This window comes from Eretmochelys imbricata, chromosome 20 (genome assembly GCF_965152235.1).
Source record: "Eretmochelys imbricata isolate rEreImb1 chromosome 20, rEreImb1.hap1, whole genome shotgun sequence".
In the NCBI taxonomy this organism is placed as follows: domain Eukaryota; kingdom Metazoa; phylum Chordata; order Testudines; family Cheloniidae; genus Eretmochelys; species Eretmochelys imbricata.
The window spans coordinates 18,567,973-18,637,263 of record NC_135591.1 but is presented as its reverse complement, the minus strand read 5'-3'; the positions used below and the strand labels follow the sequence as shown (position 1 = coordinate 18,637,263).

The 69,291-nt window shown below is 57.4% G+C and overlaps 2 protein-coding genes across 2 annotated transcripts in view; one reads left to right on the top strand and one right to left on the bottom strand.

The window, feature by feature from the left end:
- The window catches only part of LOC144277654 (phospholipid phosphatase 3-like), a 14,524-nt gene extending 855 nt beyond the window's left edge, over positions 1-13,669 (bottom strand). The window contains exons 1-5 of the mRNA XM_077838588.1: positions 13,474-13,669; positions 5,806-5,963; positions 4,873-5,153; positions 3,085-3,142; positions 1,291-1,467 (exon numbers count right to left, since the gene is read on the bottom strand). Of these exons, the coding sequence (XP_077694714.1) occupies positions 1,291-1,467; positions 3,085-3,142; positions 4,873-5,153; positions 5,806-5,963; positions 13,474-13,669 (870 nt within the window). The remainder of the gene's footprint in view (positions 1-1,290; positions 1,468-3,084; positions 3,143-4,872; positions 5,154-5,805; positions 5,964-13,473) is intronic.
- Positions 13,670-32,716: 19,047 nt separating this feature from the next.
- LOC144277908 (E3 ubiquitin-protein ligase Rnf220-like) lies at positions 32,717-57,951 on the top strand. Its single transcript, XM_077838929.1, has 11 exons — positions 32,717-32,766; positions 35,145-35,707; positions 45,526-45,646; positions 45,949-45,991; positions 46,539-46,628; positions 47,083-47,125; positions 47,759-47,805; positions 48,111-48,237; positions 52,919-53,018; positions 55,028-55,145; positions 57,880-57,951. Exons 1-11 carry the CDS (start codon positions 32,717-32,719, stop codon positions 57,949-57,951), a joined length of 1,374 nt encoding a protein of 457 aa, XP_077695055.1.
- The last annotated feature ends 11,340 nt before the right edge of the window (positions 57,952-69,291 follow it).

Here is a 69,291-nt window from a genome sequence, read left to right as displayed (position 1 = left end):
AGCTGGGGATAGAACCCAGGAGTCCTGACTCCCAGCACCCCCTGCTCTAACCCACCCCCTCCCACTCCTAGAGCTGGGGATAGAACCCAGGAGTCCTGACTCCCAGCCCCTTGGATTCCATAATCCATGCTCCCGGGCAGGCCGCTTCCCCCCCTCTGTGCCTCAGTTTCCACATGAGTACAAGGGAGTTCACACCTCCTGCTGGGGCTGTGCTGTGCTAAGGACCCCCCGGGTTGCGAGCTGGGCCGCTGGGCCCCCATGGAAGGGGAGGGGAGGTTGGCCGGGAGCCCTGTGATGAGGGAAGATTTCCTCCCTGTTGCCTGTTTTAATGCTGAAGCAGGAGGTGTTTCCTGTGCCGTTTCCTGGCAGCCCACGGCTCCGGCCCTGGGAGCGACAGTGTTTCGGCCCCTCAGCTCCTGGCCGGCTTCGCAGCCCCCTCCCCCCAAGGCCGGGGGTGGGGAGAACATGGGGGAGAATCCCAAGGAGGTCAGAGCGTTCTCCACACGTTCCCTCCACCGCTGCGGCCCCTTAGAGAGGGGAAGGGACTGGCCCAAGGTCACACGAGTCAGCCGCAGAGCCAGGAATGGAGCCCCAGAAGTCCTGGGTTCTGGCCCCCACACTGATCTAACTGCTAGACACCGCTCCCCTCCCAGAGCTGGGGAGAGAACCCAGGAGTCCTGGCTCCCAGCCCCCCCGCTCTAACCACTAGACCCCACTCCCCTCCCAGAGCTGGGGAGAGAACCCAGGGCTCCCAGTCCCCCACCTCAACTCTAACCACTAGACTCCCCTCCCCTCCCCTCCCAGAGCTGGGAATAGAACGCAGGAGTCCTAGCTCCCAGCCCCCACACTCTAACCACCAGACTCCCCTCCCCTCCCAGAGCTGGGAATAGAACCCAGGAGTCCTGGCTCCCAGCCCACCCTGGTCTAAATCCTAGACTCCACTCCTCCACTCCACTCCCTCTCCCAGAGCTAAGAATAGAACCCAGGAGTCCTGGCTCCCAGAACCCCGCTCCCCTCACCTACTTTAACCCACTCGACCCCGGAGCTGGGGAAAGAACCCAGGAGTCCTGGCTCCCAGCCGGGCTCATGGACGGAGCACGGGGTGGGCTGGGACGTGGACCCCCCGGCGCTCTAAGAAAGCAGACAAACTCATCGCTCTTCTGGGAGCCGGGCCAGAGTCGAGCTGGTGACCCAGAGGGGTCCAAGCACTGATCAGTCCTGGACAGACAGACAGACAGTCGGCTGGTGGGGGGCGGGGGGAGGGACGGATGGACAGCGGCTCACACTTACCACCCAGTAGGCGATGAGCGCCCCCTGCAGGAAGCCCACGGCCACGTCCGAGGGGTGGTGCCAGTAGTCGGAGATGCGGGTGAGCCCGGTGTACAGCGCCAGCAGTAACAGGACAAACTGCACCAGGGGGCGCAGCAGGCGGGCGCCCCGCCAGGTTAACCGCGCCTGCAGGTAGAACTGGGGGGGGGGGGGCGGGGAGTAAGGGGGAGAAAAGGGGCCAGGCTGCTCCTGGCCCCCCACTCTGCCCCCTTCCCCCCAAACGCTGCTGCTCCCACCCCAAAACCCGACCAGCTCCCCCCTCGTGCTTTGATTCCTGCCCCCTACGCCCCGTGCCCCGCCCCTCACGCCCCACCTGCAAACCCTGCTGCCCCCCAAATGCTGCTTCCCCACCCCCACCGTGCTCCCACACCCCATCCCCCGGCACAGCAAGAAGAATAAAGGGCATCTGAGCTGGGGGGCTACTCGCAGTCCTAGTCGCTGGCGTCTCCGCTGCCCCAGCCCGAGACACGTTCCCAACCCCCCCCATTCAGGCCCATCAGCCAGGGACGCATAAAGGGCCTGTTTGTGCCACTCCCCAAGGGAACAAGGGGCCCTTCTCCACCGCCAGCCACATGGACCCAGGCATCCGGGGCGGGGGGGCCATTCGGGTGCGGTGGCGGAAGCGGGGAACTGACCCACTTTGATGAGGGGGGAGATTGGTCGGGTGCGGGGAGTGGAGGAAATGAGGGCAGTGAGTGGGACAGGTGCTGAGAGCAGGGTCAGGACTCCTGGGTTCTATCCCCAGCTCTGGGGAGTGGGGTCTCGTGGTTAGAGCAGGGGGCTGGGCATCAGGACTTTCCCCTCTGCGTGACTCAGTTTCCCCATCCGCAGAGGGGCCAGTACTGGCCTGGGCTGGACGGTAGGAGCAGCGAGTTAACTCCTCTCCAGTTCTCAGAGGATGCGCCGTGGCTCACGCATTGGCCCGCACTACCCTCCAGCCTAGGTCAGCCTGGGCCAGCCAAGAGACAGGAGCCGGGGCAGCCAGACATTGGGAGCACCTCACACAATTGGCTGCTCTGGCTCCAGATGAGTCTCTGTAGGTATGTGGGGCACAGAATCACCCTTCTGCCACCAGCCACTGGAGGGAGCTCTCTGCTCACCCCACTCCACTCTCAGAGCCAGGTCCCTCTGGTCTAACCACTAGACCCCACTCTCCTCCCACAGCTGGGGATAGAACCCAGGAGTCCTGACTCCCAGCCCCTCCTTGCTCTAACCCACAAGGAGCCATGCCCCTCCAAGTGCCAGGAATAGAACCCAGGCATCCTGGCCCCCCAGTGGGCTCTGCGTGTAACCCTCCAGCTCCCACACCGACAACTGCCACCCTAGCAGGAAGTGCCTGGCATGGAGGGACCCTCTGCTGGGCTATTCTGGGCACTTGGCTCCACTCCTTGCTGAGGTCTCAATCGCAGATGGCTCAGGGTGGGACCCTGGACAGGGGTCGTTGGCTAAGAGGGGCTGCCAGGCCCAGCCGCTCCTTTAGGGTGATCCCACCATGTACCCAGTCACCTTCCCCAGCCTGGAACTGCGGGGAGATCCCACCATGCTCCCCAGTCACTTCCCCCAGCCTGGCTCTGCGGGGAGATCCCACCATGCTCCCCAGTGACTTCCCCCCAGGGCTTCTCGGGCCAGGGAACCCCCCCGGGCATTCAGGCGTGGCCCAAGAGGGATGGGCCAGGGTTGCCAGGGAAGGTTCTAGGATGATCAGATCGGGCCCGTGCAGCGTTAAGGTCTGTGGGGCCGGGCGGGGGCGCTTACCACCAGGTATGTCATGCTGTACATGGCGAAGGAGGCATGGCCGGAGTAGAAGGACTTTCTGGAAGGGGGCAAATAAAGGCCAAGGTTATAGCTGGCGGCACCGCCCATCGCCAGGGGTGTAGGGTGCAGAGGGATCCCACCAGCAACCCCTCCGCCTGTCACCTCCACAGCTGCCTTAGATCCTGTCCAGGGCCAGGCGGGCAAGGCTGGGGGGCTCCAAAGCTGCTGCCCGGGGTGTGGGATTGTCCAGCACGGTGGGGGCAGTCTCCACGGGGAGCCACCCCCATGGCCCCAGACCCTGGGACAGGGCAGCCTCCATGGGACCTTTCTGGGTATTACAGACACACACAATATCTTGATGCCAGTTGTCCCAGCGTTGTGATCTGCATCGGTGCGAGCCATGGGCCACGTTCTGCCCCCCTGGGGGCACAGTACCAAGCTCCCTTTAAGGACTAAACTCAGCAGGGGACAATTACTGCAGACTCTGGGAGCGACTGCACAGACTGGGTCGGACCAGGGTCCAGAGGCCCAGGGGCTGGTGGTATAAAGGGCCAGCATGAAGTAGCTGGGAACCCTTCACTCTGACCTTTAACCAAGTGGTCGCATCCTGCCAAAGAGTCTGAAGAACGTGGGCACCTCCTGGACCCCTTGGCGGAAGTTGGCGGCGTGCTGAAGTGGGAATTTTTGGTAATATTTGTTCTGAAGCCTGTGCGTGCCTCAGTTTCCCCGATACACTGCATGGCTGCCCAGCAGGGGAAGGGATGAAGTTTGCTTTCATGTCACTTTCCTGTCTGGGTGGACTGAATAGTCCTTAAGGAACTGGCTGAAATCCCCCCAGATCAACAAGGGATCGACCGAGAGATGATGCCAGCCCGGTGCCTCACGGACATGCAGCAGAGGGAGAGCGGAGACCCTATCTTGGAAACAAAGGTCTGGAAGGGGTGCGGTGGGGGATAAGTTGGCTTGGAAACCCCGATGAGTCTTTCACCTGGGAACTGAGGAAATCAGAGACACGCACAGGGCATGCAAATAGGGGTCACTAGAGCTCTGGTCTGACCAGAGTCTCCTTCGAGTCTCCATCTGTCTACGCCAATTGTGCTGGGTCCCGGCTGATGAATCAACCCGCGGCTGGAGCGTCACTGGGACTCCTGGGTCCCTGAGGAGTGGACAAGCCTCCCCCCCGGGGTCTGTCCCAGCTGGGCTCGCTGAGCAGAGCTCAGGGCGTGAAGCAGGAGGGCTGGAGCCCCAGAGGTTTCGGTCTCAAGAGGTGGCTGGTTTACGCCGAGTTTCCCCTGCAACGCTTCTGGCCCAAGAAGAACTGGCCTGCGCTGTGCGAAAGGACAGGGCCTAAGAGGGCCTCCCCTGAGCAGACACCGGTTCAAACCTGGCCTGGCTCAGGTAACCCTGATCCCCACGACACCCTCCACGGTGACCCCGCCCCGATACAGGGCCAGGGCAGCCAGCAGGGGGGCAAGACACTGGCAAGGAGCAGTCTAATATCAGAATTCCCCCTGGCCCCCCATCACTTCACCCTGGTCTCAGCGGGAAGAGCCGAGATGGCTCTGTGGGGGAATCCATAGGGGATTTTCTTCAGGCCAGGCTGCTGGACGCAGACAGACCCTGCGGTTCTCCTGAGCCTGTACGGCCGGGTGTCACCACTAGGGCCCCCCCCAAACCTGGGCCTGCACTCCACAGCTGGCTCCACTAGAAGGGGACCCTTCCTTTACCTCAAGCCCCCAGAGCCAGCCCCCAACCCCGCCTTAAAGGGACAGTGCCCCGGGAGCTCACCTGGCTTCCTTCTCCTCCGACGGCCCCGCAGTGCAGGTGTACTCCTCCACGTAGCCCCGGGAGCAGTTAAGGACGAGGAGGTCGGGCCGGCAGACGGCCAGGAAGTGGGGGCGGAGGCGGCCGACGGTGATCTTGGCCATGTTGGTGAGGGACTGGCCCACGGTGCAGCCGAAGAGGAAGGCGCCGATCTCCTTGTAGAGGACGGCCACGTAGGGGTTGGGGACGAAGGAGCGGGAGCCCAGGCGCAGGGAGTGGATGCGGTAGCTCTCGCCCAGGGAGATCTGCACGGCAAGACGGGGAGGCACCGCGGGACGGCAGCTTGAGATGGGCAGCCGTCCCAGCCAGCTCCCCCCTCCACGTGCTGGGACACGGACCAGCCCCCAGGGCTGTGGGAAGCTCAGGAGCGACTACGGGGAGCAGGGGGGACTCCCTGTGCACTTTGCAGAGTAGCAGGACTCATTCCCTGCTTCCCCTGTCCCAGCCCCTTGGTTTACCCCATAATCTCATCCCACCAAACCCTGTTTTTAAAGCCAGCCCTTGTCCCCCAATAATTTGCCTCACCCATCCTATTCTGCCCCATGCCCTGCAGCAGGGAGTCCCGCAAGGCAAGCAGCCTGCTGGATGTGGCGTTCAGCGGTAATGGATCACGCCCAGTCTGGGATCCTGTCTCCTGGGCCAATGGCTGATGCTTTGGAGGAAGGGTTGGAAACAGGTGCTCTGCGCCGAGGGGCATGGCTAGCATTTCGTAAGGGGCACATGGGGGTGAGCTACCCAGAGCCCACCCCTCTGCCACCTCCAGCCCCTGACACCCTGCAGGGAATGTGGCAGGGGGGCGCTCTCCCCTGGCAGTCAGTGCCGGTCCCCGTGGGGCACTAGGGGGCGCTGTGCTGCAGGGGGCCCAGCAGGGGGCGCTCTCCTCTCACAGCGACTCACCGAGAGGGAGGTGATGAGGATCCCCACCGAGATCAGTACAGTGTCGCTGACGGTCTCCGCCCGCTTGAGCGGGTAGCGGATGCTGCTGTCGTTGCAGTAGAAGCCGCGGCGCATGGGGGGGACCAGGCCAACCTCGCAGACCAAGAACGGGACGGAGGCTGCAGCGGGAAGAGAGAGTGGGGCACTGAGCAGGGGCTAACCCAGCCCTGGGGGCCCCTCTGTGCCCCCCCCCCAATCCCATGAGCCCTTCTCCCTCAGGGACTGGCTCAGGACATCCCAATCTGACTGTCCCCCTCAGGGACTGCCCTGCCTTCTCCCCCCACAATCTCACTGCCTCTCCCACCCCCGGGCACCAGCTCATGACACCCTGCCCGCATCCTAATGCTCCCTCCCAGGGACCACCCTGCAACAACGACCCCCCCCCACGGCCTCCACACCCCCCAACTGAGATTCAAAACCCACTGCCCTTCCCCTGGGCATCATATCATACCACCCAAACCCCATCCCACTGCCTCCACCCCCCAAGGACCAGCCCAGGACTCCCCCCGCCACAATATCCTGCTCCCCCTCAGGTCCAGTTCATGTCTCACCCCCTCCATCTTGATGTCCTCACCCCCCATGGCTGGCCTGTGACAGCCCCCTCACTCCTGATACCCCACCTCCAGGAACCAGCCTCACTGTTTTGGCGGGGCTCCCCCCTCCCCCCCCACCCCCTCCCCTCCCTGGCTTCCACCCTCCAACTCTTCTCTGCTCCTCACCCCCCATCCCCTCCCTGCCACCACCACCCCAAGGCAGCGCACATGGGTCAGACCCCAACAGGTGGCAGCCCCCCCAAATCTGATCTGGGAGCAGAGCGCGGAGACCTCCCCTCCAATCCCAGCAGAAGCAACACCGGCAGCCCTTGGATGCCAGGATGGGGCGCAATCTGCTTTGCATTAGGGCTCCTGGCAGGAGCCAAGGAGGGGGGGTGCGGGGCGGGGGAGAAGATCAGGCCTTAAACTTCCAGCCAGGACGGGTGAGTTCCTGATTCCAAGAAGCCACGTCCCTGCCTGGCTCTTAAAGGGGCAGTGAAGCCAAATTCCCCCTCCCTCGTTAGAAGAGAAAAATGCCCACGTGGCCCCACCTTGCCCCCTCTCCACCATGAACCCTGCACCTGTGAGAGACCCCTGCAGTGCAGGGGGCTGGAAGCACCAGGCTGGGCAATGGTGAACAGATCCTGGTGAGGTGGGAGCAGAGACCCTGGTGCTCCCGCGCACGGATCCTGTCGCACGTGGGGGCTACAAATGTGAAACCAGGCAATGGGTGTGGATCCCTGCATGCTGGGCGATTTAAGTGTGAATCCTGCCGGGTGGGCCCAGCTGCACACCAGGGTGGGAGCAGGAAGCCTGGCATTCGGGTGCTTGGACACCAACATGATCAGAGGCTGGGAGTGGATACCACAGTGCTAGTACTCTCACGAGTGTGGATCCCGGTGAGCTGGGCTTGCAAATCCTGGCACTAGCATCCTGGCACGAGGATCCTGGTGAGCAGGGCATGCATGTCCTGGCACTAGTGCCCTGGCATGAGGATCCTGGTGCACTCAGAGGTTGGGAGCATGAACCTGGGCACTAGCAGGCTGGCACGGGAGTGTGAAGAGACGGAAGAAGCTCCCAGTGAGGTCGACGTAGGGAGGGTTTGACGTAGGGAGGGGTAGGAAGTGCAAATGGTTCCCCCTTCTGCTTCAGTTTGGTGGGATTCAAGCCCTGGTGGGACCCAGGTGTCCTAGTAGGCCATGCCTGGGCTGTCACTTTAAGAGACAACGAGGCTGCATAACCTTCCCCAGGGGGCTCTGGGCTCCTTTTTGGGGCTGAGAACGATGTTTCCACGTTCGGTTCCCAGGTTCCCTCCCTTCCCGTCTCGCTTGGCAACCGAGTTTTCTCAGGATCGCTCTTTCCGACGGGCTAGGCCGCCCGCCAAGATCCAGGGTGACGCCTGCAGAGCACCTTGGGACCCAGGAGGGGGCGCCGCGATGGGTGAGTGGCTAGGGCTGGGTGTGCTCTCCTGGGGGGCCAGCAGGGGGCACTCCCACCCTCGTGGCGGGCAGGGAGAAAGCGAGGACTCCAGAGCTGGGAATGTCCAGCAGGGGGCACTGCCAGCTTGGGGCAGGAGCCCCCCAGGGCTGGGCATGCCAGAGGGGCACGTCACCCTGGTGCCTGCAGGAGAAGAACACAGCCACGCCGGAAGCAGCTCTGCAGCCCCGGGGCAGGAAGGAGCCACCCTAGGCTTTGATTTCAAAGATCTGAGACTCTTGGGGACGGTTGGCCTGGGCCAAGGCTGGACCCCACCCAGCTCCTCCCACACTGTGCGGATACCAAGGCCCCAGGGACTGGCTTGAGCCAGCTCCAGGTTTCCATCCTGACTTGGCTGCCCTGCGCCTTGCCTGGCCACGGACTGCGCCCGCTGGAGTGACAGCCGTGCGTTCAGAGCCAGAGCCCCAACCCCCTGGGGCCAGATCCCCAGCTGGTGTAAATCAGCACCACACCATTGGAGCCACGGGGTTTGGGCAGAAGAAAAGTCCAAACACCCTGAAATCCAGGGGGGATCGTGCGGTGGCTAGAGGCCAGTCTTGGGGTTCAGGGGCATGCGCCCTTCACGCCGTCAGCCCCCTTGGGGGAGCACCAGGGCCTCCAGCTCGAGGCGGGGCGCAATCCCACAGGCATTGTGCACCCCAGACTATGCGCTGGGCGTGTCCCGCTGCCAACCCCAGCAGCGGGGCGGGGGGGGGCGCAAACGTGTGTGCGTGGGGGTTCAGCTAGCCATGCATGGGGGAGCTTCTTGTTGCCAGGACACCACCGTGCGAGCGGGGCGGGCAGGCGTGCAATCACATCCACCGAGCGGCGGCTTGTGCGAAGACGTCAATTTCCTCGTGTGCCACTAGCCAAAGGCAGCTTCTTAGCCGGCGCGCGTGTTACTGGGGCATGAGCCTGTGCCCACAGAGGGCATGATTCCGCTCAGCCCCTTGCCCTGGTCTACATCAGCTCTGTTAATGCCAGCCCAGTGCCCCCAGCAGCCAGCCTGCCCTTGACCCAGCCCAGCCCAGCCGTGGGGCCCCCGTCATCTCACACACGCCAAACCTTCCAGCTATTCGGAGAGGGCTGGGCTATTAATAGTCACTCTCTTGTCCATGTTCGGGCGTCCCCCACTCGCCCTGGCTGGCTGCCCAGGTCGAGGGGCTCCCTGCCGTTCAGGCCCAGGCTGGGAGGGCGAGAACAGGGCCCGGGAGGGGGTTCCCTACCGTGCCGCGGGGCAGGGAGGAAGGGAGGGATTCTTGGGGCTACTGCCTCAGTGGGTCGATCCTGCGTGGATGGGGGGAGGGGGCCCTTGGGACTAGTGCTCTGCGGAACGGATCCCATGGCCTGCAGGGCACGAGCGTGCAAGGCCTGCCACTAACACCTTTTGCACTCGGGACGAGCGTGGCAACCCCGATGCCCCTGCAGCACCCGCTCCCCCCAGCCCCCGGGGTGGTGTCTAGGGCCAGAAAGTCTCCCCCGCTCCCGGCTTGGTTCAACAGGCTCGGGCACCGAGGGGCGGAAGCAGATGGAACCGGTGGCGGGAGAGGCCAGGGGGCACGGAGAGGCCAGGGGGCACGGAGAGGCCTAGGGAGAGGAGCAGGCAACAGCTGCAGGGCGCGGCCAGCCCTGAATGGCAGCCAAGAGCTCACGGCCGGGGAGGGAGGGCAGCAGGGACGGGATGGAACCCAGGGCAGAAGGAGGAAGAGAAAAGCGGGCAAGAGGAGAAAGGGTGAAGCAGAGAGAGAAGGAGGGGAGTCCCCCCCACATGCCACTACACCTGCCCCCCCCCCCCCCGCAGACCCCTGGTGGGCAGCGAGCTGGTGCCATGGGCCCTGGAAGCTGCCCAAGCCAGGGCCCCGATCCTGGGGTGGGCTGTGCCAGCGGAAGAGGGGGAGCATTGGGGTCCCGCAGCAGATGGGGGGCGTCCCCGGGAGTTGGGATGATGGCATGGGCGCTCCCCGGCGTAGGCGGATAGTTGGGATGTGGGCAGAGCCCCAGTGGCGGTAGCGGGGGGGGTCATGACCTGGCACAACCCATGACCCCTTCTTAATCCCCCCCTCGCCCAGTGCTTTATTCCAGAGCCTTCTGGAGATCAGCTTTGTCCATCCTTCGCCCAACCTGACCCCCCACTTCCCCACAGCCCAACCCCCACGACCTGCCCCACCAGTGAGTCCTCCCCTTCCTTCCCATTTAACACCCCCCCATGACCTAATCCCCCCAAACAGCCTCCCTTTGCAATCCAATCCCTCCCCCTAGGATCCAGCCCCACTCACCTTGTCCCAACCCCCCACGATCCACCCTGCCAGTCTGCCCCCCCACGATCTGACCCCTTCTCCAACTCCAACCCTCATGATCTACTCTGCCAGTCTCCCCCTCCCCCAGGATTTGACCCAGGCCACCCTGCCACAGTCCCATGATCCAACCCACCCTGCCCCCTCCCCAACATGATCCAACCCCTTAGACCTGAAGGCCACCCCCAGCAACTGAGCTCCCCCAGTCCATCAGCGACCCCCATGCTGCAGAGTGCTCCCCAAGCCAAACTGACTCGGATCTCCCCTCCATGGCACCCCCAGCTCCGCTAACGTGCCAGGATAGTCCCCTGGCTCACCCCACTGACTCTGCCCCTCTGAGCCCAATGGCTAGCCATCAGTGTGGTCAGGTCAGGGGGCTCATAGAGAGGAAGGATGGCCCAGTGGTTAGTGTGCTAGCCTGGGAGCTGGGAGACCTGCCCTCAGTTCCCAGCTCTGCCACAGAGCTTGGGCAAGTCACTTGCCTCTCTGTGCCTCAGTTTCCCCAGGGGGTCCTACCCCACAGAGAGGGGCTGTGAGGCAACGTACATTAAAGATGGCGAGGGGTTGGATATCAGGGCACGAGACTTCCCTGCGAGAACGAGCGCTATCTGGCTTTGCCCTGCTCCCATTTGACTGAAGTGGAACTGAAGTAGGGTCTGTAAATCGGTTTGGAAACAGACCTACACCAGCACAGCCTCTCCCGTCCAGCGGGGACCCCCTGAAATGGGTTCCGTTTGCAACCGGTGTCAACTAAACTGATGTCAGATCTTGTCCACCCCCCTGCCCCCCCCCCAATTAGCTTAAATCAGCTCCCGAGCCAATACGTAGGGCTCTTCCAAATTCACGGGCCATCTTGGTCCATTTCAGGGTCATAGGATTTTCAAAACAGCAAATGTCCTGAGTTGAGATGTTTCGATCTGAAATGTCTCCGTGCTGTAACCGAGGGGGCCCTGACCCAAATGGAGCTCCTCGGGGTGGGGTGGGGGGTGGTAAGGCTATTCTAGGGTGACACGGGATTGCCACCCTCACTTCTGCCCACTGCTGGCAGAGGTGCTGCCTTCAGAGGCGGGCTCCCAGCCAGCAGCCGTGCAGCTTCCCGGAGGTGTGTTTGACCCAGTCCTGGGAGCTGTCCATGCAGGGGAAAGGGAAATCCCATCCCTTCCTGGCCTGGCTGGGTCTAGAAGCTAGAGCCCAATGGGTGCCCCAGCCCTTCCCCTCCTCTGGGCCCAGCACTCGGGGGCTAAAAGGGTCTTGAGCTGGCTGCATGGGGGGCGGGGGGGGGGGGGAAGAGTTGTGACCATGGCGCCCTGGGAGGATAGCACTGCCCCTTCCCATACCATCCCAGCCATCCCCTTTCACCCATTCCCTCTGACAAGCAGAAGATAGGGACACCATCCCTGCCTATCCTGGCTAATAGCCATAGATGGACCTATCCTGCATGAACTTATCTAGTTCTTTTTTGAACCCTGTTCTAGTCTTGGCCTTCACAATGTCCTCTGGCAAGGAGTTCCACTGGTTGACTGTGTGTTGGTCCGTGCATCAGGTCTGCTCAACCGGTTGCGTGCTCAGAAATCAATCAAAGCATTCTGATTTCTTGATTTGAAACGACTCATTTCCTTCCAAAATGTCCTCTAGTTTTACTTAAACCCCCCCCCCCCCGATGTTTCAAAACGGCTGCAGTCAAGTCAAAACATTTTGACTTTGTCAAACAAATATTTTGTTCGACCCAAAACGATTATTTTGCTTTGTTGTTTCAGTGAAAGAAACCAACCATAAAATCCATTATCTGCCCAGTTTTACTTATCTGGCCCCCAGTACCCAAAATAGATCAGTCCTGTAGATTATCCCAGGATATTTCTGCCTATATATAGACAGAGACATCAGAACCCAGACTGGCGATGGACTGGTGGATCTATTTATCTCACTACCCTGTCTCTGAGAGCAGGCAGTGCCAGAGAATAAAATCCTGTTGTCAGCCGTTAAGGGAGAATACATATTAACCTCCAAGATTCAAAGGTTAATGTATACACCAACAGGCCCTTTCTAGTCCTTTCAAACCTCTTGGTTATTACTGTTTTAGCCCTCTCACTCCAGATAGTCTCATTTGCCCTTCCCCTTTAAAAAACAACCACCACCCTGCTGAAATCAAGGACATCTTGTAGCAAGGAGTTCCACAGACCAAGGACACAAACTGCATGTGGAAAGTATTTCCTTTGCTCTGTTTTGAGTGAGCCACCTTTTGGCTTCGTTCAATTTCCCCTTTGTATTGTTAGGCACAGAGAACTGATCTACCTTTAAGGCCCGGCTTGACAAAGCCCCGGCTGGGACGATTTAGTTGGGGATTGGTCCTGCTTTGAGTAGGGGGTTGGACCCTCCTGAGGTCCCTTCCAACCCCGATATTCTCTGATTCTCTGCCTCATTCACCTCTAACGCTCCCGCAATGTTAATCTCTCTCTTCCCCCGTAAGAGGCTTTTTCTCAGGCCTCAAGCCATGCTCCAACCGTCTAATGCTACCTCCTTCTGCTGATGGCTCTGAACTGAGCCCAGCCCCCCGGTGGGTCTGGCCCACTGATGCCATTAGAATATTTTCCATCTTATTCTCCTTCCCAGCCTAACACGTTTTCCTTGCTTTTCGCTTAGTGACACCAGCAGTTTACTGAGTACCAGGCTCTGAAAGCCCTGATCCCTCGGGTCCAGACGCAGCCCTGATGGGGAGAGGCGCTAGATCGAAGTGAGATCCCTGCTGCTACCGTGCCATTAAATATCCCTCCAAAGGAGAAGGTTTGGGGCCTAACTGATGCCCCGGACACACCATACAAGGCCTGGAGCTTTGAATCGTCAGGTTTGCGCAGATCCAGGCTCCCCGGAGTCACTGGTGTCATTCCCAGCAAACCCAACTGATCCTCATGCTCCAGCCGGCTAACCTGGCTTCCATGCCATTTATAGCATGGGGACGATTGGACTTTAAACTGCGCTGGATCCAAGCCCCCCCCCCGCAAAATAAGAACCAGCATTTCTGTCTACAGGGAGACATAATCTTTGCCTCCAGGGGGTAGCTAGTAATTCTGCTTCCTCCCCCAGACCAGCTGGCATCACTCCCCCCCGTCGACGCCCTCCAGCTCAAGTCCCGGCCCAAGTTTCCTCCCCAGAGGTGGCTGCATTTCAGTGCCCCGGCACAGTATGGGAGCCGCAGCATTACATTAGAGTGGGCAGGAGCCCCAGGGAAAGGGGAGGCAGGGGTGCCAGCTCCCCTGTGGGAAGGAGAGCCAGGGGTCCCGGGGAAGGTGGATCTGCACCGCATGGGGCTCTGCCCGCACCGCACTCACCCACGAGCAGACAGACGATATCCAGGACAACCAAGGTCTTTCTCTGCCCCAGCCCCGGGGCGGCATAATCCTCAAGCTGGGAGCTGGGCCCCCGGACTGTTACCCGGACGTCTCCTTGGCCTCCCCGCCATGCCTGGGGCTCCACCGAGAGCCTTGGGGGCAGATCGGGGAGGAGTTCACACTTGCCCTTTTGCATGGCCTTGGGGCGGGGGAGGAAAGGTGTAATCCAGATTCCTAGAGCAGGACCAGGGGAATGTGGATTTCCAGCCCAGGAGTGGCAGGGGATTGGGAGGGAATCCGGATTCCAAGCCCAGCCTGGCACAAGGACAGGGCAGTAGAGGGCTGGTGTCTTTCCTTCTCCTCCTCTCTCTGTATAGGGATCAGGGAGCCTGGAAAGCAGCAAAACAAACAAACCTTTCTAAGCTACAGGTCAACCAAGGCTGCGGCTGCATTGGGGGGCAGCATGGGAGGAGAGGGGGCTCAGTAGCGGGGAAGGGGGGATGCCAAGGATCTATGCTCCAGGGATGACGGCATTGGAAGGGCTGTGGGCAGAGATCCCAGCTCCAGGACGGGCACGCACAGGGCCAGCTGTAAGAGACCATGGGCAGAGATGGCAGCTGCCCACAATGTGTGTGTGTGTGTGTGTGTGTGTGGTGGGGGGGGGAGGGCAGAGATGAGTGCAGAGATCCCAGCTCCCCCTGGCTGGACCCCCCCCTTCCCAGGCCTCTTGCGCCCCTGAACCTCCCCTTTGGGGGGGCAGGGGTCCCAGCTCCCCCCATGGATGAGGGGATTCAGGGGGCCTGCATAGGGGGATCTAGGCAGGGGGTCCCAGCTCCCCCCAGGGGAGGAGGGGTTCAGTGGGGTGGAGGACCAGGAAGGGGGGGGTATAGTGGGGCCCAGGAAGGGGGGTCCAGGAGGTACTGCACATACCAGAGATGGATGGAGATGGGGCAAAGAGATCAGAGCTCAGGGCACCTTCCTCTGGAGGACCCCGCAGGCAGGTGAGATCCAGGGGAGGGGGATCTAATCATGGGGTCCCAGCTCCCTGTGGGGGAAGGGGAGTCCAAGGGGGCACCTAGGAAGGGGCATATAGGAAGCAGAGATCCTCAGAAGAAGGGGTCCAGCCAGGGGTCCCAGCTCCCCCCAGTGGAGAAGAGATTCGGGGGGCAGGGGTCCCGAGAAGGAGAGTCTGGGGGTCCCGGGAAGGGGGCCCAGCTTCCACCAGGGAAAGGGAGGTTCAGGGGTCCCGGGAAGCGGAGGCTCGGGGAGCAAGAGGCCCGGAAAATGGGGCCAGCTAGGGGTCCCAGCTCCCCCCAGGGAAGGAGAGGTTCGGATGGCAGGGGGCCGGAGATTGGGGAGTCCCGGGACAGGGGGGCCAGCCAGGGGTCCCAGCTCCCCCCAGGGAAGCCCTTCCAGGTACCTGTTGGCCGCTGCCGCGCTCGCCAGCCCTGGGCTCCCCCGTTGCGCTCCCGGCTCGCTGGGGCCGGTCTCCTGTCCCCGCCGCCGGGGGAGCGGGGCAGGGGGTCTCCCTGTAGCCGGGCTGGGGGGCTCGTTCCCCGGGCTCCTGATCAGCCCAGCGCCGGACTGAGAGGCGCCGACGGCTGCTCCCTCCACCTCCAGCTGCTGGGACTGGGGCTCCTCCCTCCCCGTCCTGCCCCACGCGGGCTCTGGGCTTCCCAGGGGCTGGAGCACGGATCGGTGCGGGGGAGAGACGGGCGGGATTGGCTGGCGGAGCTCAGCGTCTCTCCAGCCTGGGACCCTCCAGCAAGGGGTCGCGACCCCCCCACACCTGTTCGACCCCCCCCCCCCCCCACACACACACTCCGGGAGCCCCAGCCCCAAGGCCAGGGGGCGGGGGGGAGGACTGAGCAGGGGTGGCGAGAGGGGGTCTCCAAAGCCCAGCTGGCCCGGTGAGAGGGGTTCAGGCCTCCGCTTTGCGGGAACCTGGGTTCTATTCCCTGCTGCGACCTTGGGCCTGTCACTTTACCGTGGCGTGCCTCAGTTTCCCCATCTCCAATGGGGATGAACAGCTTTGCCCTCCCTCGCGGGATGGGCGTGTGTGAGGATAAACAGAGAGGCTGTGAGGTGCTCAGGGGGTCCAGATAAAGACCTTAGATTGAGTTAAGACATCTGTGTTAGCTCCCTGGCCAGGCTGGAACCTCTGGCTTGCGCCATGCGGCAGGTCTGTCCAGATCACCGCCATGGTCCCCTATGGCTGGCTTCCCCACTGTGAATCTAGAGAGCAGGAAGAGCTGGGAGAGGGATTTCCAGGCGGGGCACGGTGGGGTCCCACATAGGAACCACTGCACTAGTCGATTACCTTTCTATCTATGCATCCCCATTCACATTCCTCTATCTAGCTATCTATCCCCAGGCACCCCCACTCTCTGACTATTCCCCCCCCTCCCGGCCCTGCAAACCCTCACCCCAGTCCCTATTGAGTTATAGGGGCCTTTCCCCCTGCATTAAACTGCATACCTGCATAATAGCCCGCTCCCATGCATAAAGTTATTCACAGGCCTGTGTTGGCACTTTCCAGGCCTGTCTCTCCAAGTGAGGATGCCCACAGCCATGCAATGCCCTGGCTGGGCCATTGCTAGGTTTAGCAGGCCTTCAGCGCTCCATTCTGCACCCCCTGAAGGCAACGGTAACACCCACACTGAGTTCAGTGGGGCAGGACATGGTGGCTAAGCTCTCGGATCTTTCCCCAGCCCCAGGACCCGTGCAAACCAAACCCTCCCCAGCAGCAGGGACAGTTACCTTTTGCACAGATGGCTTTAAATGGCTTCTGATTTTGCACCCTTGGGGGACACAGCTCCACCTTGTGGCAATAGTGGAAGAAACCCCCAAGTCGGGGCGGGGATATTTCTGGGCACGATTTTGTCCCCTCGACTTTGTGAAGAAAAGAGGGGGCTGTTTTGCACTGGGGAAAACCAGGAAGGCCGGTGGAAACAGCAACTCCTAAAATGTGTGTGAGGGGGAGGGGCTGGATCCTTCTATTGGAATCCGTCCCCGGAGCCGTGGGGGGAAAAACCTAACTGAGCTGATACGTTTCTGGATGGGATGGTATGACAGGAGGGCCTACAATGGGAGGGGGAGGGATAGCTCAGTGGTTTGAGCATTGGCCTGCTCAACCCAGGGTTGTGAGTTCAATCCTTGAGGGGGTCATTTAGGGATCTGGGGCAAAAATTGGGGATTGGTCCTGCTTTGAGCAGGGGGTTGGACTAGATGACCTCCTGAGGTCCCTGATATTCTATGATTCTGTGGCACAGAGCTGATGGGCGATTGCTAGCAGCTAATATCCCCAATGGCTGGAGATGGGACACAAGATGGGGAGGGCTCTGAGTTACTCCAGAGAATTCTTTCCCAGGTGTCCGGCTGGTGGGTCTCGCCTACATGATCAGGGTCCAACTGATCGCCAGGTTTGGGGTCACGAAGGAATTGGCCCCTGGGTCAGATTGGCAGAGACCCTGGGGGGTTTTCACCTTCCTCTGCAGTGTGGGGTCACTCGTTGGTTTGGACGAGAGTACATGGGGGATTCTCTGTAACTTGAAGTCTTTCACCTGTGATTTGTGGATGTCAGTGACACAGCAAGAGGTTCGGCGTCTATTCCAGGAGTGGGTGGGTGAGGTTCTGTGGCCTGCGATCTGCAGGAAGTCAGACTGGAGGACCACAACGGTCCCTTCTGACCTCAAAGTCTCCGAGTCTATGTTTGCACCCCAGCTTTGCCCCCGTCTCTGCATGCCCACTGACTTTTAAGGGCAGAAGTTGTCTCCCTGTCCCCTAGGCATTGCTCTTAACCACACCACTCAGGGTTGGGGGGGGGTTACCGGTACAGAGAGGGGTCGCAGGCTTCCTGCGAGTTGGCCTAACTCTGGGTGTCATGCAACTTTTAAAGTGCAAATGGAGGCCTGAAAGAGCAGTAAGCGTGTGTGTGTATGTTTGTGCGGTGGTGGTGAAGGACTTGGCTGGGGAGCTGGCTGGAGTGAGGGGGCAAAAGGCACAGCGGGAAGGGGGGGCAGGCTGGAATGGGGGGACAAGGGGCCTGGCTGGCAAGCTGGGCTGAGTAGGGGGCGTGGGACCCAGCTGGGATGGGGAGGATTGTGGGGAGAGAGGTCTGGCTATGGGGGAGTGGCTGGGTGGGGGCTGGCCAGAGTGGAGGGGTGAGGGCTGGTAGGGGAGGGGTGGACTGGACTGGAGTGGGGGGTGAGGGGCTGGCCAGAGAGGGGAGTGAGGGGCCCAGTGGGGGTGAGGGGGCTGATCAGGATACAACCCCATGTATGGATGTCATCAGACCAGTATAAAGCTGCTTTACACCAGTGTAGCTTATTCCCCTTCCCGGACAGGAAGAAACTCCCCTGGCACGAGTACCTTTATGCTGGTAGCCCTGGGTCCGCACTCGGGCTTGTATGACTTTAACCCCACACTGGTTCAGTCCAAGCGCAGTCAGTGTTAGCAGGGTTAGACTGTGAGCTCTGTGTGGCGGGGACTGTCACTTGCCGGGTGTCTGCAGCTCCCGGCATGACCGGGCCCAGAGCTCAGTCCTGGCCTCGGCAATACAGCACAACAAACTGCGCCTGTACAGCACCTTGCACCACGGGGTCCTGGGCCACGACTGGGCGCCTAGGTGCTACCGTAATACGCCTAATAAATAACACACAGCGCCTGGCACCTCGGGGTCCTGGGCCACGACTGGGCGCCTAGGCGCTACCGTAATACGCCTAATAAATAACACACAGCACCTGGCACCACGGGGTCCTGGGCCACGACTGGGCGCCTAGGTGCTACCATAATATACCTAATAAATAATGCACAGCACCCAGCACCACGGGGTCCTGGGCCACGACTGGGCGCCTAGGCGCTACCGTAATACGCCTAATAAATAACACACAGCGCCTGGCACCTCGGGGTCCTGGGCCACGACTGGGCGCCTAGGCGCTACCGTAATACGCCTAATAAATAACACACAGCACCTGGCACCACGGGGTCCTGGGCCACGACTGGGTGCCTAGGCGCTACCGTAATACGCCTAATAAATAACACACAGCACCTGACATCACGGGGTCCTGGGCCACGACTGGGTGCCTAGGCGCTACCGTAATACGCCTAATAAATAACACACAGCACCTGGCACCACGGGGTCCTGGGCCACGACTGGGCGCCTAGGCGCTACCGTAATACGCCTAATAAATAACACAGAGCACCTGGCACCACGGGGTCCTGGGCCACGACTGGGCGCCTAGGCGCTACCGTAATACGCCTAATAAATAACACACAGCACCTGGCACCACGGGGTCCTGGGCCACGACTGGGTGCCTAGGCGCTACCGTAATACGCCTAATAAATAACACACAGCACCTTGCACCACGAGGTCCTGGGCCACGACTGGGCGCCTAGGCGCTACCGTAATACGCCTAATAAATAACACACAGCACCTGGCACCACGGGGTCCTGGGCCACGACTGGGCGCCTAGGCGCTACCGTAATACGCCTAATAAATAACACACAGCACCTGGCACCACGGGGTCCTGGGCCACGACTGGGCGCCTAGGCGCTACTGTAATACGCCTAATAAATAACACACAGCACCTGGCACCACGGGGTCCTGGGCCACGACTGGGCGCCTAGGCGCTACCGTAATACGCCTAATAAATAACACAGAGCACCTGACATCACGGGGTCCTGGGCCACGACTGGGTGCCTAGGCGCTACCGTAATACGCCTAATAAATAACACACAGCACCTGGCACCACGGGGTCCTGGGCCACGACTGGGTGCCTAGGCGCTACCGTAATACGCCTAATAAATAACACACAGCACCTGGCACCACGGGGTCCTGGGCCACGACTGGGCGCCTAGGCGCTACCGTAATACGCCTAATAAATAACACAGAGCACCTGACACCACGGGGTCCTGGGCCACGACTGGGCGCCTAGGCGCTACCGTAATACGCCTAATAAATAACACAGAGCACCTGACACCACGGGGTCCTGGGCCACGACTGGGCGCCTAGGCGCTACCATAATATACCTAATAAATAATGCACAGCACCCCGCACCACGAGGTCCTGGGCCACGACTGGGTGCCTAGGTGCTACCGTAATACACCTAATAAATAACCCACAACACCTGGCACCCTGGAGTCCTGGGCCACGACTGGGGCTCCTAGGTGTTGTAAAAATAATCACTACACATAATGAAGACAAAAACTCGGTTCAATGGCTATTAAGGGTGCAAAGCCAAGCTCTGCTGTCTGTGTGTCCTCAGTCCAACCCCCTTGCTCAAGGTCTCACCCTGCAGTTGAGAGGCGAAGCTGTGGAAGAGAACCCAGGCGTTCTGGCTCCCTGGCTGGTGCCCAATCCCCTGGGCCCCTCCTAACTGTCCATGGATAAAAGGAATCCAAATGACAATCACTGCATGAAAACGTCGTTGTTTTAAGTTTCTTCAAATGGGGCGGGGGGGGGGAGGCGGCAGGGATCGGAAACGCTTTAGCAGTGAAAGGGTTAAATGATTTGGCAGCCGGCTAGGAACAGTAGGGAAGGTCACAGCTCTGGTAGGGCAACGTTGTGCCGGCCTCTTTGAGGGAAGAGCAAACAAAGGGAGGTGACTTTGAACTCCCCGCTAGATTGGCAGGGGGTGGGATGGCTGGCCTATAACAGATTAGGGATCCTTTCATCTCTAAATCACTAGATGGGTGGATTCTGGCCTTCCCTCTTAAATCTGAGCCAATCCAGACTCACTCTGAATCCACGCTGGGGTCCCTGAGCTCAGCCTATCCCAGCTGAAGGCCATCGGGCGACCTCCAGGTGAAATGAGTTGAGTGGGGTCTCAGCCCAGATCCTACCAGGGCTGGTATCTACGGCCATAAATACCCACAATGGACCCTGATTCCCCTCCCTGCTGACCAGGCTGTGGGCTCCCTGCTCGCCCCAGGGCGGGGGTGAGTCAGAACAGCAGGGGGCGGTGTGGGGGGAAGTTTTTCAGTATGTACACTGAGAGGATTGGGTCTCAGCCAATGGCAAAAGCAGACTCTGTAACTGGTAGGCGGTGTGGGATGGTGCCCTGGACTGGGCCTCAGGACACCTTGGTTCTATATCCAGATAAGTCTCTTCTTGCCTTTGTTTGCCGTGTCTATTTAGATTATAAACTGCTTGGGGCATTGGGCCATCTCTCACTTTATAGCAGCTAGCATCAGGCGATTGAGAGCGAGGTCGGGGTCTGTGCAGCGCCTGGCACAACGGGGGGCCCTGATCTCGGTCGGGGTCTGTGCAGCGCCTGGCACAACAGGGGGCCCTGATCTCAGCTGGGGTCTGTGCAGCACCTGGCATGACGGGGGGCCCTGATCTCAGCTGGGGTCTGTGCAGCACCTGGCATGACGGGGGGCCCTGATCTCAGCTGGGGTCTGTGCAGCACCTGGCATGACGGGGCTCCGATCTTAGCTGGGCACTTCTAAAGCTTGGTGGTTACACAAATAACAACAACCCTGCAGTAGTAGCTGAGGTGATTCAGGAGAAGCCCGGGGCTGTTTCCGTTGCTCTCCCCTCCCTTCGCACGCACACCTGGGGCAGAGGAGTTTGACTGAGCAGCTGAAGAGGGGCCTCTGGGAGGGGTCTGTGCATTGCCCGTCAGCGCATTTCCCATCCTCCCAGTTCCACCAGGTGGCTTCTCAGGGGCTGGGAACAGGCCAAAGGCGACTTTGTGCAGCTGATGCATGCAGCGCCCCCTGCTGGGGAGTGTGGACAGCCCATAGTAGGGCAGGGGCAGCTTGGCCACCGGTGTGTCAGGAGGGGACTAGGCGGGCGAGGGCCATGGGGCGATGGATGGGAGCTGAGCTCCCCCTGCTGGTGAGTTTGAGAAAAGCTCCTCATCGCCTCCAACCTCCCAATAGAGCAGGGGTGGGCAAACATTTTGGCCCGAGGGCCACGTCGGGTTTGCCAAACTGTACGGCGGGCCAGGTAGGGAAGACTGTGCCTCCCTGAACAGCCTTGCCCCTGCCTCCTCCCATTTCCTGCCCCCTGACTGCCCCCCTCAGAACCTCTGACCCATCCAACCCCGACTGCTCCTTGCCCCTGACTGTCCCCTACCGGGACACCCCGTGCCTAACTGCCCCCCGGGGATCCCACCCCCCATCCAACCCCCTCTGCTCCCTGTCCCCTGACTGCCCCCTACCGGGACCCTCTGCGCCTAACCGCCCCCTGGGATCCCACCCCTCATCCAACCCCCCCGCTCCCTGTCCCCTGACTGCCCCCTGGCCCCCCTGCCCCTTATCCACACCCCCCACCCCGCTCCCCACCACTTTACTGGCCGGAGCCAGCCACGGCGCGGTGAGCTGAGGCTGCGGGGGAGTGGGGACAGCAGGGGAAGGCCCAGGGGCTAGCCTCCCCAGCCGGGAGTTCAAGGGCCAGGCAGGACGGTCCCGCGGGCCGGATGTGGCCCGCAGGCCATAGTTTGCCCACCTCTGCCATGGAGCCAGTGTTGCTGCTGGCCTGTTGGAAGTAATGGGGCTGTGCGCTTGGGCAGGGAGGGGGATCGGATGAGAAAAAGGCTGCAGTCAAGAGTGCTGGGCTGTGGGCGCTGGTTCATTATTGTAGGGTTGCTTGTGATGTCTGGCCTGCACGTCTCAGCTTATTATTGTAGGGTTACACTCGAGTGCTGGGCCGCACACCGTGGCTACTCCATGCGCCAGCTGCTTACCCATCCCCGTCCCCTAAGCAAGCAGCAGGCCCCACAGAGAGCCTGGAATGAAGACCTGAGCAGAGAGACGCTCTCCTGGGCCTGCTCGAAGGCAGGTTAAATATTGTGTGTGGCGTGGGGGAGATGCAGCAATAGGAAGTGTTACCTAACAGCTCTGTGTTCTTGGGGAACCAGGGCGCAGGACCCAGCCTGTCTGACTCACAAAAGACCCTCCCCTACCACCCCTGCCCCCCGCCTCTGCTTGAACCAAAACCAATCAGAAGAAAGACTGACAAAAAATAACGACAAGGTCGTGGGAGACACCCCTAAACCTCTGGGATAAAGGTGACAGGATTAAGGAAATTCCCCTGCCCTCATTTGCATCCAGGATGGTACAAGGAGGCATCTCCATGAGCACCCAGAATGAGAATGGAGATTCCAAGGCAAGAACCGCAGGGAACTCTGGGACCAGAAAAGCAGGGAAGCATCTGCTCCAGATGTTAATGAACCCACGCCTGCACACCCCCAGCTCAGTAGTGATCAGACCAATTCTAGTAATAAATCCTGTATTGGTATCCAAAATACTGAAGCTCCCTAACTGCATTGTGAGCTCCCTCCAAGGAACAGGGCCCAAAGCCAGGAATGATTAGCTCCCATGTCTAGCCTGAACAAATCAACTTTGGTACCCTCCCTTGTTTACAGATAAACAAATCTAGTATTCTCCCGTGGACCATTGCTGTTTCTCTAGACAAACCCCGACCCATGCTCTGGATGCCTCGGTGTTCTGATGCCTGGATCCAAAATCTGCATCAGTTCCACTGGGACTTCATCTTCTCCTGACTGATCGGGCTGGGGGCTCTGCCTGTCTCCAGCACTCCGGACCCTAAGTTACCACCACCACCTGGGACCCCCGATCAATTCAAGCCTCATGGAGTGGTGAGAACCCAGCTCTCTCTCTCGCTCTAGGTGTAGCCTTCTGACCCTGGCTTGTGTGATCAGTTCTAGTTTGTGACTTTTACAATCACATTTAAGTTAGATTTAATATTATCTCTGCTTTGTTCGTTTGGCTTCCCTATGGTTATCGGGCAATAACCAACTTTCATGATTAAGCTGGGTGCTTCTCTCTCTCTCTCTCCCTCATGGGTGTTTTTGGGTTTTCTCATTCTTTCTGCAGCAACGCTCCTCGTACCGAAGCTAGAGATCCCTGCAGCGCCCAACAATCCTGTGGGGTTTGCTCATCAAGTGGGTTATGACCAGAACAATTGTAACGGGAACGTGGGGATAGGGACGTGCTGAACCTGGGGCATACGAGGGTGGCAGCTTGAAAGTGCTTCTCGAGCCAGTCTGCTGAGGCCAGGGACATATAAGGGGTCATCTTGAGAGTGCTGATTAACTCCTCTCAGACGCGCTCTGTTAGTGTGTGTGTGTGTTCGTCCGATCCTGGGGCTGGAAGAACCCAGCCCCGGGGGAACCTAAGTCCTGCAGGATAGCCTCATGTTACCAGATTTGCCCGTTACTGAAGCAAATACTCACCAACAACCACATACCACACAACAGAACCACTAACCCAGGAACTTATCCTTGCAACAAAGCCCATTGCCAACTGTGCCCACATATCTATTCAGGGGACACCATCACAGGGCCTAATAACATCAGCCACACTATCAGAGGCTCGTTCACCTGCACATCCACCAATGTGATTTATGCCATCATGTGCCAGCAATGCCCCTCTGCCATGTACATTGGTCAAACTGGACAGTCTCTACGTAAAAGAATAAATGGACACAAATCAGATGTCAAGAATTATAACATTCATAAACCAGTCGGAGAACACTTCAATCTCTCTGGTCACGCACTCACAGACATGAAGGTCGCTATCTTAAAACAAAAAAACTTCAAATCCAGACTCCAGCGAGAAACTGCTGAATTGGAATTCATTTGCAAATTGGATACTATTAATTTAGGCTTAAATAGAGACTGGGAGTGGCTAAGTCATTATGCAAGGTAGCCTATTTCCTCTTGTTTTTTCCTACCCCCTCCCCCCCCGATGTTCTGGTTTAACTTGGATTTAAACTTGCAGAGTGGTCAGTTTGGATGAGCTATTACCAGCAGGAGAGTGAGTTTGTGTGTGTATGGGGGTGGGTTTTTGGAGGGGGGTGAGGGAGTGAGAGAACCTGGATTTGTGCAGGAAATGGCCTAACTTCATTATCATGCACATTGTGTAAAGAGTTGTCACTTTGGATGGGCTATCACCAGCAGGAGAGTGAATTTGTGTGGGGGGGTGGAGGGTGAGAAAACCTGGATTTGTGCTGGAAATGGCCTAACCTGAAGATTACTTTAGATAAGCTATTACCAGCAGGACAGTGGGGTGGGAGGAGGTATTGTTTCATATTCTCTGTGTATATATAAAGTCTGCTGCAGTTTCCACGGTATGCATCTGATGAAGTGAGCTGTAGCTCACGAAAGCTCATGCTCAAATAAATTGGTTAGTCTCTAAGGTGCCACAAGTCCTCCTTTTCTTTTTGCGAATACAGACTAACATGGCTGTTACTCTGAAACCTGTAATTTATTAGGGTTACTCTTCGCGGGGGGTGGGGGGGGGTGCTGTACTTCTGACTGCTTGTGTGACTTGTGTTCTCATACGGAGCTCTGCTTCTCCCTGCTGCAAGTCCCCTCCCAGTGGAGCTATCCTGCAGGACCTCGGTTCCCCAGGGCTGGGTTCCCTCCAGCCCCAGAGTGGGATGAAAACACACCCACCCACCCACACACACACATACACTAATAGAGCAAGTCTGAGTGGACCGGGTCAATCAGCACTCTCCAGCTGACCCCTTATATGGCCCTGGCCTCAGCAGACTGGGTCGAGAAGGACTTCCAAGCTGCCACCCTTGTATGTCCCAGGTTCAGCACGTCCCTATCCCCACTTTCACGTTATAATTGTTCTGGTCGTAACCCACTTGATGAGCAAACCCCACAGGATTTTGGGGCGCTATAGGGATCTTTAGCTTAGGTAAGAGGAGCGTTGCTTCAGAGTAAATGGGGAAGCCAAAACCAGAAAACAGTAAAGTTCAGAGAGAGAGAGAGAGGGAGGGAAGCAACCAGCTTAACCATAAAAGTTATTTATTGACTAACAGTGATAACTACACAAGGAGAGCCTGAACCAAAATAACAGTTACATTATTAAAGATTACAAAGGTCATGTCAGATATACAAAACTATACCTGATCAAACAAGTCAGGGTTAAAAAGTTATACCTGTGGTAGAAACGAAAACACAGAGAGAGAGAGAGAGGGGGTCTCACCACTCCATGAAGCTTGAACTGGTCGGGGGTCCCAGGTGATGGTGGTAGCTCAGGGTCCTGAGTGCTGGAGACAGGCAGAGCCCCCAGCCCGATCAGTCAGGAGAAGATGAAGTCCCAGTGGAACTGATGCAGAGTTTGGATCCAGGCATCAGAACACTTACTTGGGTGTGGGTCGGGGTTTTTGCAGAGAAACAATAATGGTTCAAGGGAGAAAACTTGATTTGTTTATGGGTAAACTGACGACTCGGGGTTTTCTTTCGGCTAGACAATAGGAACTGGTCATTCCTGGCTATGCGTGGTGTTCCTTTCAGGGAGCTCACAATGCAACAGGCAGCTTCAGTATTTTGGATACCAATCAAGGATTCATTACTAGAATTGGTCTGATCACTGCTGAGCTGGGGGTGTGCAGGCGTGGGTTCATTAACATCTGGAGCAGAGATCCCCCATCATGCCGTGCTTCCCTGCTTTTCTGATCCCAGAGTTCCCTGCGGTTCTTGCCCTGGAATCTCCGTTCTCCATTCTGTATGTTCATGGAGATGCCGTCTTGTCCCATCTTCAATGCAGATGAGGCTAGGGGAGTTGCCTTAATCCTGTCACCCTTATCAGCGGGGGTTTAGGCGTGTCTCCTACTGCCTTTTCATTGCTTTCTGTAAGTCTTTTTTCTGATCGGGTTTGGTTCAAGCAGAGACTGAGGAGGGACTGTCCTTCATGAGTCAGGCAAGCTGGATACTGTGCCCTGCTTCCCCAAGAACACAGAGCTGACGGGTATCGCCCATTGAGAGGGAACTTGCAGCAGGGCGAAGCAGAGCTCCGTATGAGAACACAAGTGACACAAACAGCACATTGATAAAAGTGCAGAACCCTCCACCCCAGAAGAGTGACCCTAATAAATGAGTGGACCCCAAAGTAACGGGCAAAGCTGGTAACAGAAGGTGGGAGGAGACTTTTGGAAAGGACAGAGACAAGGCCCCTTCTGTGCCTCAGGTTTCCCATCTGTAAAATGGGGTTAACGGTCCTATCCATCTTGCATTCCTCTTCCATATCTATCTACCAGTCACCCAGTACCCCAGTCCCTAATTCCCCAGCCTGCCAGGAAGCTCCGATCTGGATCAGCATCTAAGCTTGCTGTTCAACCCCATGTAATGTGAAGGACCCTCTGCCCCCCCGCCTCACCCCTCTGCCTTTTCTCTTCAGCATGTAAGGGGCTGTGCAATTTAACGAGAAGCAGGCATGTGACGCTCCCTCCCATCTCCCCCATCCAGGAGTGGGCCCAGATCAGAGGATAGGGCCGTGAGGGAGGGGGGTTTATAATCTCTGGCTGGTTGCACTTCTCCCCTGCAGCCTGTTCCAGTTTGTGCTGGGAGCAGGGATGCCTGTTTTGGCTGGGAATCCGGCGGGGCTGGGGCTGAGTCTGGAGGAGGGAACTCCCCGTTGTCGCCACTAGATGGCACCAAGAGGTCGGAGCGGGGGCGTTGAACTGCTCTAGGGAGGCACCAGGTTCTCTTAGGAGCCTAGAACAAGACACAGGACGACTGCCAGGGGCTCCTTGGAGCCCACTATTGTTCTGACACCCAGCCCCCCTGAGCTCTAACCACTAGATCCCACTCCCCTCCCAGAGCTGGGAATAGAGCCCAGGAGTCTTGACTCCCAGCTCTAACCACTAGACCCCCCCCACTCTCCTCCCCTCCCAGAATGCCAGGCACTGCACGGACCCCAGCTGAGCTCCAGACCCCATCGCACTGGGTGCTGCACAATCACAGAGTGAGAGCCAGACCCTGCCCCAAAGAGCCCAACATTGAAATAGGCAAGACAGAAAAGGAAAAATTATTGTCCTCATTTTACAGGTGGGGAAACTGAGGAAAAGTTGAAAAATTGGAGTGGGAGGGGCTGGGAGTCAGGACTTCTGGGTTCTATCACCAGCTCTGGGATAGGGGAGTGGAGTCTAATGGTTAAAGTGTGTGTGTGTGGGGGGGGGGGGATTGATAGATTCCAAGGCCAGAAAGGTTCATTTTGATCATCTAGTCTGACCCCCTGGATAACCCAGGCCGGAGAACTGCCCTTAGAGCAGAACTTTAGAAACTCATCCAAGCTTGATTTAAAAATTGTCCGTGATGAAGAATCCACCACGACCCTGGGTTACTCTCCCTGTTAAATATTTACCCCTTATTTCAGTCTGAATTTGTCTAGCTTCAACTTCCAGCCACTGGCCCGTGTTATCTCGTTCTCTGCTAGCCCGAAGAGCCCCCTGTTAAATATCTGTTCCCCACGGAGGTGCGTAGAGCCTGCGATCAGGTCACCCCTTCACCTCTTGTGGGTAAGCTGACAGAATTGAGCTCCTGGAGTCTATCACTGTTATTTCCAACGCTTTGATCATTCTCGTAGCTCTTCCAAACCCTCTTCGATCTGTCAACGTCCTGCTTGAATTGTGGGTGCCAGAACCGGCCACAGGATCCCAGCAGTGGTCGCACAAGTGCCCGACACAGAAGGAAAATCACCTCTCTGCCCCTACTCCAGATTCCCTCGTTGATACATCCCGGGATCCCATTAGCCCTTTTGGCCCCAGTGTCATGCATCACGTTCAGCTGATTCTCCACCACGGCTCCCGAATCTTGGTCAGGGTCACTGCTTCCCGGGATAGAGTCCCTCCCACCCTGAGAGTGCGGCTGATGTTCTTTGTTCCGAGTCAGGACACCTGGGTTCTGGCCCAGCTCTGAAGGAGCAGGGGGGTCTAGGGCATGGGCGGTGGGCTCGGGGGTCTGGCCAGCCCAGGGCTTCTCTGCCCGCGGGGGCCTCATGTGGAAGGGACGGGGCCGTGGGGCTAGCCTCCCCAAATGTGGAGGTCTACACCCTACCCATGGTCTAGAGGATGCAGCAAGAAGAGTCAGAAATGATCCAAGGGCTGGAGAAAAATGCTTGTTGGTGAACGGCTTCAAGGGTCCGATCTGTTCAGCTTCTCACAAGAGCCAACGGCGAGACGTTAAAGCCAGGTGGATTCAAAGTCAAAATGAGGCACCGATTTTTAACAGGGAGGGGGATTAAGCCCTGGATCGAACTCCCCGGGGAAGTGGAGGGTTCATTGTCTCTTGAACTCTCCAGATCCAGGCGGGAGCAGGGGTGCCGGAACAGGGGCCGCCAGGGGACCAGGGCCCCCATCACTTTTAAAAGTGGGAGGCCGAGCAACTGGGACGAGGGGGTGGAGAGGAGTGAGGGAGAGTCGGGGGTGGGGGAAGAGGTGGTGCGAGGGCGTGGCCTTGTGAGGAAGGGGCGGGGTCTCTTGGGAAGGGGTGGTGCAAGGGCAGGGGAAAGGGGGCGGGGCAGGGGCGGGGCCTCGTGGGAAGGGACGGTGTGGGGGTAGGGTCTCACGGGAAGGGGCAGGGCGAGCAGGTGGGGCCATGGTTTGGGTGCCGGTGGCCCCCCCACACTTCTAAGGAGCTTCTGCTGCTCCTGGACAGGAGGCCTTTCTGGAAGACGCTTTCGCCAGGCGTAGGACTCAGTACGGGGGGGGACGGGTGTGACATTTGCTGGCCTGCGTTAGAGGAGAGGTTGGAAGAGACGACCCAACGGTCCCTTCTGGCCTTCAACTCACTGTCCCACACCTCCGAGGGAGCAAAGCTGGGAGGGAGGGACAGAGCCGGCGCAAAGCTGGGGTGCTTGCCCCCCGTCGGGAGTGCTGGGGGTCCCATCACCTCCTCTGTGCCTAAAGAAAAGGGCGGGCGCAGGGCAGCTCAGCACATCGAATTGTAGAAACGTCGGACGGGAGGGGACCCACCTCGAGAGGTCGGCAACTCCAGCCCCCCGCGCTGAGGCAGGACCAAGGGCTGGGGTTTGTCCCACCTGTCCTTAAAAACCTCTCGGGATGGGGAGTCCCTGAGCCCCCTGAAGCCTGATCCAGAGCAGATCTACCTTGGAGGTAGAAAGTTTTCCCCAGTTCTACCCGACTTCTGCCTCGCTGCAGATTAAGCCCGTTGCTTCTTGTCCTACCTTCTGGGGACATGGAGAACTGACCCCCGTCCTCTTTATAACAGCCCCGAATGCGGTGGTCCCCAAGCTGTGGGGCACATCTTAGAGGGGTGGGGGAGGAATATTTGGGGGGCACGGCCTGAGCCAGCCCCCATGGGCTGCACGCCCTGGCCCCACTCCTGGCTCCAGCCCCAGCTGCAGCTCCGCTCCCGGCCCCGGCCCCAGCCCTCACCGTGGCCCGCGGCCCCTGGGTTCTGCACCTGGCCTCGGCCCCCGCTTCCTGGCCCCGACTGCAGCCCCAGCTCCCGACCCCGACTGCAGCCCCACTCCCGGCCTCGGCTCCTGACTGTGGCTCTGGGGGTTGCCGGGGACGGCCCGTTATGGGGGAGGGGGGCGTGACCGAAAAAGTTTGGGGCCCACTGCCTTGACGGATGTACACACTGTTCTCGGGTCCCCCCTGTGCCTTCTCTTCTCAAGACTCAACACAGCCAGGGGTTTTAACCTTTCCGGTTCTCTGAACCCCGGATCGGTTCTGTGGCTCTTCTCCAGACTCTCTCCCCTCACTCCACCTGCAGCCAGCGCTGCCCCATCCCGAGCCGGCGGTTGGGTCCTTCACCCCCCAGCTTGAGGCTGGGTGGGGCGGGGAGGGAGTTTCTTGGATTGAGCTGGGGAAGGGATGGGTGAGGGACGGGTGGGGGCTGAGGCAGCAGGGAAAAGGGAGACGCAAAGCGGACAAGAGGCCCAAATTAGTTCTTTGTTGAAGGAGAGAAAGGGGGAGAGGGAAAATCCAACAGAAAGAGAGAGAAAGAGAGAGATCCCTGCACCCCCACATCTGCCCCTCTGGGGAACTGGCCCCAGAAGAAAAGAAGGAGATAAATGGAGGAAAGGAACGAGAAATAAAGAGAGAGAGAGAATAAAGCAGAGTTTGAGAGGGATGAACTAGCCGGGCGATCAAAGAGGGAAGAGTTGTGTGTGAGCGTCTGGGTGTGTGATTGTGTGTCTCCAGGAACCTCTTTCTGGGCGTGTGTGACACTGTGTGGGAGTGAGTCCATGTGTCTGTGTGTTATCGTAGGCGTGACTTGCTGACTGTCTCCTGGTGCAGCTGTGTGATTGTGTGGCAGACGGGATTGTGGGGATATCTGCGTGTGTGGGATTGTGCGAGTCTGTGTGTGATTGGGCGTGTACCCGTGCATGCATCATTGTGTGAGCCTATTTTGTGAGTATGTGTGTGCACCTGTGTAACTCTGTGTGTGTGGGGGGTTGTGTCTGTGTTATTGTGCGAGTCTATCTCTGTGTGATTGTGTCTGTGTTGTGTAAGCGTGTGACTGTGTCTGGCTGTTATTGTGTGACTCTGTCCTCGTGTGATTGTATCTGTGTGGTCTATGTGTGCAGTTGTGTGTCTGCCTGTTATTGTGTGAGTCTATCTCTGTGTGATTGTGTCTGTGTTGTGTAAGCATGTGACTGTGTCTGAGTGTTATTGTGTGACTCTGTCCTCGTGTGATTGTATCTGTGTGGTGTATGCGTGCAGTTGTGTGTCTGCCTGTTATTGTGTGAGTCTATCTCTGTGTGATTGTGTCTGTGTTGTGTAAGCATGTGACTGTGTCTGAGTGTTATTGTGTGACTCTGTCCTCGTGTGATTGTATCTGTGTGGTCTATGTGTGCAGTTGTGTGTCTGCCTGTTATTGTGTGAGTCTATCTCTGTGTGATTGTGTCTGTGTTGTGTAAGCATGTGACTGTGTCTGAGTGTTATTGTGTGACTCTGTCCTTGTGTGATTGTATCTGTGTGGTCTATGTGTGCAGTTGTGTGTCTGCCTGTTATTGTGTGAGTCTATCTCTGTGTGATTGTGTCTGTGTTGTGTAAGCATGTGACTGTGTCTGAGTGTTATTGTGTGACTCTGTCCTCGTGTGATTGTATCTGTGTGGTGTATGCGTGCAGTTGTGTGTCTGCCTGTTATTGTGCGAGTCTATCCCTGTGTGATTGTGTCTGTGTTGTGTAAGCGTGTGACTGTGTCTGGCTGTTATTGTGTGACTCTGTCCTCGTGTGATTGTATCTGTGTGGTGTATGCGTGCAGTTGTGTGTCTGCCTGTTATTGTGCGAGTCTATCCCTGTGTGATTGTGTCTGTGTGGTGTAAGTGCGTCTGCCTGTCATTGTGTGAGTCTGTGTGCGTGGAAACATCCTGACAACAGAAAGTGAAAGGGAGGGAGGGGGCTGGGGGGCGACCCTCGCTGGCCTGACCCTAGAGAAGAAAGAGCATTGAGCAGCTGCCCAGCGAGCCGGCTGTCCCCAGCCACAGCCCTCAGCCGTCCCAGCGCTCCGGACCCCAGCCCTCGCTCTTCTGGTGAGTGACCCGCTGGGGCATTTCTGGGGGGCTGGGGAGGGAATTGGGGCTAAGGGGTTGTACTTTTCCAGGGCTGTGGGGTGGAATCCAGGCACGCAGGAATGTGGTGGGGGGCAGACGTTACTCTGGGGAGGCAATAACTCCTGCTGGCTCTGGTGTAAATCAGGAATAAATGCCACTGCAGTGTGCCCCGTTCTCTGCTCACCCTGGTGGAAATCAGGAATAAACTCCATGGAGTGAGCTGTCGCTCATGAAAGCTGATGCTCAAATAAATTTGTTAGTCTCTAAGGTGCCACAAGTCCTCCTGTTCTTACTGCCTAAGTAGAAAAGCGGCAGCAGGCCCTTAGTTCGCATGGCTTTGGGTGACAAAATCCATCACCGGGCCAAACTTTGCTCTTTACACTGGTGTAAATCAGGATTCCGGCGACATCAATGGCCCGGCTTCTCTTCTCATTTACCTTTAACTCCGTTGACTTCCGTGGGGTTACTCCTGATTAACACCTGCGGTGAGCATGGACTTGGGTCTAATGTTCCAGATTTACCCCATAGCAACTCAGGGCCAGCTTTGAGCCAGGGCTCATGGACCCCTCTGGCCTGATCCTGACCTCGCTTATGCCAGCGCGACTCCAGGGATGTCAATGATCTTGATTTACATCGCTGTGACTGCGAGCAGGATCGGGCCAGGGGGATGATGCTGGTTTATCCTGGGGAGCACCAGAGGAGAATCGGACCCTTTCTTCACAGCCTGGATGTTGAGTGAGAATTTTTAAAAATAACATTTTTAAAACGATCTTTTATTTTACTAACTGGATTAAATGAGACAAACCCCAAAGCTGTAGTTGGATGAGCTTGGACATCAACGGGGCCAGCGGGTGTAAGGGAGCATTGACGCATGGCTGATTTATACTGGGAGCGGGTGAAAGTGTTTTTTTTCTCTGGGGTTGTGGTTGTTGAGGGCGGGACGGGGGCGATGCGGGGCCGGCTCTGTTATTCTGGTGGCGGTGTTGGTGATATCCGATGGTTTGTTTGGGTTTTTTTTTCCCTTTCCCTTAAAAGCTTTTGTGGGGAAACATTTTGTTACGAACTGAAATCAGGAGTGACTCGGTGGAAGGGGCTGATCCAGAGCCAGCAGGCTGCTTGCCCTCGATTTCCAGGGGCTGTGGATCAGGCCCGCTGTCAGAGGAGGACTGGGGCAGGGGAATCAGCTATTGCATGGGTGTAAATCTGGAACAAGCTCTTGATCCCTAAGGAGTCACTCTGGATTTACACTGGCATAAATTGCAGTCCCAGTTTGAGAACATGCTTTAAGTTCAATTGGTCTTTAGCATCTGCTTCAAGTTAAGCAGTTAATACACACGCCTCTGCCTGCTAACACACACACACACACACACGCTGCTCCCAATCAAACACAAATCCTGGAAGCTGCGAATGATTTATTGGGCCTAATTCTGCTCTTGCAGGCACTGGTGTGATAGGGTGCCGGTCCATTGGCCTCAAAGGGCCAGATCCCAACCTGGTGTAAGTATGCATCAATCCATTGGGGTAAATGGGAGCAACTTCCCCAGCTGGCGTAAACGGGCTGTAGCCCCAGCTGGTGTGAATCGATGTCACTTCCTTGACGTCAACGAACCCTGAGCCCCAACTGGGGTAAAGTTGTGTTGCCCCATTTACACCCACTGGGGATTTGACCCAGTGAAATTACCCTCCTGTTAGCCAGCAGAGAATCAGGCCTGCGGGCCCCCTGCAGCCCAGGAAGAGAGAAGGGCCTGGATTCTCTCTCCTCTGCGAGTGTGTGTATAATGCGGCTTGTGCAAACGCCAGGAGAAAGGGGCAGTAATTTGCCTTTAATGGCCGAGTAATGGGATTAAGTGTCCCCCTGCGGGGGTGGGTAGGGGGGAACAATCCACAAGGCACAGCTCTCCTTCCCCGGCCAGCAGCATCCTGTATCCTGACCCTTGGGTCAGTGACTCACACCCCTGCCTGGGCCCTTCCCAGCTGACCCAGCCCCCTCCCAATTCCCAGCCCATTCTCTGGAGCCCCCCTGAGCCACAATCCCGGCCCATTGGCTCAGCCCCTTCCCCGAAGGCCCTTGCCCCCCCAGAGCAGCTGTTTATCTAACTGTTCTCTTCGCTTTCCCCTTTGTCCCATCAGGGGGTCTTCCTTGGTTCCTTGTAATTCACCCGCCCAGACCACCCACAGTCCGGCCTGCCCAGCTGCGAGGGAACCACAGGGGCGGCGTGGGGGTGGGGGGGGGGTGTAGGTGCTCCCCACTTGCCTTTCCACCTGCGGCGTTTGGCGGATAACACTGAGCCCCAGACCCAGAGACGATCCACATGGGAACACGCAGAGCGAGTGGGTAGAGCAGGGGCTGGGAGTCAGGACTCCTGCTCTGGGAGAGGAGTGAGATCTAGTGGTTAAAGCACACTAGGGGACTGGGAATCAGGACGCCTGGGTTCTATCCCTAGTTCTGGGAGAGGATTGGGGTTTAGGGGTGAGAGAACTGGGCACTGGGAGTCGGTACTCCAGGCTGCTATCCCCAGCTGTGCTGCTGAATCATGTCACCGCTCCATGCCTCAGTTTCCCCATTGGTAAAATAGGGATAATAATGTATCTATCTATAGATCACCCTACATATCTATCTAAATATAGATCACCAGACATATCTAGCCAGCTAGTTAGTTAGATATAGATCAGCATGTCTGCCCATCTAGTCACTTACAGGAACTTTGTGTATAGTGGAGTAAAATGAAAGTCTCAAATGAATGGTTTCCAAGCTCCAGACAGTGTATGTTTCAATCCTGCTTACAGCAGAATGTCTGCCAGGGACAGAAGTGACTTCACGGGTCATAAACCCTCCTACGCATCAGGTTTCAGAGTGGTAGCCGTGTTTGTCTTTATCAGCAAAAACAACGAGGAGTCCTTGTGGTCCCTTAGAGACGAGCACATTTATTCATGCACCTGATGAAGTGGGTTCTAGCCCACGAAAGCTTATGCCCAAAACCATTCGTTAGTCTCAGCTGACTGAGTTTAGGGTGGTTCGCACCAGCTGAGGATCTGGCCTTTGTACGATGACCGTGAGGCCCGCCAAGGCAGGGGGAGAATTCGGCCTTGCTTGAGCACCGTCCAGATGAAGATGGTGGGTCGGTTTTGAGAACCGGCCCCATGTGCTAAGCCACAACTTGGGACCTAGTCGAGACAGTGCAGCAGCTTCTGAAAGGTCGGCTGGGTGTGAGCAATGCTAGGCTGCCTTTAGCACAGCGCCCCCTAGCGCCACACTGGGGCATTGGAGCCAGCACTGACTGCCCCGGGGCTGGAGCGCCCCCTACTGAGGCCCCACCCCGCTCCCTGCAGCACAGCGCCCCCTAGCCTGTTGGTTAATTGTCTCTCTCTCCCCCTAGGTCCCCGTGCCGTGGCATGATGGAGAACTCTCCCGGCCTCCTGAACCCCCTGGCGTCCCCAGCCCTCCTGGTCCTGGCCTCCACTTCGGAGGGCACCCGGAGCACCAGCACCCCGTGCCAGCAGCCCCGCCACTTTGGGGTGCCAGTTGCTATGGAGAAGCCATCCCAGCTGCCCTTCCTTGGTGCGGCTTACTCCCTAGTGTACCCCCACCCCGACCGCCTGGCGCCCGCCAGTCGCGACTACCCCCCGCAGCTGCTGCCCCTCCCGCCGCCCTTTGGCCACCCCAGCCTGGAGCGGGGCGGGGTGGGCATGCTGGGCTACGGTGCCCTGCACCCCTTCACCCCCTTCCACCTCGCCGACGACATCGAGTGCTTCCCAGGGGGCTTCCTGGCGGGCAAGCGGCCCAAGGGCCGGAGCGGGTCGGAGCCGCCTCAGGTCTGCTGCCTGGCGCTGGAGAAGGAGATGGAGGCCCAGCGCGCCCAGATGGGGCCGGAGCCCATTGGCAGGGTGTCTGGGCTGCAGCCTTACAAGGGCTCCCCGAATCCACGGCATGGCAAGCCAGGTAGGGGGCAAGGGCAGCACCCCCAGGATCTCTCAGCAAACCGGGGTGGGGGGGGGGAGCAGGACAACAGAATGGGGGAAAATAGAGGTAAAGAGAACCAAGTGAGGGGTGGATCTTAGGGGGCTTGTCTGTCCTCCTGGCCAGGCCAGGGGCTCTAAACCTGGGTCCCCGTGGGGAACCCCTTTCTCCCGCCTTTCTGTCCACACCCCCTTCCCTTGCCCTCCTCAGCAGCCCTCCCTCGCCCTGTCTGCAACCCCCGCACCGCAACACCCACTTTCCCTCACTGTATTCACTAGCTCCCCCTTCCCCTTGGCCTTCTGGGCTGCTCCCCAATCCTGGTAGCCTCCACCTCCCCTCTCCAACTCCCCCCCTCCCCTTGCCATCCCGGGACCCCCTCCCCCAGTGTCCCCTGCTGCCATCCCTCCCCTGACTGGCCCCAGGACCTCCCCCTTGCCATTGAAGGGGGCTGGCGGCTGTGTCCAGCCCCAAATAGCCATCGCGGAGGGGTGGGGAAGTGGCGGGGTGTGGAGAGTGTACGGGGAGCAACGCTGTGGGTGGGTTATGGTGCACTTACACACTGTATTCATGTTCTGGGAGCTATTTAAGAAGATCTGGGGCCTGTGACCCCTGAATACGGGGTCAGGGTAGATATGGGAGTGGGGGATTGGACAGGACCTCCCCCCCCAAAGGGAAGCAGCCAAACCTCCCAGGGTGGGACAGCATGGAGTGGGTAGAGCATGGGGGGGCGGAGATCTGGGGAGCCGGACTCCTAGTTTCTATCCCCAGCTCAGGGAGGGTGGAGTGGGGCCTAGTGGTTAAAGCAGGGGTCGCTGGGAGTTAGGACTCCTGGGTTCCACCTCCAGCCCTGCCACTGACTCACCGTGTGACCATGGGCATGTCCCATCCCCTGTGCTATGCCTCAGTTTCCCTCAGGGTATAATGAGGGGTAATGATACCAATCCTCCTTTGCAACATGCTTGGAGACCATTGGCTGGGAAGGTGCCAGAAGCAGGGAAAGGAACAATAAACCTCCCGCGTGCCTCATAGGAGGACCCCCCCTCCCCCAGTCCATCTGAATCAGGATAGTGGGGTAGCGAGGAAATTGCAGGACAGACCAAGAACCAAAACTGCAGCAGGGGCCTCGGGGGGTGGATGGCTCCTGGGCCCCCATTTCAGTTACTCGCAGCTTCCTACCCTCAGATCACACCCTGGGCCAGGTCACCCCAGAAAAGTGGATGAGCATTCTGCTCTCACCAGTAGACCTCACTGCTCTCCCAGAGCCAGGGATAGAGTCCAGGAGTCCTGACTCCCTGCTCTCCCTGCACTAGGCAACACTCCCTTCCCAGAGCTGGGGACAGAACCCAGGAGTCCGGGACCTATGAAGCTGCATTCTTCCCCTGGGCTTTTCTCATAGAGATGGGCTGGCCGCCACCTGCCCCAGGGGGGCTGGAAGGGTGGGGTCGGAGGTGGGGATGGCATTCCCAGGTTGCTCTGGGGTCATTGTCCCCAGGGCTCCTACTCTGTCTTGCATCGCTCCCCGCACACCCTCTCTCTCATGATTACATGCTCCCCTGCACACTGTCTGTTGCATACTCACCCTCTCACACACGCACACGCTTCCCCAATCACGTCCGCTCAGACACACACAATCACCCCCCCATCACAGCCCCCTCTCACGATCACCCCCCTGCACATTGTCTGTCGCACACTCACCCTCTCACACACGCACTCGCTTCCCCAATCATGCACACTCAGACACACACATTTCCCCCCCCCCCCCCCATCACAGCTTCTGTCTCACAATCGCACCTCACAGGCCCTGGCGCAATCATCCGCCCCCAGAGACAATCTCACACACACACACAGAGCCACCCCCCCCCCCACCAACACACCTTCAGCAGCTGCATCTGAAAAGGGAAAAGCTGCCATAAAGCCCATTGCGGGGGTGGGGGGAGGCAGCACGATGCTTTTGTTTGCTGGACAGAAAGGGCAGCCTATAAACAGTCACAACCCCCCCCCCCCGCCCACCACCACCATGCCCTGTCCCCCTCCCCTCCCCTTCCCACCCCATCTGCTCTGACAGTGCAACTTTAGGTTGGGAAAAGCAAACAAAGATTAGGCAGGTCTTTAAACTACTCCCCAGGCCCCCAGCTGCCCTCCTGGGTTTGATCCCCAGCTCTGGGAGAGGAGTGGGGGGGGTCTAGTGGTTAGAATATGGGGGAGCTGGGAGTCTGGACTCCTGGGTTCTATCCCCAGCTCTGGGAGGGGATAGAACCCAGCCCCTGTGTGCTACAAATCCGGACATCTGGAGCTGGGATTTTCCTCTCTCCATTGACCCCCCCAAATCTGCTGAGCCCCCTGAAATTGACGTGCCCGGGGGTGGCCTCTCTGTTGTTTGCGGGGAGGGTGTTTCAATCCCTCTTGAACCCTCTGTACTCCTGCGGCGGCCTGTCCCAGCAAGTGCTCGCTCTCCAAACCGTCCCTGTTTGCTTTAACTCCCTGCGGCTAACCACAATTTCAGGTCAGGGCCTGCCAGGGCCGCGGCTAGTTGGGAGATTACAGCCCTCGCTAAAATGGTTGTGACAAATTCACCACAGACAGCAGCTCTGTGGCAAACTCTAGGGATCCCACATAATCTCCCTGAGTTACCACATGGGCCGGGCAGACAGCCGGGGCTGGGAGAGGCAGCGAGCCAGCAGCTCCATCCTGCCTCCCTCTGGGGCCTTGAGCCGTTTTGCTTCCCGGGCCTGCCCACGCCTCAGTTTCCCCATCTCCACAGAGCTGCAGGAGTGTGGCGCCGATGGCCAGTCAGTGAGTCTGCTTCTCTTCTTCCTGACACTGGGGCACATCAGGAGTATGGGGTGTAAATCAGCAGCTGCGCTGGTGTATGTGAGATCAGAATCAGGCCCAGTGGGGTCTATTTTGCCGCAGGATCAGGCCATTATTGCTTAAATTGAGCTCCTGCTGCTATGCAGTGGGCATAAGCTGCATTAGCTGTGGCTGGGGGCTCATTAAGGCTGGCATTGTCCAGGAAATTGTCCCCTAGCGCTGCTGCCTTCACTCCCGATCCTCCCGTTGTACCGGCCGTTGTACCCGCCGGCCCATGTAGACAGGACGCTGGCATTCTTGCCGCCCCAGCGGCTCCTTGCCGCATGGCTCACCCAAGCCCCTCGAATTTACGGCCGCGCCTAGAAGTCTGGCTTCAGGGTGCCGAGACTGGGGGGCTGTCCCACCCATCCCGGTCTCGGGATCTGGGGTCCCACTGTTATTTTAAGGCAGGGGTTCTCAACCTTCTTCTTTCGGAGTTCCCCCCACCATGCTCTAAAAGCCCACCTGTGCCTCAACAACTGGTTTTCTGCACAGAAAAGCCAGGGCCGGCATTAGGGGGCAGCAAGCAGGGCAGCTGCCCAGGGCCCATGCCACCGGGGGCCCTGCGAAGCTAAGTTGCTAAGACTTCGGCTTTCTGCCCTTGGCCCTGGCAGGCCTAATGTCAGCCGTGCTTGGCTGGACCCCCTGAAACCTGCTCGCGGCCCCCCCAGTGGTCTCTGAACCCCTGGTTGAGAACCACCGTTTTAAGGGCTAATTGGGGTCTAAGGTCTGATGACCCTTAACCCCGCACCTCCAAATTCCCAGGATCACGTCGTCGCGTCTACACTAAGCGAGGAAACCCCTTTTGGGGAGAGCGGCTGCTTCTCTTGCTCGGCTGGGGGGGGTGTCTTCAGAGCGACCCCGCCCCCCACTTCAGCTGTAGCTGTGCTGGTGTCTTCTGGGAACCCCCTGCCCCATAGCCACCAGGGCTCGGGAACAAAGTGTGGAGCTAGGAGAACCCTCCGTCTTCGCTGGGCATCTCTTACAGTAGAGACGAGCCAACCCTTCATAGAAAAGGGGCCTTCTGCATGGAGGCTGCTGGACCCCGGACAAACCCTGCGGCTGTCCCGGGCTTGCTCACCGCTAGGGGTCTCCCCATTGTCTGGTGGAAGAGGTTGGCATGGTCCAGGGCAGGCTGGGGAGGGTGCCGTGGCTTTGATCCTGCTAGGATGGGGTCCCTGCTCTGCGGCTGGGCCCAGGAGGGGAGGGGGCGGTAACTTGGCAATGGCAGGGCGGACTCACAACAGAGCAACCTCTGTTTATCTCCCAGCAGGAGTCAACCACACGGTACAAACCCAACGTTTTCACGAGCCGCTGAGCAATCCGGCCTCCCCTGTGCACGGCCGTCCCACCCCGGCGGTGGGGGGTGGGGGAGTTCGGGTGGGCCTGGCTGGTCCCCTCTTTCTCTTGGATCTTGTCTTTTTGTCATGCTAATCCCCTCGCTGGGTGTATTCATCCCCTGCATTATCTCCAGGCTGCCAGGAGAACAGTGGCAGATGGATGAGATGCGGGGTAGAAAGTCTTCTCCATAATCCAGTTCATTTCCCCCTCCCCACCCCCACAGGCACTCATTACTAATGGGGATAAGAACCTTGCTAATCACTGGGACAGCATGCAAACAGCATGGGCCCACCTGTGCCTACGGTTGATGCATCATACAGAGGATCAGCTTTGAGAACCCCCAAATCTTCAAAAAAAAAAAAAAAAATCAAAAGCCCTCCCCCCCCGACCACCATAAAGTTGGCTTAAAAGTCATGAGGGATTTTTACAAACAATACCTAGATATTTTAAATTGTACCACTTCCCTGGGGAGGGGATGGCCTTACCATCGCTTGGAGTCTTTAAAATGAGATTTAAGGATCTTTTAATTGGTGTGTTTTAATCCAGCTTCTGGGAGAAATTCAGCCTGTGTGTGGTGGGTCGGGGGTCAGGTTGTGTAGGTCCCTTTTGGCCTGGGAAGCTCCCTGACGCTCCCAGCTCTGCATTAAGATAATGACTAGAATCCACTCTCATGCTTCAGGGCTGCAGCCGGTTGCATGGAGGGATCAGGAAGGAATGTCCCACTCCCCCCCCCATGCACAATTGGCCAGATGGATCCTGCGGGTTTTTCCTGCCTTCCTCTGAAGCATCAGAGCTCAGTCACAGCTGCTGCTGGGACACGGGGTGGGCTGAGCCGGTGCCCCGAGCAGATCCAGAGAATCCACTTTCTAGCTGTCTGGCTGGTGGGGCTTGCTCAGGGTCAGACTGATCGCCTGATTAGGGGCGAGGAGGAATATTCCCTAGGTCAGATGGGCAGAGATCTTGGGGGCAATTTGGCTTCCTCTGCAGCATGAGGCTGGGATCATAGGGGCATGTCTCACCTTATCAGTTCTCGGGCATTGGTGACACCTGGGTTCCTCCTGATGCTCTGCCGGTGGCACATGATACTTTACCCTTCCAAATGCTTTGGTTTAACTAAAGTCATTGGGCTCAGCATGGGACCAGGGGGTCTGGCAGGAATTTCATAGCATGTGCTCTGCAGGCGGTCCGACTCGATGGTCTAGCTCTCCCTTCTGGCCTTAAACTCTAGGAAACAAAGTATTTTCCTTTTGGTTCCGGAACCTTTAGGGACCCATTTTTCAGCATCTCTCTGCCACCGCAAGGGCTAGAAATTTGCTTTAAAAAAAGTGGAAAGTTGAGATTCTCACCTAATCCCCTGACTCCAGGGGGTGGGGCTTTAACTAAAAACACCCTGGGCAGCATCCTGGCTCGGGCAGCATCCTGGCGCTGTAGGTTATTTATTAGGTGTATTACGGTAGTGTCTCGATGTCCCAGTGACGGCCCAGGGGCCAGGACCCCTTTGCGCTGGGCGCTGTAGGTTATTTATTGGGTGTATTACAGTAATGCCTAGGAGCCCCACGCATGGTCCGGGACCCCCATGTGCTAGGCGCTGCACAGCCGGCCCTCAGAAAGCCATGCCTTGCCCAGAGCATTTCCAATCTATGGTCACATTCATCTCCCTACCTGGACTTCCCAGCCCCTCTGCTTGGGCTGCTCTCTCATGACCCTGATCTATGCTGTCACTCTTGGGCGTTTCGATGACCCTTCACTGCCTCAGCCTCTCTGGCTTGAGAATCTCCCCACAACGCCCTTCCAGCGCCATCGTCCCCACGACCCAGATCTCCCCGCCTCCTGGCCGAAAACCACAGGGGATCTCAGACGCGAACCTCCTTAGCTTCAGCCTATCTCTGGGTCCTGCTGGCCGGGCAGATAGGCCCTGCACGGTCAGTCCCCAGGACAGGGGTGCCCCTATCCCTGCCCCATGCTCCCAGCTAACACAGACTGGGGACCCTGCGCGGGTTACTGAGGGGCTGGGGAGCTGATCCTGCCCACCCCCAGGGGCCAGATCCCCCCACCCTAGTGCCCCCTGGGTCAGGAAGAGAATGCCTAACCCCGCCCCACGGCAGTGACAAATGAGGGGGAAGGGGCTGTGCCGGGGGGGCCGGGACTCCATTACATCTCACATGTATTCACAGCTCCCCGGGTGTGACCGGCCGCCCAGCTAGGCACATAAAGCCTATTTTCCGCTCAGCTGGGCGGGCTCGGGACCCCCCACAGCACGGCTGGGAGGGGGAGGCCCCTTTGGGCCTCTCTGTCAGGCCCCTGGTAGTGACAGGGCGTGAAGAGGACAAATTGGCGTAGCTGATTCTCCCCAGGGGGGCCCCGGCCTCTAGGGAAGTGGGGAGCCCAGATCCAGCCCCTTCAAAGCAACCCAGAATGACTCCTGCTGACACACCCTCCTGATTTGTCTTTGGCAGATGGGGTGGGGTGGGGTGGAGAGGGGGGCAGGGTAGACAATGGCCCTTCAGGATCTTAACTCAAGCAGAACTTTCGCCTCCGCCCCTTCCCCCCCGACACTGTGCAGCCACCCACCGCCTCCTCCTTCCCGTTTCAGGGAGGGGCTGAGCTATGGGAGTCCAGCACCCCCCTCCTCCATATCCCCTGCAGACACACCCTCACTTGGCCCCATCTGGAGTCAGCCGCACAAAGACCGGGACTCAGCCTCCCAGGGAAATGGGGGAGCATTATCCTCAGTCTACAGACTAGGGAAACTGAGGCTCTGGGGTGGGGGGAGTGACTCTCCCAAGATTATGCAGAGAGCTAGGGGCTAGACTAGGAATGGAACCCAGGAGTTCTGCTCTAGCCACTGGACCCTGCTCCCTGAGCTGGGAACAGAACCCAGGAGTCCTGGCTCCCAGCACCCCTCTGCTTTAACCATGACACCCTACCCCTCTTCCAGACCCAGGAATAGAACCCAGGCGTCCCGGCTCCCAGCCCCATCTGGGGTCGGGGTCTCAGACACTAGTGCTGAGGCCCAGAGCTCTCCATCACAGAAATGCCCGGTGAAGCTCAGCTAATCAGTCACCCCCCGCCCAAAACCCCCACCCCTCTCTGGTGTTGTGTTGTTGTTACAACTCATGACACGTCTGTAGTGAAATTGGAATCCCCACCACTGGGAATTGCCTGGTTTCCTTCAAAGCTCCGCCCCTGGCTGGTGGGAAGGCTTCCCCCCCCCCCGCCCCCCCGCCCCTCTGCGCTGACTGGTGGTTCCTCCCCTCCCCGTCCCCTTGGTAGTGGAAGTTGGAGATTTGGAGCTGAGTTTCACTTTGAGGGGTTCTTCGGGGTTTTGTCTGACGTGGAAACTCAGAGTGAAACTCAGGCCTGCACCAGTCAGCTGGGGAGAAAGTGCCGTCAGGGAACTCCAGTCAGATGTCATATTGTAAATATTGACAGGTTTCAGAGTAACAGCCGTGAAGACAAAAGACAAGGAGGACTTGTGCATCCGATGAAGTGAGCTGTAGCTCACGAAAGCTCATGCTCAAATAAATTGGTTAGTCTCTAAGGTGCCGCAAGTCCTCCTTTTCTTATTGTAAATATTGCCAGCTATGGCACTAACTGGGGGGACCATTGTGCCAGGCGCTGCACAGACCCCCGATTGAGATCAGGGCCCCCATTGTGCCAGGTGCTGCACAGACCCCCAACTGGGATCGGGGGCCCCCATTGGGCCAGGTGCTGCACAGATCCCAACTGGGATCGGGAGCCCCCCTTGTGCCGGGCGCTGCACAGACCCCGACTGAGATCAGGGACCCCATTGTGTCAGGAGCTGCACAGACATATGGTAGGAGACAGTCCCACCCTACCTCACAGAGCTCACAATCTAAACAGACAAGCCAGATAAAGGCCGGGTGAAAGTCACTGCCATGGTGGAAAGGTGTGCGTGTACGGCATTAGATGGAGACTCAGCTGCGATTCTTGGCTGTGCCATGACTCCTTGTGTACTCTGGGGCAAGTCACGGCCCTGCTCTGTGCCTCAGTTTCCCCATCTGCAAAATGGGTTACCCCTTCTGCCTCTCTACGTTGAAGAGTTCTCCAGGAAGGGTCTGCCTCTCCCCTGCAGTTTATACAGCACCAAGCGCAACAAGGCTCTGATTTTGGATAGAAACAACAATAATTATCCCCATTTTACAGATTGGGGAAACCGAGGCACAGAGCCAGCCTGGCGTAGCTGTGTTGAAAATCTAGGTGCCTCAATGGGAAGTAAAATCCTGACTGGTGCGGGGAGCCCATGGAAGAGCTGGGAAGTGAAGCTAAATCTCCAAAGGCCCAGATCCTCCCTTCCAGGCCCAGATCAGCTTCTGTAAGAAGCTCAGCCGTCAATATTGATATGCATATTGTCTCTGTGGGGGGCGGGGCGCCCGGCCCCGCTCCGCCCTACAGCTGTCTGAGGCCTGCCCTGCAGGCGTCAGTTTCGCAGGAAGTTCTACCTTGAGGCTGGAAAGTTTGGGTTTTTTTTGAGGGCAAATAAACAGAACCGAGGCACCTTGCTGATTTTTGGCCTCCCGGGACATGGAATTGAAACTGGACAACGTGGCTGCTTTTCAGATCTAGAACATTGAGGTGGGGGTGGAGGTTTGGGGGCGGAGGGGAAGGCTAAAAACAACCCACGGCTTGGGAAACAACATTTCATGAGATCAGTGAGACCCAGTGAGGTCTCAACTCTGCCACTGCCTTGGGGGAGGAGCGTGCCTGCTCCGTGCCTCAGTTTCCCCTCCCACTCCCTTTGTCTATTTAGCTTGTCAGCGGGAGTTTTGCCGCTATGAAGTCAAAGGTGGGCTGGTGTCCTGACCCTCAGTCCAGTGTCCGATTACAGCACAGCGCCTCTGCGCGCACCTTATCTCTTGGGGCGCGTACAGCGCCCGGCGCAATGTGCGGGGTGGGGAGGCTGGTCTTGATTGTTGCCTCTGGCTGCTCTAACCAGGACTGATCTTGCAACTGTCACACCTTTGATCACTCTGCAAAACCTTATGACCTCAGCCTCATTGCGTGTGTCTCCCCCCCCCGCCTTAATCTCTCTCTTACCCCAACCCGTTCATTCCCTTCCTCCCACCCTTGCCAGGCAGCAGGTGCCCTGCTGTCCCTGGTTGATACAATAATCCCAACAGGCAGAGGGGACAAAGGCTCAATGGGAGTGATTAATAGCTCGTTAACCAGGCCCTGACCCTCAGCCAGAGATGAAGGAAGAAGCTCCCGGGGTCGACCAGACTGTGATTGATTGGGGATCTCCGCTCCCCGGGCTCCTTGGCACCAGCTACCCTCTGCTGGCCCCCTGGAGAGGCCTTGGCTTGGTAACCAACTCCTCCTGCCCCTTAGGGTGGCACATGCAGATTCAGCCCATCCCAGCAGAGGGCGCTGTGGGGAGTGGGGCAGGAGCACTGGTTGGGGGGGGAGCACCCAACTACTCCAGAACTGACCTCTCCCAGCAGGGGGTGCTGTGGGGACCAGGCCGGGAGCGCTGGCTGGGCGGGGAGGGGGGGGGGAGCATCCCACTGCTCCAGGTGGCTCTATAGGGAGCATCCTCCCGGGACGTCCTCGGGGCTGTGGGTCTGACCAGGCTGCCTCCTTTTTCCCAGGGGAGAAGAAGCTGGAGCCGTTGGCCCTTCTGTGCCCCCTTTGCCAGAGGGAGCTGCAGTGCGCGGAGCTGGGGCAGCACCTGCAGCAGGAGATCGAGAGACTCGCCCACCTCCTGGACAGGTACGGGAACCCCCCTCCCCCTCCCCTGGACAGGTACAGGAGCCTCCATCCCCACCCCTGGACAGGTACGGTAACTCCCCACCCCCTCCCCCTGGATAGGTACGGTAACCCCCCGCCTCCTCCCTGGACAGGTATGAGAACCCCCCACCCCCTCCCCTGGAGAGGTACGGGAGCATCCCTACCCCAGTGAGTCAGCGAGGCCCCTGGATGGCGGGGGGCTTTGTGGACTGGTCCCACTGGGGCTCGTCACTCTCCCTCCCCCACTCCCCTCTGCAGCTCACCCTTTCATTCTCTCTCTGCAGGGAGGCCATGACCCCGCTGGAGGACGCCCAGAGATTGTCCCAGGTGAGACCTGCCCCCCCACTCCCGCCCTCCAGGATGGCTGCTTCAAAGGGGTTTTGTCCCTCTCCCCTCCCTCCCCGGGGACTCCCCACACGTCCCCATCACCCTTCCTGGGGAAGGGCACTTAGGAGCTAGAGGCTGATGTCTCCCCTATGGGTGAACTCCAGGGGGGTGCTACCCTGAGCATGTGTCCCGACCCGGCCCAGCCCAGCCATTGCCCCAGCTCACAGGTTGCAAGAGGCAAGAGGAGAGGTGGTGAAAACTGATTCTTCGCAGAGAGCTACTGAGACTGGAGCAGCCAGGGGCTCACCCCACAGCCAGCGCTCCTGCCCCACTCCCCACAGCGCCCCCTGCTGGGCGAGGCTGGGACCAGAGTAGCCAGGAGCTCCCTTGCTGCCAGCGCCCCCTGCTGGGAGAGCTTGGACACCAAATGCCCCTAATCGCTCAACCCCCGGGGGGCTCCAGCCACCCCGCCGTTCTTCCCCTGCTGCTCCAGCCCCACATGATCAGCGGCGCAAGCTCACCCCTCATATCTTCCCTTCCGTTCCAGCCTCCAGCGATCTCCGCTCAGGGTGGCACAGACTCTCCCAAGGGGTCGCCGCAGGCCTACGAGGACGGGCACAAGGTGGACAGGCAGCAGGTACGCTCCCCCGCGCACCCTCCCGCCATAACCAGGCCACAGCCGAAACTCGAACCAGGGACCTTCGGCTGCAAAGACACTAGCCCCCAACACGGGAGATAGAGGGGCCCTTCCCCCAGCTGGTGGAGCTGGCTGTTGTAGTACCTAGACTCTGCCACTAGAGGGGGACACGATTGCATGGAGTAAGCCAGGGTCTTGCACGAAGGTAACAATTCAGCCTGGAGCCACGTGGTGGGGGTTGGGAGTCCTGACTTGGGGTCCCCTTTCTCCTGACCCCGGGGCCGGGGCGGGGGGGGGGGGGGGGCAGGATCAGCAAATGCCTCTGGGAGAGGGGAAGCCATCCACCCACATCCTCCAGCTGCTGTTAACTGCTTAGAGCCTGGGGTGGGAAACACCATGAGAGCAGTTTTCTTCCTTCGCCTTCGACTCACCCCTTTGCTTTCTTCCCCCACAGACCTTTTTGCAGGTGAAGTCAAACCGGGAGGGCCGCATGGGAGGTGAGAAGGGGATTTGGCTTGAATCTGGGGTGGAGGGTGGCATTTATACTGGGGGGAGGGTCGAACTGAAGCTTCGTTGGCGGTGGATCAATGCTGATAAGGGGTAGGAAGGTCTGGTGGTTAGGGCACGAGACTGGGACCTTCACACACAGGGCTTTCAATTCCTGGCTCTGACACCAAGTGTTGTCTAGTGGTTAGAGCGGGGACTCTAGCTCTAGAAGAGAAGTAGCATCTAATGGTAGGGGAGGACTTTTCCCAGCCGTGCCTCTCACCGACTACGCAGCACATCACTGCTCCGTGACTCGTTTTCCCCATATTTGTCGAGTGGGGGACAATAATATTGAGCCACTTTGGAAAGTCTCGCAGGGGAGGCACTTTAGAAGCAGCAAGCGTGATCCTGGGCCTGTGCCTGGCTTGGCAGACCCCATTGCTTTTGGAATTTAATAACCAGGGCGGGTTAGATTGCAATCTGGGCCCTGATCCAGTGACTCCATCCCCCTGAGTTGTCCCCTGCCCAGATCCCTCATGGAGATCCAGCTGCCCAGCCCCCATCGGCTGTCCAGCGCTCCCCATCAACCCCCTCTCCGGTGATGCACAGCCTCCCCTGACACATGTGTCTCTCTTGCCTTGCAGCCAGAGCCGGCCGGTTTAAGCGGATCAGACCCTGCCTGGAGGAGCAGGTGAGGATCCAGGGCTGGGTGTCTGGAGGTGTGCATGGATCGGGCACTGTATATTAGGGATTTGGCCCGGTTTATTTCTGCCCTGGGAGAGGCTGGCAGGAAGTTGGGGGATATGGGGCTACTTGAGCCCAGGGGTCTGATCTGCAGCAGTGTGGTCGGGGTGGGGGATACTAGATTGAAGAGGTGTCCCTTGAGGGTGCTCTGGGGAGACGGTCTCTTCTTCCCACCCCTACCAAGTATTGAACTCCCACTAGCAAGAGACAGACTCCCCCCACATACGTATGGTGTCTGTGTCTTTCCCGGAGGCCCAGATGGAGGGGCCTCTCCCCACAGTCTCCAGGCTGGCCGAGGCAGAGGATGAGTTCTCCGACGAGAGCCGCTGCGGAGGGTACGAATATCGCAGCCCGAAGAAAAACGTCCTGGAGACGAAAGGTAGGGGACAGCTGATGGGGGGAGGGGGTGTGTGCGTGTGGGTCCCTGCCCCTTCCCCCCGGGTGTGTGTCTTCTCGCCCTCCCTCTTCCTTGCTTTCCCCCTCCCCTGCTGCTCTGGCTGCCTCCGAGTGAAGCCTGGAGCTGTTCCTCCCCAGTTACAGCCAGGTCCCGCTAGGCTGCTCTAGTGACCTTAATTTGGGATGGAAATGGCCCCCAGGGGTCTCTGGAGCTGGAATGGGGCTGGGGTTAGGGTTCTGCACCAGTCTGGCGGGAAGGGGATCGGGGGCATGGTTGGAGTTCACTGCACTGTGGCTATTCCTGCTCTCCGGGACCCATAGAGGGCAGATCAGGGGCATGGCCCGGGTGCACTGTGCTGTGGCTATTCCTGCTCTCCAGGGCCCAGGGGGTGGGGGGTGGGATGGGGGTGGATCAGGGGTGTGGCCAGGGCTGTGGCTCTTTTCTTCTTTCCCTAGCGGGTGGACCATAATTTAGAGCAGCCTGGAGGCTGCTCTACCTGACAGCATGGGCTGGGAATGTGTGGAGAGCAAAGGTAGCTTCAGGCAACTTTCCCTCTCTCCCCCCACTGCCCCATGCACAGGAAGGGAGTAACTCAGAATTCACACGTGATGGGTCTGTTCAGCTCTGGGCTGCACCGGCTCTGAGCCAGCTCCCCCCTCCCCAAAGGAGCCCTCTTGAAAGGGAGGGGGCTGTTCATAGCTGTGGAGCTACTGGATGAGTTTGTTACACTTGTGTTAGAGTCGGAGCAGAACCTTTGATGCTGGAACATGGGCTTGGTCAGGCTAGAGTAGGGTGTGATACACCTGTGTGTACTGGGGGGAGACCACTGCCCTCTACTGGGTGGAATCAGAATGCTCAGCTATATGTCATAAGCCCTGTATTGCTAATGGAGATTCTCCTTTAATTCAGGCAGCACAAGTTTAACCCTTTGGAAGAGGAGAGGGCTCTGTCCCCGAGGCCCCCTGTGTATGGCTTAGCTGGAATCCAGGGTGTCTCTGCTTCACAGTGCCCCGATTCCAGGCAGATTCACCCCTTCTGCTTTGTTCTTGTTTTTAAATCCAACCCCCTCCCCACAGCGTGTTTCCCAGGCAGATGTGGAAATGTCACAAGTTCCAGTTCCTCAAACCCACACCTGGATTTGTACAGACTTGTTGGGTCAGCAGAACTGGGCTGAGAAATCTGACAGAGTTTCCGGTGTTTCATGCTTCCTGCCCTTACTTCAGCCTGGGCTCAGTTCCTTGCTATGGCATTCACATCCCAAGAGACCTAATGTGATTTGAGTGAGGGGGACGGGGGGCTGGGAGTCAGGACTCCTAAGTTCTCTCCCCAGCTCTGGGAGGGGAGTGAAGTCTAGTGATTAGAGCTGGGGGGGCGGGGTGCAATCAGAACTCCTGGTTTCTATCCGCGGCTCTGGGAGGAGAGTGGGATCTAGTGATTAGGGCACAGGGGGGCTGGAAGTCAGGACTCCTGGGTTCTATCCCCAGCTGTGGGAGGGCAGTGGTTACCTAGTGCTTAGAACACTGGCTGTAGGAGAAAGGACTATTGTGTAGTGGTTGGAGCAGGGGACTGGGAGCCAGGACACCTGGGTTCTCTTCCTCTGTGTGACCAGGGTCAAGTCATGCCCCCACCTGGTGTGCCTCAGTTTTCCCTATTTTTATCATGGGAGTTATACTTCCCAGGGTGGGTTGTGAATCTTTACAAAGCGCTTTGACACAATGCTTAGCTCAGCTGGCTGGTGCTATAAGAAAGGCAGGATGGTCCAATGAGTCTAGGATGTGGGAGACCAGGGTTCAAGTCCCTGCTCTGCCACAGGCTTCCTGTGTGACCAAGGGCTTCCTGGGCAAGTCACTTAGCCTCTCTCTGCCTCAGTTTCCCCATCTGTACAATGGGGATAGTAGCCCTGCCCTGCCTCCTGGGGGGTTGTGAGGCTGTGCAGATCATGCGGGTCTCCGATGCAATGAGAATGGAGCCACCTAAGATAGACTATAAAAATACAACATGTTATTAATTATCAGTGGTAATTAGCAGCAAAGATGGGGCCAGGGCAGGAGAGAGGGCAGCCTCAGATCCCTCAATGGAAAGTGGGAAGCCTACAGAACAGACACCTAGGTCCTGCTCCCCAGCGGGCATAAACTGGTGTCACTCCTCAAGGGGGGACCAGATCCTGAGCTGGCGTAAACTGGTGTCACTCCATTGGAGTCGGTGGAGCTCTGCTGCTTTACACCAGCTGGGGATCTGGTCCTTGTGGAATAACTTGCCCTGAATCTCTCCCGCTTTCCTGGGGAGTCTGTCCCATGGGAACAGGAAGGAAATCCTTGGCGGAAGAGCTTCCAGGCCCAGCCGGAGCAGAGCTGGGGGCAGGTGGGCGGGATGGAGCAAGGGGCAGAGTCACCGGCTACGCAGGGCTATGGGCTGAGGTTGCTGCCTTCTGTGAGGCTGTGGGCCCTCACCGGAGGTCAATGCAGGAGGGGATTCCTGGTGTGTGACCCCGGCAGGGCCTGTTAGCGCCCTGTAGCTCATGGTCTCCAGACACTGCATGGGAGGTGGAGGAACAGCAGCAGGAGGAGGTGTATGGATGCAGGATGTGGGCTGTGGGGCAGCCCCACCGCCCCCTGCAGTGTGATGCTGGGAGGGGGCTTAATTGGGAAGGAGGGAGGGAGAAGTTTCCTTAGAGTGGATCGGGCACTGGGCTGGAGTTCAGGACACCTGGGTTCTCATCTTGGCTCAGGCTCTGACATGCTGTGTGGCCTAGGGCAAGTCATGTGGCCGCTCGGTGCCTCAGTTTCCCCTCCCAGTCTGGGTCTATTTGGAATGTAAACTCTTCGGGGCAGGACTTGTTCTGTGTCTGAGGCATACTGGGAACCTGATCTCAGTTGGGGGATCTTAGATGGGAAGCTCTCTCGGGCAGAAACGATCTCTTTGCTCTGGCTCTGTATGGCACCTAGCGCAAGGAGGTCCTGGGCCATGACTGGGGTTCTTAGGTGCTACCGTAGTACATCTAATAAATAATGTCCAGCGCCCAGCACAATGGAGTCCTGCTGGGCCACGACTGGGGGTGCCTAGGTGCTACTGTAATACACTGTAATAGATAAGAAACTATGCTAACACACATCCTGGGGGCCAAGAGTCTTACAAAATCGACCTAACGCGGCTAAATTCGACCTAACCTCGTAGTGTAGACCAGACCTTAGTCCAGTTATGCTTCCATCCTCCGCCCTCTCCCCCCCGGCCCTGTCTTCCTCAGGGAAAATTGTTCAAAGTCTTAGTTTTGCTGAACAAAACCAAACGTCAAACCCGGCGAACTTTGCACGAGACGGAATTCTTGTCGGGATCATCGCTTTGCTGGGCGCTGAGGACAAAAGCGGCAGGGGTCCCGAGGCACCCACGCTTTTGGAGAGGAGCCGGTAGCCCCGGTGGCGTTGGGCTGATACAGTCCAGCTCGGGGCCCCATTACGCTAGGTGCTGTACAGACCCGTTGTCCCATGCTAATGCCGCAAGGGAGCGAGGAGAGGGAGCGAGGAGGGGTCCTGGCTGTTTACTTTTGTACTTCAAACCGGGGCCTGTCTGGTCAGTTTCTTTGGTGTTTTCGGTTCTGTGTGTGAACTGGTCTAGGCAGGAGCATTGTTAGGGGTCTGAATGCGCAGGTGAGATGGTTTAAAGGACTGGGGCATCTTTCTGGCAAGGAAGACTCCCTTTTAGCAGGACTATACTGTGATTAGCATGGGGGGGGGGCTGCTTTGTTTGCCACCTAGGATCTGCCTGGGCTGTGTGAGACAGGATCTGCTGAGGGGGAGGCGCTGCTGAGTTTACACTGGCTTCCTGCCCCTAGAACAGTGCAGCTGGAAAGGGTCTCTCCCTGCCCCCCCCTCCCCCCCCCCAAGTTCTCCCAGTTCAGGTTGTCACGGCGGAATCCCCTGGCATTGTGGTTCCCACTTCCTCCGCTCGCCCCTCTGTCTGCGGTATCTGGGCAGAGACTTCCCGCAGAGGAACAGTTGTGTTACTACCTGGGGGCGGCGGGGTGGGGGCATCACTACCCTTATTTTAGGAGCCTGTGGCCCTTCCTGCTGCCCGCCCCACCAGCTGCCTTCCTCCCCCCCCCCTTCTCTGCACATCTGTCCCACCAATCCACTCCCCAAAGCTGCCGTCCTTTCGGGATTCCCCACCGGGCCAGTGGGGTACAGCGGCATGGTGGTCCGATGAGCTGGCATCCCTCGTCCGCCCCTCCCTCCTCATGCTGCTGGCTGCCCTTGGGCAAGTCACTGCCCTGCTCCATGCCTCAGTTTCCCCTCTACCTTCCATCTACTTGGATTGTAAACTCTCTGGGGCACTGTCTCTCGCTGGGTGTTTGTGCAACAGAGGGGCCCGTGATCTCAGTTGGGGGTGTGTCTGTGCAGGCCTGGCGTGATGTGGGAGGGGGGAGGTCTGATCTCAGCTAGGGGGAGTCTCAGTCAGATGCTGCCATAATACAGCAGTAACTCTGTGCAGCGTTCGTTTCTCCCCCGCCCCCTGGCTGGCCCGGCGTAGCGGTTGATGAGTGGGCTCCAGCTCAGCCAGCAAAGCCGGATGCAGTTAGATCTCGGGGGTCGCAGGTTGGGTCCCTACAGCTGATGCCCAGCGCGATATTACAGGCCCCCAATAAGAGCCCCTCCCGCGTCTCTCCCAGACTGCAGACTCTTGGCGGCACGGAGCAGCCCCAGCCAAGACAGCGACGAGGCGGACATGGACTCGGAGGGCGAAGAGCTGCCTGCCTTCGCCAAGCAGACGTATCCTGCTCCCTGTGGGTCTGAGGGAGGAGCTGACCCTCTGGGCTGGGGTGAGGAGCAGGCGTAGAGGCTGCGAGGTTTCCCTTCTGCCCCGAGACTAGGTGATCAGAGAAGTGTGTGTGTGTGGGGGGGAGGGGGGGTAGCAAAGCCCCATGGCTGCAGCATTCACACCCGCAACTCACAGAGCTGAGGCTCAGCCGTGCTTCCAGGCCGCACAGCCCTGCGGCTTGAGCTGATGGAGCGCTCCCCCGGCTGGCAGCGGCAGTAAGTCCCTTAGTCGCTCCCAAGTGGACCCAGCTGCTGGTGATGTGCCACACCCCCTATAGGAGCGGGGAGGAGACAGGACACACTCTAGGTCCCGTCAGTGCCAGGCCAGCTGATCAGCGCTCGTGCGACCTGGAGCAGAACCAGAGGCCAAGGTTGGCTTGAAGAGTCGTGCTGGGCTGGCAGTGAGCTCTCACTCAGTGGAGTGGGATCTAGTGCTTAGGGCGGGGTGAGCTGAGAGCCAGGGTGCCTGGGTTCTAGTCCTGGCTTGGGAAGGGCAGTGGGGTCTAGTGGTTAGAGCAGGAGGGCTCCAACTCAGGACTTGGATTTCTGGGCCTGGCGCTGAACTCTGCCTCACTCTTTAATTCAGGCAGGTTGCAGTGCCTTTTGTGCCTCAGTTTCCCCATCTGCACAGTAGAGACATACCCCCTTCCCACCCTCCCCAGCCAGTTTGCAAAGTGCTTTGAGATCCTTGAATGAAGGACAAACCACACTTTGGGATCGACGTAAAGTCCTGGCCTGGACTGTGGGTTCTGTAATTGTCACGTTCCATGGTTGCCTCTCTCAGCAAACTCAGCTCGGGCCATCTCCCTGATTTCAGCCCCGGCTCTTGGGGGACACTGTCTAGATCCCTGGAGCTCTACGGCTTTGGGGGGGCAAGGGGGAAAGGGGCTGTAAGGGTATTGTCTCTTCCTTCACTGCCACCTAACCAGGTGCCTGTCTCCAGTCTCGAAGAGTGCCCCGGTGGAGGAGGACAGCAGGAAGCCAGGGGGCCTGGGTGCACCTGGGACGGCAAGAGGGTAAATCAGTGGGGGCTCCCTCTTTCTCTTGGCTACTTTCCAGTGCCCTGTTACTCAGTGGCTAGTGCCTGTCCTGACCCCCTCCGCCGCAAGCAAAGTGGAGCCTGCTAGACGCTACAAAGGACCTATTCCTGGCCATCTCCGTCTGCAGGCCAACGGAAGGGTGCTCCCATGGGCCATCTGTCCTGGTGCCCTGCATCTGGCACCGCTGGGACAAACCAGCTGGTCCAGCCCCATCGATCACCAGCCCCGGATCCGTCAGAGGAGGATGTGGGGAGATACCATAGTGTGGGGCGGGGGTAGATCTCGAAGCACCTTCCAAAGGAGGGAAGAGCTAGGGGCTATGAGGCCAGAAGGATGCCCGAGAGGTCCTGCCTCACTGCGGCCGGGTTAAGTGCACCTAGAGCATCCCCGCCGAATGTTCGTACAACCTCCAGTGATGGGGTTTCCCCAGCCTCCCTAGGCCACCTGTCCCGGAGCTTCTCCAAGGGCTCCCGGCCCTGCGGGGCTGGGCTGCGGGTGTGTGCCCTTGCCTGCCCTGGCCTGTGCTCCTCATGGCTCCATCCTGCTAACAGATGGCCCCGACGCCGAGCCGTCCGTCTATCTTCTCTCCCCGGCCCTGCCCCAGAATCCCAGAGCTCCCTCGGGTCGCCTGGATCTGAATCCTGGCTTAGCTCCCGCTCTAGCTGTCTTCTTCCCCTCCGCCCCGCCGCCTTGCTAACGTCCAGGGCCAGCCTCTCGGCTTCTCTCCAACCATCAGCTGTTTGAGCATGGGCCTGCTAAACCCAGGGTTGTGAGTTCAATCCTTGAGAGGGCCATTTAGGGATCTGGGGCAAAAAAAATTGGGGATTGGTCCTGCTTTGAGCAGGGGGTTGGACTAGATGATCTCCTGAGGTCCCTTCCAACCCTGATATTCTACGATTCTATGATCTCCTCTCCCGGCAGCAAGGTGGAGGAGGAGGAGGGAGACTCCACCCTCACCGTGGAGCTGCTGAAGGCTCAGATCCAGGAGCTGCGGCGCCGGCTCCTCCGAAAGGACTCGTACAAATGCCACATTTGCCTGGTAAGGGTGGCCCATCCCCTGGCTTGTTACCGCCCCCTGCCCACCCCGCACACACCCATGGGGCCCACGGAAGCAAAACTTGGTCCTGGATCCGACATCTTGGGAGCGGGGGGCATCTGAATGAGCAAGTTCATGCGACTGGCTCCCGAGGCAGAGCAGTTAGAGGTGGAGGTGCTGATGCCCTCCCCCCATCTCTGCTTGGGACCAAAACGTGAGGTCTGGATTCGCCCCCCCACCCCCACCCCAGAGTCTGGCATCATTCTGGATACTGGAGTAGCCAGGAGCTTCCCCCCCGCAGCCAGCACTCCTGCCCCGCTCCCTACAGCCCCCCCTGCTGGGAGCGGCTGAGACTGGAATATCCAGGAACTTCCCCCTGCAGCCAGCTCTTGCCCCCCTCCCTACAGCGCCCCCTGCTGTCAGGGGCTGGGGGTGGAATAGCCAGGAACTCCCCCACAGCCAGCGCTCCTGTCCCGTTCCCTACAGTGCCCCCTGCTGGGAGCGGCTGGGGTGGAATAGCTGGGAGCTCCCCCGCAGCCAGCTCCTGCCCCCCTCCCTACAGGCGCCCCCTGCTGTCAGGGGCTGGGGGTGGAATGGCCGGGAGCTTCCCTGCAGCCAGCTCCCGCCCTGCTCTCTACAGTGCCCCCGGCTACGAGAGGCTGGGGGTAGAATAGCCAGGAGCTCCCCCCGCCCCGCAGCCAGCTCCCGCCCTGCCCTCTACAGCGCCCCCTGCTGTGAGCGGCTGGGGGTGGAATGGCCGGGAGCTCCCGCCCTGCTCTCTACAGTGCCCCCGGCTACGAGAGGCTGGGGGTAGAATAGCCAGGAGCTCCCCCCACCCCGCAGCCAGCTCCCGCCCTGCCCTCTACAGCGCCCCCTGCTGTGAGCGGCTGGGGGTGGAATGGCCGGGAGCTCCCGCCCTGCTCCCTACAGTTCTTTCCCAACGTCCAGTCTCCTTCCTTTCCAGGACTCGTACTCAGTGCCATTGACTTCGATTCACTGTTGGCACATCCACTGCGAGCAGTGCTGGCTCCGGACCCTGGTAATGCCCCTCTGCCCCAACCCCCCCGGCCCCTTTGGGCTTCCTGCCCGTGCTCCTTTATCCGCTCCAGAGCATGAAATACACGGTCCAGAGTTGCCCCTTTCACATATGTCTGCATAACCCCCCTGGCTAGCTCTCCTCTGCCCTAGTCGCTGCTCTGTGGCTTTGAGCCCCCCGGTGCTGGCTTGACTCCAGGCATTGATGGCGGGTCCGTGCTGGCCCAGCCCCCTGTACTGTTCTGTTCAAGCTCTCATACTGTGCCCATCACCATGGTCCCTGGGCACCTGCCCATGATGCATCCACTCACGTGACACAGGTGATGCCTTCCATTTGCCTCTTCCCGAGGGGGGAAATTGTCTCTTCAGTGGTTCCTTATTATGCTCTTGAAGGGAAGTCTTGTCCAGTGGTTAGAGCAGGGGAGGTCAGGAGCCAGGACTCTGGGGTCTCATTTCCAGCTTCGGGAGGGGAATGGGGTCTAGTGATTGGGGGCAGGGAGTCTGGACTTCGGGCTTCCATTCCCAGCTCTGGAAGGGCAGTGGGCTCCAGTGGTTAGAAGGGGGTGGGGAGGGATGGGAGTCAGGATTCCTGGGTTCCATTCCCAGATCTGGAAGAGGAGTGGCATCTAGTGGTTAGAGGAGGGTGGCTGGGAGACAGGACACCTGGGTTCCATTCCCAGCTCTGGGACAGGAGTGGGGTCCAGTGAATTGGGGGGTGGCTGGGAGGCAGGACACCTGGGTTCCATTCCCAGCTCCTGGAAAGGAGTGGGGTCCAGTGAATTGGGGGCTGGCTGGGAGGCAGGACACCTGGGTTCCATTCCCAGCTCTGGGACAGGAGTGGGGTCCAGTGAATTGGGGGCTGGCTGGGAGGCAGGACACCTGGGTTCCATTCCCAGCTCCGGGAAGGGAGTGGGGTCCAGTGAATTGGGGGCTGGCTGGGAGACAGGACACCTGAGTTCCATTCCCAGCTCTGGGACAGGAGTGGGGTCCAGTGAATTGGGGGCTGGCTGGGAGACAGGACACCTGGGTTCCATTCCCAGCTCTGGGACAGGAGTGGGGTCCAGTGAATTGTGGGGTGGCTGGGAGACAGGACACCTGAGTTCCATTCCCAGCTCCTGGAAAGGAGTGGGGTCCAGTGAATTGGGGGCTGGCTGGGAGGCAGGACACCTGGGTTCCATTCCCAGCTCCGGGAAAGGAGTGGGGTCCAGTGAATTGGGGGCTGGCTGGGAGACAGGACACCTGGGTTCCATTCCCAGCTCTGGGACAGGAGTGGGGTCCAGTGAATTGGGGGGTGGCTGGGAGACAGGACACCTGGGTTCCATTCCCAGCTCTGGGACAGGAGTGGGGTCCAGTGAATTGGGGGGTGGCTGGGAGACAGGACACCTGGGTTCCATTCCCAGCTCTGGGACAGGAGTGGGGTCCAATGAAATGGGGGCTGGCTGGGAGGCAGGACACCTGGGTTCCATTCCCAGATCTGGGACAGGAGTGGGGTCCAGTGAATTGCGGGGCGGGGGTCAGGATTTTCAGGTTCTATTTCTAGCCCCAACACTTAGTGCCCAGAGGTAGCTGCATTTCAGCGGCAGGGGACGGGCATGTTGAACGCAGGGTGCTCGGCGGGGGGCGGGGGGAGGGGGGGACGCCTTGTTGACCATTGACCAGATCTCTTTTCAAGCTTGAGGTGTCGCCTTGCCCTTTCTTCCAGGGCTCCAAGAAGCTCTGCCCCCAGTGTAACGCCATCACGTCCCCGGCCGACCTGCGGCGTGTGTACTTCTGATCTCAGGCCCAGCCTCCCATCCCCGACGCTGCATCCTTCAGCACGAGCCACGCATCCCGCTCCCCCCGGCCTCCCCATGGCAGACTGAACCCAAACTGGGAAGCTGCTGAAATGCTAAAGAGACCTGCCTCCCACCCCTGGCAGTGAAAGCAAAAGGAGCCACGGCTGCTTCAGGCATGGGTCGTGACTGGCCGTGGCAGCCCCTCCCCACGGCCACGGGGGGCTGCTCTCTTGTGGCCAGTTTCCCCTTCTGCCCCCTCTTGTTTGTCTCTCGTTCGTTAAGTAAAACCTATTTTTAGTAACGATTGAACCTGACCTGAATTCGTTGCTCCCACCCCTCCAAGGAGAGCAGTTGCAGGCTGTGGGCGCACGACGAGCAGACTAAGGTCCGGCTCCCGGGCTGGGGCGCCTCGACCTAAGGCTCAATTCCTGGCTTTGCCACACACTCCCTGAGGGAGTGGGGTCTAGTGGGTTGGGGCTGGGGATCAGGACCCCTGGGTTGCCTTCCTTCTTGGGGGGAGGGGGAAAGGGGGGGCTTGCGGTCAGGACTCCAAAGAACCCAATTCGCCCTGGCTATGCAGCTCAGGATCTCCCAGCCCGGCCCCTTCTGTAGCCACTTCCCCCTCGCACGCTGGAGGAGTGGGCCCCAGGGAGGCGGAAGGGTCTGGGATTCATTCCCCACGGCTGACTGGCCTGGTGCAGCGCTATAGTCAATCAGCCCCTAAACGCTGCCCCACGAGGTCAGGGGTGGGTAGCTGGAAGGACTGGGGCTATGGCAAGGGGAAGCGAGTCGCATGAGGTCACTAGCCATGTGCAGCTGGAGACAGACCCCCCCAGGAATCCGGATGCCCAGCCCCCTGCTCTACCCACTACATCCCACTCCTTTCCCAAGCTGAGGATAAACCCAGAAGTCCTGACTTCCAGCCCACCCTGCTAGATCCCCACTCCCCTCCTGAGCAGGGGATCCTCACAGCCGATCCCCTTTAAACCCCAAGGCCATACCCCCCACGCACCGGAATCAGTCTATCTGCTGTGACTGGGGGCGGGGGGCGTGTGCTTATTCCTAGGGGCCTATTGCAAAGCCAGGGCTCCTCCATACCCTGCCTTCCCCACTGTGCTGAGAAATCACAGCCTTGATGCAACACTGGCTGGAAATTTACCAAGTTCACATGATGGCCTCATGGACCCCGTGGCAGACAGGAAACACTGTTGTTGTAACAGGCCCGCCTGGTTTCCCCTGGAGCTAGAAGGTAGCAAATCTCTCCACTGCCCCTACCCCTCCCCACCTCTTTCCCACTCCCCCAGCTGCTCTGTGCAAGCCCAGTAATGGCTGTTATGAGCACATACCAACTCTCCCACCACTGAGCTCCATGCACTAGGCCACACTGCCTTATATGACACCATCCCCGCCCTGTTCTAGTTGGACACCAAGAGAAGTCATGGGACCTGGGTGCAAGCGTGGGACTGGCAATCCAGGATACCTAGGTTCCATTCTTTGCTCTCGGAGGGCAGCGGGGTCTAGTGCTTAGAGAGGGGCGCCTTGGAAGTCAGGATTCCTGGGTTCACCTTGCCTGACTTGCCACGTGATGTTTTTTTAACAACAAAAATTCAGCTCCTGGATCCAGCCATCTGGCCTGTTCAGAGCAGGGGGGTCGGGTTCAGCCCGGTGCTGCGAATTGGGTCGGCGACAAGGTTCTCATCTGGATGCAAAAATTACCCACCAGGTTAAGATAGGACGGCTTAATGGTTAGAGGCATCAGGACTCCTGGGTTCTCTTCACAGATCAGGAAGGACAGAGTGGGGTCTAGTGGGTAGAGCAGGAGGGCTAGAAGTCAGGTGTCCTGGATTCTATCCCCAACTCTAGGACAGGAGTGGAGTCCAGTGGTTAAAGTGTATGTGTGCGAGGGGGGAGTCTAGGACTCCTGGGTTCTCATTCCGACTCTGGGGTAGGGGGTTAGAGTGGGGAGACTTGGAAAGCAGGACTCCAATGTTCTCCGTGGGTGGATCCTCGCTGTGATAACCTTTTTTTAACACACCACATCACCTGTCGGTGCCTCAGTCCCCCCCCACCAGGGCTCAGACTGCCCAGGATTCTGTGAGCTGCGCCCAGGAAGCCCTTTGCCACCCTCATGGGTATGAGTTGAAATAAAGCCTCCCGGATCATCTGGGGATGGACCTGCTGGGAGGAGCTATGTGCAGGAGGATGGGGAAGCTGCATGAAATGTGTGGGTGGGAGCAGAGGCCGAGGGATAGTTTCAAATTCCTCCTTCAGAGCATTCACAGAGCCAGGAGCAATTTAGATCTCCAGAAAGGGACTTTTCCACTCCCTCTGCCCGGAATTTCCTGTTAAGGCTCATTGCAGGTCTATCTCTCTCTCTCTACGTTTTTTGTCAATGGAGTTTTTATTCACCGCAGTGTCCCCTGTAGGAGACAGCTCCATCCGCTCTGGGTGCATGCAGGATGGATGTGGTTTAGGCACTGGGGCCAGGACTTGGAGGTTTCATTCAGCGGTACTTAGTGCCGAGCCCCACTGAAATCAAGGGGAATGAGACCCCCCCTAAGAACCTTTGAGTAGCTGGGCCAAATTGCTTTAGAGGTCAGTATCATTATCCCCATTGTACAGATGTGGAAACTGAGGCAGAGAGCAGCTAAGCGACTTGCTCAAGGTCACCATGGCAGAGCTGGGAATTGAATTCAGACCCACCCACCCCCCCCGTCCATGTCCTAGAGGGGCACCCTAACCACTGGAGCACCCTTTCTCTCCTAGCAGAGCAATGGAGCTTGGTCAAGTCACATCATTGCTCTCTGCCTCGGTTTCCCCACCTGTAAAATGGGAAGAATGCTCATTCCTTTGTCTGTTCAGATTATAAACAGGGCTTCTGAGTTTCGGTTTCAACCGATAAACACCAATAACCCCATGCTGAAAAAGAAAAAAATCATTGTTTTTCCATTAAACACCAGAAAAACACCAGAAATGGTTGGTTTGTTCTTCTAAAGACTCAAAACCACATCACTGCTGATTAGCTGAAGTGGGGTGAAAACACCCTGCCCGTGAAACCCAACACGGAGTTCGGTTATGGTAAAATGAAATAATGTGTAGGCGCAAAATATAGATACGATTAAGTGAGCTCAGTCATAAGGAATGAAGCTGGAAAGAATTACAAGTACACAAAACACGACACCAAGGGCACCGATTCATTGGGTGCTCCGGGGCTGGCCCACCAGCAGCCCCCCACCCCCCCAAGCCCTATCAGCTTCCCCCCACTGCCTCCCCGTCCCTCCCCCTACCTGCCGCCCGCTGCAGTCAGCTGTTTCGTGGTGTGCAGGAAGCCGGGAGGGAGCGGGAAGGACGAGGTGTGCCCTGGGGAGGGGGTGGAGCGGGGGCGGGAAGAGGCGGGTTGAAGGACCCATCTTTCACAACTAGCAAGAGTTCTGGCCTCTTGTGTCTGTTCAGTGCTCGGCCAGTGAACCTGTGAAATGGATTTTTCTCAGGATTACCCCGCAAAGTAAAGTGAATGCAAGCCGCGGGGAAGGTGGCACAGAGGCCGGGGGGGAAGGAAGCTCCGTGCGCTTTCTTCCCTCCACCTCTTAGCTTACTAGCTTAGGGTAAAATTGCTCAAATAAATTGGTTAGTCTCTAAGGTGCCACAAGTACTCCTTTTCTTTTTGCGAATACAGACTCACACGGCTGTTACCCTGAAACCTTACTAGCTTTGTTTCTCTCATAGGTAAAAAAGGATGACCGTTTTCTTTGCCTGACGATCGGGCTGGTCAGAGAATCAAATGCTCATTCCTTTGTCTGAGCAGGCCTGGTTACCAGCTGCCCCTGGCGTTCCTGGCTTGAACGCACTTGAGTTATCATTCCAGCATACCTCCATAACTCTTAACACCCACCACGTGCACACGTCCCACCAGAACTGCAATGAGCAGCGAGTTATTAGCTTTCCCACGATACCTCACAAGCATCCTTCATACCTGGAAGACTACAACAGTGTGCAGGGTGTGAATACAGAGGTGCTTAATGTCACAGGGTCCAGCTACACTGCAGTTAAAAACCCGCAGCTGGCCCGTGCTCATGGGGCTCGGGCGAAAGGGTGGTTTAACTGTGGGGTAGACTTTCAAGCTGGGGCTGGAGCCTGGGCTCTAGGACCCTGTGAGGTGGGAGGGTCCCAGGACTAGGGCTGAAACCAATTAAACAGCCCCCTCCCCTGAGTCCCAGGAGCCCAGTCAGCTGCAGGTATTAAATTGCAGCACAGAGGTACCCGAAGAAATGTAGGAGTGAAAGCTCATCGTTCTAGCCCATCCACTCTGAGGCAGGACCAAGTACACCACGACCATCCCTGACAATTGTGTAACCTGTTCTTCAAACCCGCCAGTGATGGGGATTCTGCAACCTCCCTATGTCCCCTGGCCCCATGTTGAACTGGTTTCAGAGTTCAAACGTGCTTTTACCAATATCTGTGTCTTCCTTGCTCCAAACCCTGCTGGTCCTGCTCTCTGTGAACACGGAGAACAACTGATCGTCATCCTCTTTAGAACAACCTCTTCCATATTTGCAGACTGTTCTCAGTCCCCCCTCCGTCTTTTCTCTGGACTAAACATGCCCGGTTCTTTCAACCTTTCCTCAGAGGGCAGGTTTTCTAGACCTTTAATCATTTTTTGTTGCTCTCCTCTGGACTCTCTCCAATTTGTCCACATCTTTCTTAAAGTGTAGCACCCCAAACTGGACCTGGTACGCCGGGGAGGACTCACCTCGTGTCCTATATATGACACTCCTGTTAATACACCTAGGACAGTCAAAGTCCAGACACCCAAAGGAAAGATCAGGGAGGTCTTACCTCCCCCCTCCACCCAGTATAAGAAATTGAATTGTTTGTAGACAATATTACTGTGTATAAGAAATTATGTCAGGTAAAGGCTTCTATGAAAGCATGTAATGTCTTGAACCTGACGGTCACTGGGAGGTCTGTATACAGGATAGAGTTATGAATATGTGCCTATATGTGTCCAAAATTGTAATTATAAATACAGTGCAACTGCAGCCTCACCTCAGAGCAGCCTGGAGAGACAATCAGGCAGGGCACCGCCTCAAGGCCCCTAGCAATGTGCAGCCAGGAAGAGACAACGGCCTATGGTGGATCACTCCAGTTAATCAGAAAACAATGAAAGAACTTGAAACTGAAAAAAAGCCCAGGGTGGGAACCACCCCAGCTCTGTGTAACTCTGAATGACCACGTTCTGAGAAAAAGGGAAAAAAAAATGACAAAGGGCAAAGCCTGTCAAACGGGAAGGGGTTTGAAGGGAAGCTTAGCCGGAAACCCAAGGTCAGCGCCCCCGGCTTGTCTCCACTTGACATTCTACAACGGCACCGTGCTGAAGTGTAGCCACTCCTGGAGCTGACGAGAGGAGTTCTCCTGTCAGTGTCGGTGATCGCCCTCCCCGAGACGCAGTAGCTGGGTCTATGGAAGAATTTTTCCATCCACCTGGAGCTGTCTATATTGGGACTTGGGTGCATGACTTAACCAGGTCACTCAAGGATGTGGATTTTTCACACCCCCAGAGTGGCCTAGTTAGACTGAACTAATATTCTTGTGTAGACCAGCCATAAGTGAAACCCTGGATCCCCTCTAGTGCAGCAGGCCTGCAGGCAAACTGTTCAGAGGCAAGAGGTAACTATAACTAGAAAAGGAAATACAGCTCAGACAGATGTGAAGAACCTGAGATTGCATCTTGACGTTTCTTTTCTGGGTTATTTGTCTCTGTTCACTTTTCCTTGCTATCTCATCTCTGAGTCGACGATTTCCCTATTACGAAAATGTCTTTGTTGCACAATCTGTGTGTGCTGAAGTGAGCCAATAATCGCGGGCAGGTTTCATGCCTTCGGGGCTGAGGAACCAGAGGGGAAAAGTCCGAGCAGCTGGTAGTTAAGAACTCGGGGAGATGGATTTGGGGGACTTGGGACCAGAAGGGGCGGCTGAGTTCACCCAGCTAGAAGTCACGAGCCTGGTGGGAGCCAGGGTGAAACCTTACGCTTGTGGGCTGGCTACTGGTGTCCGAGCGCTGACCCATAACAACGTTAAGACACCCAAAGTGACAAGGCAGGGGGTGACAGAACCCCTTCCTGGTCTGGGTGCTCCCCTAACTGTTATAACACCCAGGAGTGACATTTGCATCTTTGGCAGGAGCATCACGTTGCTGGCTCGCATTCCGTTTGGGATCCAGGCGAACCCCGGAATTCCTACCTCACCGGTGACCCCTTTGTTAAAGGTACACTGTATTCTCCCAGAAGGGGGCAGCACTGAGCGTCACAGTTCACTGTCAGGTCCTTGGCAGCCAAAGGGACAGGTGGAGTCCAGGTGTGCAGGGCGTGTGTTCACATGAGATTCTTTGCTGAGTGCTTGTGCAGCCAAGTCACTCCCCCCCTTCCCCGCCCCCCCGCCCAGTGCAGCCATGGTACATTTCCATTCATAGAATCATAGAATATCAGGGTTGGAAGGGACCTCAGGAGGGTCTAGTCCAACCCCCTGCTCAAAGCAGGACCAATCCCCGACTAAATCATCCCAGCCAGGGCTTTTTCAAGCCTGACCTTAAAAACCTCAAAGGAAGGAGATTCCACCACCTCCCTAGGTAACGCATTCCCGTGCTTCACCACCCTCCTAGTGAAAAAGTTTTTCCTAATATCCAACCTAAACCTCCCCCACTGTAACTTGAGACCATTCAAGGGCTCCCACTGTGCGGATTTTTTGGAGGGGGGTGAGGGAGTGAGAGAACCTGGATTTGTGCAGGAAATGGCCTAACTTGATTATCATGCACATTGTGTAAAGACAGGTTTCAGAGTAACAGCCGTGTTAGTCTGTATTCGCAAAAAGAAAAGGAGGACTTGTGGCACCTTAGAGACTAACGAATTTATTTGAGCATGAGCTTTCGTGAACTACAGCTCACTTCATCTGTAGCTCACGAAAGCTCATGCTCAAATAAATTCGTTAGTCTCTAAGGTGCCACAAGTACTCCTTTTCTTATTGTGTAAAGAGTTGTCACTTTGGATGGGCTATCACCAGCAGGAGAGTGAATTTGTGTGGGGGCGTGGAGGGTGAGAAAACCTAGATTTGTGCTGGAAATGGCCTAACCTGAAGATTACTTTAGATAAGCTATTACCAGCAGGACAGTGGGGTGGGAGGAGGTATTGTTTCATATTCTCTGTGTATATATAAAGTCTGCTGCAGTTTCCACGGTATGCATCTGATGAAGTGAGCTGTAGCTCACGAAAGCTCATGCTCAAATAAATTGGTTAGTCTCTAAGGTGCCACAAGTACTCCTTTTCATTCAGCCTATTGTTTCCCTCCCTTCCCTCCGTGTAACCAAGCCCACTAGATCCACCCCTCCACTCAGCAAGACAGAACAGGTTCACTTCATGTTGCCTCTAAGGGGCCAACAGGGATCACCTGGGCTAGGGCAAGGGATGAGTCCTCACTCTGTCACACCTGGGTCCGGCTGGTTTCGAAATGTTAGCTGTTAGGGTTGGCCGACATTTCATACCCACGAATTTAGACCACCTCTTTAAAGAGAGGGAGCGTGGCATATTCCAGCCCTTTACAATCAACAGGCTAAGTCACCTCATTTCAGTCGGGCGACACTCCTGGGCAGCCCGCTTGAGTCGGGCGATCTGACGGGCGCTTCTGGTTGACACGGTTTGCCAATTAAAATAAGGCCAGTTCAGCCCGGCAGGTAAATCCACGTATCGGACTCGCAAGACGAAATGCAGCTCCGCAGGGGACGTGCATCGTCATTCGTACTTTGCCAGTGCGCTCTCTATTAAAGACCCAGCTCCGATCCGCCATGGTCTTTAGGCTCCTAATTTTGAAATCATAGATGTACCAAATCCTGCTCCTGATGACCATTGTGATTAGGAGCTGGCGTGAGACCGCACCAGTCTGCCAAATTCGCCATGCCTGTGGGTCACATCCTCTCTGGATCACTGCCCCACTATGTTAGAGGCTTAATTATTTCCTTGCCTGTATCCCCCCATTGCCTCCTGCCCTATAATTAGATTGTCAGCTAACTGGGATAGGGACCATCTGTTTGTGCCGTGTTTGAACAGCACCTTGCACATGATCCACGACGGGGTTTTTTTAGAAGCTACCATAATACACCTAATAAATCATGTACTGCACCCAGCACAATGGGGTTCTGGTTCATGACTGGTGTACCTCGATGCTACCATAATACACCTAATACTGCACAGTGGGGTGCTGGTCCATGACTGAGGCTGCTAGATGGAAATAGCGCGGCTCACTTGAGTCGTCACCTCGGCAAGCACGCTTGTTGCTCTGATCTGCAGCTATGTCAGCACAGCCAGCAAACTACCGGAAACCTCACCATCCCATTGTTTGTGTGAGTCATCTGTAGATACAATAGCTCAGCAGCATTGTTCTCCGCAGAGCTTAAAATAGATGAGCAGGGGTTCTCTGGCTGCTGTTCCTTTTATTGAGGTCATTTACAAAATAACGCCCCCCCAAAGTCTTTTCATTTGTAATTCGTAATTTTTTTTTTTAAATTAAGGTGCATTTCTATTGCTGAAATAGTTTACACTCCTGTTTTTCCTTTCATCCCAAAGGGCTAGCGAATGTTTTGCCTGCTACTCACATTGCAGCTCCCTCTGGGGTGGGGCACAGCAGCTGGCTGACCGTGCAGCAAGTAGGAACAAGGCTCATTCACCGACCACGGAAAGGCAGCTACCTCTAGGTGGGGCATGGCAGCTCCTCAAGAGCAACACTTCACAATAGTTTAGGGCAGGAAAGCAGAAGGATCCCAGCTATCACCGCAGGACAAAAAGCAGGGTGGCAGAATTGGACGCTGGAACTGGGCCAGCACCCTGAGGTTAATGTCCTGGTTCTTGTGAAAAGGCTCATGTGGTCTCTAAGGAAGACGAGTGGTCAAGACCTTGGTTTTTCGTGTTTCATCTGAAATTCAGCCCTTCCAAATAACACAGCACCCCCACCCGGCTCCCTGCAGCGTGGCACCCCCGAAAGCTGCACTGGGACACTGGGGTCAGCTCTGACGGCACCGTGAGAGCGCTCCCTACCGAGCCTTCGTCACTGCTCCCCCTACCACTCCAGGGTTCTCTGGCAGTCTCCCATCCGAGGACTTAGCAGACCAGGTCAGCCTCTGAGAGCGGACGAAAACGCAGACAGCCATGGCGCTGGCTACAGCCAGTACACAGGAAACACAAGGAACTGAGATGCGGTTTTTCCGTAGCATTCTTGGAGTCAAAACATTCGTCTGCTCTGAGCGAAGGAGAAGCCGTCAGATGGAATCTGGGGAGGTGTGAACCACCCACGCACACCCTAAAGAGATAACAAATTGTATCAGCCTCTGAGATAGGTTTGATCTGATGTACTGTGGCCTATTAAGCCCTAAAGATGCCACAGGGCCCCGTTCCCACCCACCAATGGCCCTTGGGAAACAGAGAATAGCCATAATGTAGCATGGTCTAGGTAATACCTAGTCCTGCCTTGAGTGCAGGGGACTGGACTAGATGGTCCCTCCCAGTCCTATGATTCTCTGATTCTATGCTCCAGCATTGCCCTGATGTGCCCCCAGTGCTAAGAACTGGGTTTGTGCAGAGCCCTTATACCAGTCCCACACCAGCTGGAGAGACCTCCCCAGACCCAGCTTTGTGGCAGGAGAAATTCTAAGGGCTTGTTTATATGGGGACACTCAGGAAAGTTAATCCAAATTAACTTTTAAGCGGATTACTTCAAGATAATGGAGTGGTTGTTATGGGACTTGATTATTAAAGAACTAACCGCGGGTAATGTAGTTCATGCAAATCAACGTGGGTTTACAGGAAACCTGTAAAGCCTGTCAAACTAACTGGAGATCTTTTTTTGGTGGGATTACAAGGTTGGTTGATAAAGGTCACACAGTTGATGTAATAGACTTAGAGTTTGTAAGGCGTTTGAGTTGGTGCCACACGACATTTTGATTGAAAAACCAGAAAAATTGAAAATTAACAAGGCACACATTAGATGGATTAAAAACTGGCTAACTGATGGCTCTCAAAATGTAACTGTAAATGGGGAACCGTCATCAAACGGGGCTGTGTCCAGTGGGGTCCCACGGGGGTCAGTTCTTGGCCTTATGCTATGTAACATTTTTATTAATAACCTGGAAGAAAACATAAAATCATCACTAATAAAGTTTGCAGATGACACAAAGATTGGGTGAGTGGTAAATAATGAAGAGGACAGGTCACTGATTCAGAGCGCTCTGGATGGCTTAGTAAACTGGGTGCAAACAAACGCTATGCATTTTAAGATGGCTAAATGTAAATGTGCTCATCTAGGAGCAAAGAATGTCGGCCATACTTACAGTATGGGAGACTCTATCCTGGCAAGCAGTGATCCTGATAAAGATGTGGGGGTCATGGTGGATAATCAGGTGAACAAGAACTCCCAGTGCGATGCAGTGACCAAGAGGGCTAATGCGATCTTGGAATGTGTAAACAGGGGAATCTTGAGTGGGAGTAGAGAGGATATTTTACCTCTGTATTTGTTACTGGTGCGACCGCTGCTGGAATCCAGTGCCCAGCTGTAGTGCCCAAAATTCAAGGAGGATGTTGATAAATTGGAGGAGCTTCAGAGAAGAGCCACGAGAATGATTAAAGGATTCGAAAACCTGCCTCATAATGAGAGACTGGAGGAGCTCAAGCTATTTAGTTTAAAAAAGAGAAGGTGAAGGGGTGACTTGATCACAGTCTATAAGTACCGACATAGGGAACAAATATTTCATAATGAGCTCGCAGAGAAAGGTCTAACACGATCCAACGGTTGCAAGTTGAAGCTAGACAAATGCAGACTGGAAATAAGGCATACATTTTTAATGGTGAGAGTAATTAACCACTGGAACAATTTACCAAGGATTGTGGTGGATTCTCCATCACCGATAATTTTAAAATCAAGATTGGATGTTTTCCTAAAAGCTCTGCTCCAGGAATTATTCTGGGGAAGTTCTAGGGCCTGTGTTATCCAGAAGGTTGGACTAGATGATAATGGTTCCTTCTGGCCTTAGAATGCATGAATCTATGAACTGCATTAAACCCATGTGTGAACGCTCTTATTCAGAATTAAAACATCTTAATTTGGTTTAGCTTAATTCCCTTAGCCCGCCGCATACCCTGCTCCCTGCAGAACAGCGCCCCCTATCACCCTAAGGGAGTCATTCCCACCCACTTTAAGACTCCTTTGTGCTCCCATGGTCTAAAGGGGCTTGCTGAGTCTAGTTATTTGGGCTCAGATCCTCAAAGCTTCTCAGGTTGAAAACTTGGAAGTCTGGGCTTTAG

Coding starts and splice junctions, on each gene's coding strand:
- LOC144277908 (XM_077838929.1), top strand. CDS start 32,717: ATGCGGGGCCGGCTCTGTTATTCTGGTGGCGGTGTTGGTGATATCCGA. Junction 45,992..46,538: donor ACGCCCAGAGATTGTCCCAG/GTGAGACCTGCC, acceptor CTTCCGTTCCAG/CCTCCAGCGATCTCCGCTCA. Junction 48,238..52,918: donor AAACGTCCTGGAGACGAAAG/GTAGGGGACAGC, acceptor CGTCTCTCCCAG/ACTGCAGACTCTTGGCGGCA.